Source organism: Scatophagus argus, chromosome 6 (genome assembly GCF_020382885.2).
Source record: "Scatophagus argus isolate fScaArg1 chromosome 6, fScaArg1.pri, whole genome shotgun sequence".
Classification (NCBI taxonomy): Eukaryota; Metazoa; Chordata; class Actinopteri; family Scatophagidae; genus Scatophagus; species Scatophagus argus.
The window spans coordinates 60,528-132,616 of NC_058498.1; the positions used below are offsets into that span (position 1 = coordinate 60,528).

The 72,089-nt window shown below is 42.3% G+C and overlaps 1 non-coding gene across 1 annotated transcript; it reads right to left on the reverse strand.

The window, feature by feature from the left end:
• Positions 1-12,393: 12,393 nt before the first annotated feature.
• Positions 12,394-12,581, reverse strand: LOC124061280. Its single transcript, XR_006843726.1, has one exon. It is a non-coding gene; the product is annotated as a U2 spliceosomal RNA (small nuclear RNA).
• Between the last annotated feature and the right edge of the window lie 59,508 nt (positions 12,582-72,089).

Below are 72,089 nucleotides of genomic sequence, written 5' to 3' on the forward strand. Positions count from 1 at the left end.
ACACCAGTTTCCCTATTCCTACTCCAGATCTTCCAACTTTTTGACCTTGAGACTCAACAACACTGGATCAACGTACGTGGAAAAACTGCTACAGGGGAGATTGTAAACCTATGGCAGGTTCCCAGTCCACAGTTTTTTGTGCCTGTTTTATATGTGGGGTGGCGTTACAAAATGACGACAGTGAGGAGGTAGCTCCAGACAACATGGATAATGGGTGGCTACACGCCTGTTCCACAGATTTTCACAACTTTGCACTTGACAGGGATTAATAACAGTATTGTGTTTGTGCTCCTGCAGGCAGCAGGTTGCACACACATACGATAAACTTCTGCCTATGAGAATGAGGTTTCTGTTTACTGAAACACATGCATGTGACAAATATGCATTTCCAAAGAAATATATACACACAAAAATGCAGCTGGATTCAAGCTCTCAAGAGGCGCTGAAGCCTTTGAAAAGCCACTAGAGGATGAAGCCACAACAAAGGAAGTTAAGAAAAGCTCCAATAGTCAGTCACCAGGCCTCAGAGAAATATATATATATATATATATATACACACAGTGGCCAGCAGCAGAACCGCTATTTCAAATTAAATTTTCATCTTTGGCTCCAAGAATTATATAAGTCTGTAAAATACATATATTTATGATTTATTGGACACACATAGCCAACTGAGAGCAGTTAATCATATGCCATATATACACCCGCCATATATAGAGCTATATAGTTGAAATATGAACTCCATAAAAAGGATGCAAGATGTATGGGAGAGTGGAAAAAACATAGAGTGATGTGGAAGCTTGTCTTTGATTGCAGAGAGGAAAGGAGGGAGGGAGGAAAGGAAGGAGGGAGGAAAGGAGTTGGCAGTGAATCTCTTTGTCTTCCTTTTTGTTGTTTTTTTTCTGCCCTTGCAGCTTTTTTGTCATGTGTCTTCTGCCCTCACTGCCAGTTGTCCCCTGTGCTGCTTTGGCTGCTCAACAGATGGCCAGTTGGCTCATTAACTTTAATAAATCTCACATCAATTAAACCGGAGGTAATTGGGAAGCTGCAGAGGTGATTGCATGGTAGCAGCACTGCATACAAAAGCCTCAGCAGTAATGAATGGCTCTTATCACGCCTGAAGCGCCTGTGAGTGCCAAAACGATGGCATTAATACATGGCAGTGCCAGGAAGGATGGACGGATGGACAGATGATTGAAGAACAGAAGAGACTAACATGTTACATTACATCAACTGACCTTGATGAGTTCACACTCTCCATCTGTGCTCATGCTCCTCCTTTTTGTCTTTGTTCTTCCTCCTGGCATTTCCTCGTGAAATCCTTCATATCTCTCTGTCTGTCTCAGCTCATCACATAACAATACTTCTCTCTTCTCATTCTTTAATGTTTTACTTCATTACTCCTTCCTGGCCTTTGATGTAGCTTTGAGAAATGAGTTTGACTTAACGCAGCTACAGACTGGATGTGTTCACTGTCTGCATGTGTTTATTCTGTGGAGGTGCATGCATCATTACCGTTATTTGTGTGTGTGTGTTAGCTGGTAGATGGCTATCCATGTACCTGTCAGAGTGCTGTGCTGACTCAGCCAATCAGTGCTAGAAACAGATGCACCTGCCAACCTGCCTGTCCAGACTGTAAATGTAGAAACATTGTGTTTGTCTGAACATGTACACAACATATGCCTCATTACGAACGCTTCGATGTGAAGCATTTTCTTACAGAAAAGGACTGTCCTCACACAAGATGCTTTAATTTGAACAGATGTGGGTAAAGCTGCTTCTCTCAGCTCTGCAGTTGTCTCTTCACATCCAGACAGTTGGTTTGTCTGCTGAACAAAGTGCATCTGCTGAACTCCTGTTGTAAAGAAAGATGGTGAAAAGCTGCAGCACTGCCGCATTACTTAATTACTTAATTACACAGCCTGTCCTCACCAGAAAAATGGCCACATATACTGTGTGTGTGCAAAAAACTTAAGAAGACCCATATTTCAACTCTTATAACAGAAAGGTTCCCTTCAACATCTGGAAGCATCATGAAAATTCTTCCTGCCACTAGGCTTTTCTATCAAGGGGTCCAAGGTTGGAGGGAGGCAGTCTTTGATGTGGCCTAGGACAACAACCGTTCCAGTACCATGAACACTTCAGTTATTCACAGCATTTTAATTTTTATGTTTTTTCTCTTACTTTTTCTTATTAATGAATAAAATTAATTCATAGTTGACTAAACTGCATTGTTTATTATAATTATAACTATTATAACTATCCTACATGTGTAAAGTTGTTTTTATTCTTCTAAAGTGTCCAAGTGAATCAAACCAAATAGATTTGAATCAAACTGCTGGATGAATCTCAGAGTTTATGCTCTTACAGAAATGAGATTGATTTGGGTTAAAGCACAACATCTTTTTGAACTTTTATCCTTTGAAAATGCCCATCCTGTTTTCAGTCTGAATAATGCTCACTCAGGACTGACTTGCACAGGACACAGGATGGTGTGTCGTGAGTCATTTTCCTTAAGTCCTCCTCTGTGTCCCATAAGCTGCTCTAAATATGGACCATAGTAACCTCCCACTTGTCTGTAAAGCCTTTCCACTGAGGTACCTTTTGTTTCCTGAGACTGCAGCTGGGGCAGCAGCGAGCGCCGCCTTCTTGTCTTTGTGTAAATATCAGGGCTGGTCCCCCTGGACTGCTGTATATGAGGCTGTGTGTTGAGTGTGGAGGTGGGGGAATGAAGGACAAGGAGGAGTTGAAATGATAACCATTGACAAGGGACTAGAAGGGGTCATCCTTGATTTTATTAGACAACAGGAAACGGAATCAAGGTGGCAGGGCTGCTTTCTTTGTTCAGGAAACTTATATGGATCCTGTGGACAACTGAGACCCCACCCCCTCTCACTTCCCCTTTTATCTGTCTCTCACAAAAGAAAAATGTTGGCTGTCTTTGTCCATTTTCAAAGAAAAATGAGCATCAAATTCTTGACAAAATTAAAACTCAACACACAAAATGGGAACAGAAGTCAGTGCTCTAAGTCCAGGCCTTGGGGATGCTGTCAAAAGGAGCAGCTGGTGAAAATCTGTTGTGGTGTGAGTGGCTCAGCCTGGTTCAGACCTCTGAGTTCCAGTTCACGTCAGATATTCAAAAGTTCTGGTGCTGCACTCGCGTTACCTGTCCTCTATCCACACAGATATTGCCTCCTCCCAGCTGGCTGCTCATTCACAGCTTTGCCTCCTGACTGCCGTAGTCACAGACACACAAGTTCAGTGTGTTGACCCACAGATAATCTATTATTGCAGCTCCTCCTACATGTCCTTGAACACTTGGACCCTGTTGTCCTGTGAAGTTTTAGTGCTCAATGTTGGCGCACAGATCCCTCTTGGATTCAGTGCTGATGAGCTTTTGATTCAATGTGGAAATCTGACTTTTATAAATATTATTGCTGTCTAAAAATATCCATCCATCCATCCATCCATTTGCTATACCGCTTATCCGACAGGGTCGCGGGGGGGCTGGAGCCTATCCCAGCTGACTAAGGGCGGTGAGAGGCGGGGTACACCCTGGACTGGATGCCAGTCTTCTAAAAATATCCATAATTGTAAAATATCTTGACTTGTCCAGTGTTTTTTTTTTTTTTTTTAAAAATTGTTTTATTTTTTCATTATCCTGATTTTCCAAAAAGTCCTCATTTTCCCAACATGTCTTCAATATCCACACACACACAGTGCTGGTGGACTCATCAGTATGTTGTACAGCAGAGTCATTAACATGGATAAATTGAGAGAATAAACAGTTTCAATGTGAGATGAGAGGAGCCCCAGGCTGAATGAGAGAGTGTGTGTGTGTGTGTGTGTGTGTGTGTGTGTGTCTGTGTGTGTGTGTGTCACTACCCCCCGCCCCCATGAGCTCCCCTTTCCCCGCTGTCCCATCACAGAAACACAACCTGCCTATTTGCATGCTCACTGACTGTAAAATTGCAAACTCCCACTGAATCGACTCTTAACCAAACACGTCTAATGATTTCACATTAGGATCTTATTGTTCATCTTCCGTGGAGTTTAGTTTGGGGATCTGGGGCTTTGGAGATGAGTCTGTGTTTGTTTTTTTTTATAGAGACTGAAATGAATGCTGAGAGATTAGACTGAGGTTTTGTTTGGATTTGTTCATGGTGTGTGTTTGTGTTTCATGCTAATACATTTGGGATTTAAGAGGTACCTGCAGGCCTGAAGAAAATGATGTGAATACTGTGTGTTTAATTTGATAATTAACGGGAAGCTTCATCTCAGTTCAGCAGTTTGAACAAAGAAAACTGAATTACACCAGTAGCCTCTAGGGGACACTATAGGACACTCTTCTGCTCTGCACAAAAGACAAGAAGCTCAGAGATGTACGATATGGAGTCTGTAGATTAGTGAGAGAGAGAGAGAGAGAGAGAGAGAGAGAGAGAGAGAGAGAGAGAACAAAAGAAAGCATTCAAAGTATTTTCTGTTCCCTGCAGCCAAAACACTCTGCAGTTCTTGCTGAAAAACTGAAAGCCGCTGCAGGGTTTAAACTATTGAGTTTAAAGGATAATCAGATGTAAGGCAGACAATGTCCCCATGCTGCACCTATGAAAATAATATAACAAAAAATAAATAAGCTGCTGTCCTTTTCTCCCTTCATCCTTTTCTCTATCCTCTTTGTGTTCAGACTCACCTTTGTAGTTGATAATAAGTGAGAGCATCCTGTCTGAAAAGTATTCAAGTCATCTTTGACAAGTGTTTACATGCTGTTGGAGTCAAAAGACATAAATCTGAAGGACTGAATGGGGGAGAACAATGATGAGATATATAGATCTGAAAATATACTATCCTGAGATCACCTTGGAAAGAAAATCAAAACAAAACATTAAAGTAAATACATCAGGATGTAAATTTCCATACCAAATTTCCGTATAAATCCATGTTCTCTAATTTACACATGATAAATGTAAAGATGATAAGAAACAGAATATTTCATTGATCCCTGGTAGAAATTGGGTTTGTTACAGTTGCTCCAACCAAGATAAGAAGTCTATAGGCCAAAGAATTATTATAAAAATAGAAATAAGAATATATCTTGAATATAAAAATAAATATAAAGGTATATGTACATGTACATACAAGTATTGAACAGGTATGTACAGACATTGTACAAGTATGTGGTGAATTTACATTACAAAATTACAAAACATTACAAATAGTGCAGAAATAGTGTAGTAAATACAGCAAAAATTGCAGAACTAGTCTCTCAGTCTATTGGCTATTGGAGTGTCTGAGACTCGAGGGAGGATTTGTAAAGTCTGACTGTGCTGCTCTGTGGAGCATTGTGGCGGAATCAGTCACTGAAAGAACACCTGCGTTTGACCAGGACAACGTGGACTGGGTGGAAGACACTGTCCAAGATAGTGTCTCACTTAGACAGCATCCTTCTTTTTTACACCGCCGTCAGAAATTCCAGCTCCAACCCCGTGACACCACTGGCTTTCTGAATCAGTTTATTGAGTCTGTTGGCATTCACCACCCTCAACCTGCTGCCCCAGAACACAACAGCAAACAGGATAGCATTGGCCAACACAGACACATAGAACATCCTCAGCATCGCCCAGCAGATGTTAAATGACCTCAGCCTCCTCAGGAAGTAGAGACAACTCTAGCCTTCACCATGTCCTCACCTTGGTCAGAGTACTCAGCTGGTGGGCACTGGCTTTGAGTACCCTGGGGCTGACACCATAAGGACCAGCAGACTTGCTCTAGTGGATTCTTCTCAGTTGTCTCCTCACTGGGTTAGATTTTGGAGCACACTATAGAGGAAACAAGGGGAGGAAGGGTTGAGATATTGAGACTTGGTGGGAGGCAGTGGGGCGGCACGGTGGTGCAGTGGTTAGCACTGTCGCCTCATAGCAAGAGGGTTCCAGGTTCGAATCCCGGTCTGGGCCCTTCTATGTGGAGTTTGCATGTTCTCCCTGTGACTGCATGGGTTTTCTCCGGGTTCTCCGGCTTCCTCCCACAATACCAAAAACATGCACATTAGGTTAATTGGCTACTCTAAATTGCCCCTAGGTGTGAGTGTGAGAGTGTGTGGTGGTCTGTCTTTGTGTGTTGGCCCTGCGATTGACTGGCGACCAGTCCAGGGTGAACCCTGCCTCTCGCCCGTAGTCAGCTGGGATAGGCTCCAGCTCCCCCGCGACCCTGACGGATAAGCGGTATAGAAAATGGATGGATGGATGGATGGGAGGCAGTGAGCGGTGGTGATGGTGGTGGTTTGTTGATGGTAGCTGGCAGCTGACATCGTTCATGTTGTTCTGCTGGAGTTTCCACTCCAGCTTCCTCCTGTATTTGTCCTTTGCCTTCCTGATTTTTACTCTCATTTCGCTTTCTTTTGTTACCCATGGCATGTTATTTGAATAACAAGGGACAGTCTTCGGTGGGACAATGTCGCCCACACAGAAGTTGATGTATTGTTGATGTGTTATATCAATGAGGGCATTCCAGTCTGCCATCTCAAAGCAGCCCTGAAGTGTCTCATAAGCCTCCTCCGACCATCTCCTCACTGTCTTCATCGAAGCAGGCTTGCTTTTAACGAGAGGCACATGGCAGGAGTTGAGGTGCACGAGCTTGTGATTTGACCTTGTGCACATGTTAACTGTGCACACAAAGCATTTTGTTTGCTGTCACTTTCTGAAAGCGTCAGCAAATATTTGGCAACAACATTATTGCTTGGAACTATGACTTCTACTGCTTGGACCTATGATTCTTTGGTTTGGGGAAAGAAGCTGTTGATGTGTGTAGATCTGTGTGTGATTGTCTGTCTTTGCATGTTGGTCCTATTTGATTGACTGGTGACCAGTCCAGGGTGGACCTGCCACTCACCCGTAGTCAGTGGGCTGCAGCCCTTTGCCACCCTGCACAGATAGAGTATAGGAAATGGATGGATGGAACTAAGTGTGATAAACCTGGTGAAACATCCTCATAGTTTACTTCCTGGAAAAGCTGAAAAATGTCTGCCCTTTGTGTTGACAACCTGAGGAGCAGGTTATTTAAATCATGCCAGCATTGATTGATCATTGATCATGACACAGCTGGGGCAGTCACAACTTTATGGAATATCCTCTTATTCACCTCCACTGAAGGTTGTGTGATTAATTATTGATTATTCATGCTTATCTGATGATAGAGAATAACACCAGTCCATGTATATGTCATCGATGTCATGCTTCCTCAGCTTTCCTTCATATAAGAAGCTTGTGGTCTGTTATCAATGGAAGACCAAATCCCACTACAATGTCATGACTGTACTAGGATTCATTCAATGTTATATGTGATTATCACTGCTGACGTGTAAGCAGCGTGTTTGTTTGTGTGTGTGTGTGTGTGTGTGTGTCTGATTGCATTATTAAGCCAACAAATCAATCCTAGTATTTTTGTCAAATACTTAAGTAGATAACAGTACTTAAAGAAAATATGCACCAGTACAGCAAATATGTGCTGTACAGTGAGTATGTGCACATGTGTGTGTGCTTGTTTATACTTCTCATTTTGAATAATACATCTGATACAAATCAGCAGTTGCTGTGGCTGTTAAATATGTTGCTGACACATCAAAGAGCTAAGAAACTGTGTGTGTGTGTCTGTGTGTGTGTTTGTGAAAAATTCCCACAGAAACACTCCAACATGTTGTGGAAAGCCTTCACAGAAGAGTGGAAGCTGTTAGAGCTGTGTGTTTAGAATGAGATGTCATTGAAGGTCCTGTTGATGTGATGGTCAGCTGTCCCAATACTTTTGTCCATATAGTGTATTTTTCACATTTCATGTCCTTTCTTTCACTGGTAGCTCCCATCACCTGCTGTCTCTCTCCAAGTATCCTTCTTCTTTATGCCAATGATTTTATCTTAAAATCTCAACTTGTCACTGCAGAAGAAAACTCACCAATAACAAAGACAATCTATCAGAAGAAGCAAACCAAACAAATTAATCTGAATAATGCAGCAGGACTTATTGTGAGATATTTTCAGCTTTAAAACCACTGCTGGCTGCTATAAACTTTATGTGTTTCTGCAGCTTGTGAAATCCTTCTGTCTACAGTTAAACTACAGTATTAATTAAAGAATACAATCCTTGGGTGAGTTTTTAATTAGCTGTGAATAACTCTAAATTTCCATACAAATGACTTCTCTGGTGGATGAAGAAAAAAACTTCCTTGCCTGACTGCCTGGAGCCACTGTTAGGAACATTTTGTTTCCAGTGACAGCAGCTAACAAGGGGGCTGCCAGTACCTGCAACTGCTCCAGCTGCATGTAGGTGGGGAGCTCCTGGGGTCATGGATGAATATTTAAAACCACTTCCATATCAAATTAGATATGACCTATGCTTCCAATGCCCCCCTCTGTCATTTACATGTCTGGAAGGGATCCTCAATGCCCAAAGAAGAAGTACAGAAACATCTCTTCCACCCAAAACCCCTGAAAGAGATAAACAACAATACATACATACAATACAATACATTGTTGAGTCAACAACACAACATTAGTACCAGAAATACTCATCAGTTAAACTTATTAATGTGAACATTTAAATTACATACTGGCATATTTTGCATTGAAATGTCACATCTTAGTAAAAACTATCATCTGTTACTGATGTTAACAAGGCTGGTGAACTGCTCCATCCAAAATGTTAGTCACATATGACAACTGCATGGAGGCATCAAACATGTCAGCACAGCGATTAGTTTTACAAGGACTCAGCACTTTATGATGCATCCTTTAAAGTCACTGTGTCACATCCAGTTGGACTCACCTGGAGAGGAAAGACAAGCATGAGTTTTACACACTGATAAATGAAATAATGTTTAACATGTTTTAATAGATAGATAGATATACTTTATTGATCCCAGGCTGGGAAATTGCAGTGCAGCAGCAGCAATACACACAACAAGTTAAACAAAAGTTAAAAATAGCAAAATAAAAAGTGGCATATATAAATATATCCTAAGACTGGTGATGTTTGGTGCAATAATTTTGAAACACAAACACATGCACATACAGATGCCACAGTGAAATTGTGAAAGCCCAGTAGGCAACATAAAGGAACCTGGACAAGGAGCAGAGGGGAAGAGGAGAAGAGAAGGACAGCAGGGAGGAGGGATGATTGGAGGAGGGGAGGGCAGGAGAGATGAGGGGAGGAGGGAGGAGTAGAGAAGGGGAGGAGGGGAGGTGTTGGCAGCGTTTACGTATTTCTGCACTGGAGAGGTTAAGAGGCTTCTGGTTAATTTGTTGAAGTTCACGTGAGCTGCAATGTGATGGCTGTGCAAGACGAGCAGAGGCTGCTGGATGCATGGGGAGCTGGTTAATGTGTGTGTGTGTGTGTGTGTGTGTGTGTGTGTGTGTGAGAGAGAGAGAGAGAGAGAGAGAGAGACAGAGAGGGTGAAGGCAGGACAGTGGCTGCTGAGACTATTTCTCTCAATTTGTCTCCTTAACGGCCTCACCTGAGGCCACAGCTGCAGAATGGATTGTACATTCTGACAGCCCATTCCCTGCTGCATGTGTGTGTGCGTGTGTGTTGACTGCCCTCATAAATACAGTATATATGTAGTTCATATGAGTGTGTTTTAATGCAGTGATGCCCCATGGCAGGATTTTATTTCAGCACTGCATCTTCTTCGGTTCTGAACCATGAGAACATGTGTGTTTTTGTGTGAGCTGTGATAGAGAGCTGTGATAAAACAATACTCTGCTCCAGTCTTTCTCCACACTGAGGCTCCGCCTTCTGACTAGAATCAGCTCTCAGCATCCATCAGCAGATATTGGACAGAGGAGCAGATATGCACACAGACACAGTAATGGTGTGACTGCAGACTATGTTCCCAGTAAGTTCATGGAGTCATATTGTCAGAGTGATGTCCCAACATGCTGTATGTTGCCGTCCTCTGAGTCTCCATGCTTGCAAATGTTCAGGTGAAAACTCTCTGCAATGAAAACAGCTGGAAATCAACAACAGCTCACAAAGTGCTGATTTCCTGACAGGAAAACACACTGATGATTCAGATTGTCACCTGAACTTCACCTGAACAGACAGTGTGACACTGACAATTAGACTGAACCGTCTGTTTTCACAGAAAGGGTGGGTTTGGGCGACTGGGTGGGGGTTCAGCAAGAAGAGGTAATCGAATAGAAAAGAGATGTGGGAGAAATAAAGAAAGAGATATAGAAAAGAAATGATAGTCTCCTCTGAGGGGAAAAAGGAAATTGATGTGTTGAGGTGAAAATGATTGGGCCTTGACCTCGGCTTGGGGGGTGGGAGGGGCCATGACCTTGTTTTAATTGGGAAAGTGTGTGTGTGTATGTGAGTGAGTGTGTGTGTGTGCTTGACTGAAGGCGCAGTACTATATGAGAGAGAGAGATGAAAAGAGATGAAAGTGACATATTTTGTCATTGGAGGGAACTCACTCCAATGAAATTCGTGCTCTGCATTTAACCCACCCAAGTGACGTGCACACACACACAGCAAACCCGGGGCAGTGGGCGACCGCGTGCAGCGCCCGGGGAGCAGTGGGGGTTAGGTACCTTGCTCAAGGGTACCTCAGCCATGGACACCGGTACGGGGAATCGAACCAGCGATCCACCGGTTACGGGTCCGACACCCTAACCGCTGATCCACGACTGCCCCAGACAGAGACGGACAGACAGAGACGGAGACAGAGAGTGCAGAAGTTAGAGGAGGAGAGAGAAGCTCAGTGCATCATGGGAGATCCCTGGCAGTCTAAGCCTATAGCAGCATAACCAGGGGCCGGCCTAGGCCAGCCCTAACTATAGGCTTTATCAAACAGGAAAGTTTTTAGTCTACTCTTAAATATAGAGAGGGTGTCCGCCTCCCGGACCGAAACCGGAAGATGGTTCCATAGTAGAGGAGCTTGATAACTAAAGGCTCTGGTTCCCAATCCTACTACTATCAAATCTTTAAGATATGATGGTGCCTGGCTGTTCAGGGCTTTATATGTGAGGAGAAGAATTTTAAACTCTATCCTGAATTTTACAGGTAGCCAATGTAGAGAAGCCAGTACAGGAGAAATACGATCTCTAATGCTGGTTCTTGTGAGTAATTGTGCAGCAGCATTGTGGAGCAGCCTGATAAAAGGAAATTCCAATAATCCAGCCTGGAGGTAATAAATGCATGGACTAATTTTTCTGCATCTTTCTGACTCAGAATGTACCTAATTTTTTGCAATATTGCAGAGGTGAAAAAATGCAGTGTTTGAAATGTGTGTTATGTGTGAGTTAAATTAAAAGATTAAAAGATTAAAGTGACATATTTTGTCATTGGAGGGAACTCACTCCAATGAAATTCGTGCTCTGCATTTAACCCACCCAAGTGACGTGAACACACACAGCAAACCCGGGGCAGTGGGCGACCGCGTGCAGCGCCCGGGGAGCAGTGGGGGTTAGGTACCTTGCTCAAGGGTACCTCAGCCATGGACACCGGTACGGGGAATCGAACCAGCGATCCACCGGTTACGGGTCCGACACCCTAACCGCTGATCCACGACTGCCCCAGACAGAGACGGACAGACAGAGACGGAGACAGAGAGTGCAGAAGTTAGAGGAGGAGAGAGAAGCTCAGTGCATCATGGGAGATCCCTGGCAGTCTAAGCCTATAGCAGCATAACCAGGGGCCGGCCTAGGCCAGCCCTAACTATAGGCTTTATCAAACAGGAAAGTTTTTAGTCTACTCTTAAATATAGAGAGGGTGTCCGCCTCCCGGACCGAAACCGGAAGATGGTTCCATAGTAGAGGAGCTTGATAACTAAAGGCTCTGGTTCCCAATCCTACTACTATCAAATCTTTAAGATATGATGGTGCCTGGCTGTTCAGGGCTTTATATGTGAGGAGAAGAATTTTAAACTCTATCCTGAATTTTACAGGTAGCCAATGTAGAGAAGCCAGTACAGGAGAAATACGATCTCTAATGCTGGTTCTTGTGAGTAATTGTGCAGCAGCATTGTGGAGCAGCCTGATAAAAGGAAATTCCAATAATCCAGCCTGGAGGTAATAAATGCATGGACTAATTTTTCTGCATCTTTCTGACTCAGAATGTACCTAATTTTTTGCAATATTGCAGAGGTGAAAAAATGCAGTGTTTGAAATGTGTGTTATGTGTGAGTTAAATTAAAAGATTAAAAGATTAAAGTGACATATTTTGTCATTGGAGGGAACTCACTCCAACGAAATTTGTTCTCTGCATTTAACCCACCCAAGTGACGTGCACACACACACAGCAAACCCGGGGCAGTGGGCAACCGCGTGCAGCGCCCGGGGAGCAGTGGGGGTTAGGTACCTTGCTCAAGGGTACCTCAGCCATGGACACCGGGACGGGGAATCGAACCAGCGATACACCGTTCCCGGCAGCGCTGCAACACCGGGTCAATGCGTGGAGCGAACGGAGCAAGCCCCTTTTTCGGCTCCCAGTGCTAAAAATCCATTTAATATGCTGTCCCCTTATAGAGGACGTATCAGATATTAAACTGATAAGAACAGATACTACACTTGATCTTAGCCAAAAGGCCGAGACACATCCTGGTCAAAGATAACTCCTAAATTCCTTACAGTGGAGCTTGAGGCCAAAGCTAAGCCAATGACATTTAGTAATGTCATTTCTCATGTTGTTAATTGCTTTCCTGCCTGTACAACATCCATTGCACGTCTGTCCGTCCTGGGTGAGGGATCCCTCCTCTGTTGCTCACCCTGAGGTTTCTTCCATTTTTTCCTGTTAAAGGTTTTTCTGGGAGTTTTTTATTAGTCGATGTGAGGGTCGAAGGGCAGAGGATGTTGCTGATGTTATGTTAAGCCCTTTGAGACAAACTGCTTGTAAAAATGGGCTATACAAATAAAGTTGACTTGACTTGACTTGACATGTGGAGTTTCTATATCATTGGATAATTTGTTTCTTAAGTGTTTAGGGCCCAGAACAATAACTTCCTATTACTATGTAGAAAGTTACGTAACTGGAAGATTAGATATTGGTCTATAGTTGCATAAAAGCTCTGGGTCAAGTGTGTGTTTTTCAAGGTTTGACTACAGCTACTTTAAAGGACTGGGGTACATAGCCTGTTACTAGGGACAGATTGATCATAACTAATAGACAGGTGCTAAGTAAGAGTAAAACTTCTTTGAGCAACCTAGTTGCGATAGGGTCAAAGAGGCATGTTGTTGGTTTAGATCAGGGGTGACAAACTCAAATACACAGTGGGACAAAATTTAAAAAATGGTCCAAGTCGAAGGCCGGACTGGTTCAGTGTTTATTGAAAACAAATTGAAATGATCTTATTGAATATACTGAACCTGAACACTGCACAGAGGTTATTTCCTATAAAACATCAATCATTAAATAAATGTAAACACTGTATGACAACAAGATATTTATAAATCTAAAAAATACAGGTATTTACATTTGTAGTATAAATCTAAAAATACAGGTATTTACATGTGTAACGTATATACATTGTATATATAAAAGTATGTGTGTCCGTCACAGTGCAAAGTTTAACAGTTTGATGGCAGCTGTCACCTGCCTCAACGATTACCACCCTCTCGCTCTGACACCGGTAATCATGAAGTGCTTTGAGAGGATTGTCTTAAGTCACATCAAGGATGTCATCCCTGCTACTCTGGACAGACATCAGTTCGCCTACAGGAAGAACCGATCAACAGAGGACACGGTCTCATTAGCACTGCACACAGCCCTGACTCGCCTGGAGCATCCTAACACATACGTCAGGATGTTATTTGATTTCAGTTCAGCTTTTAAAACTGTGATTGCTAAAACTGTGACCTCTTCCCTCTGGGGTTAGGGTACAGGAATATCAAAACCCACACAAACAGACTGAGACACAGCTTCTTCCCCATAGCTGTGAAATCCATCATGGTGACTACTTTTAGTTTTAAGTCATAGTAGCAGACAGAGATATTCGCTATATTCACTAAAATATGTCATAATATGTTACTTATGTTTCCAAATATTGACACAGATGTTTTCTCTGCAACACAAATGGATCTACAAAATGATCAGTAGTAAAGATATACACATCCTCACCTTATTAATCATTTTCTTTTATTGGAGCATCTTGTTCAAATATTGAAACACACATATAGAAATCATTTGATGTGCCTAGTGAAGCCTTCCAGTGTTCATTTCTAACACACCTTTACATCATGTGATTTATTTACGGATCTTTCTGTCATGAGTGCCCCAGTGAGAAGACCTCAGCATACTCTTAGTTAAAGAGTCTGATTCTGTGTGTTTGTCTAACATACTATATACACACCTCCAGTTCACCTGTGCAGCACATAAAGGCTGCCTGCCACAGCAGCGGGCCTTCACAGGAAACAGAAAAACACTCTGAAATGGTTTGTGTGTGTGCGCGTGTATGGGTGTGTGTATGTGTGTATGTGTATGTGTGTGTGGGGGTGTTAGGCAGATGTCACCCAGAGCTCAGCTCCTCTATCACAGGTCTGTGGATATTCTCATTTATCCAGGTCATAGCTGTCTCAAGGAGATTGAATTGAGCACAACTGGAGTTGGTTATTTGTCTTTGAAGATGTTTCGCCTCTTATCCAAGAGGCTTCATCAGTTCATGCTCATCAAGACCAGACTAGACTAGTCTTCAGCGTCTTGGTTGAGAGGCGAAACATCTTCTATTCTATTTATCTATCTACAGACATTGCACTTGCAGTTTTCCTGACCAAGAAAGAAAGTGAAACATATAAGATAAGATAATAAACATGAAAAGTATAAATCTAAAAATACAGGTATTTACATGTGTACATATATCCATTGTATGTATAAAAGTATGTGTGTCCGTCAAAGTGCAGAGTTTAATAGTTTGATGGCGACAGGTAGGAATGATTTCCTGTGTCACTCTGTGGTGCACCATGGGAGTAAGAGTCTGTTGCTGAACGAGCACCTGTGTGACTGTGAATATAAATATGACTGTGTGAATTAAACCACACTCAGCGATGGACATGCGGCAGTTTGCCTACAGGCCAAACATCGGGGTGGATGACGCTGTCATCTACCTGCTGCACCGGGCGCTGAGTCACCTGGAGAGTCCTGGGAGCGCTGTGAGAATCATGTTTTTTGACTTCTCAAGCGCATTAACACAATTAAACCGGTGCTGCGGAGAGGGAAGCTGGAGAGAACAAGAGTGGATGGACATTTGGCTGTTTGGATCATCGACTACCTCACCAACAGGCCACAGTATGTGAGGCTGTGTAACTGTGTGTTTGTGTGAGGTGGTGGTCTGCAGCACGGGGCCCCCCAGGGAACAGTGCTCTCCCCTTTCCTCTTCACCCTTTACACTTCGGACCTCACCTAAAACAGCAGCAGATGTCACCTCCAGAAGTTCTCTGACGACTCAGCCATTGTTGGCTGTGTGTCTGAGGGGAATGAGACAGTCAGTCAGGTCAGTCATCGTGGACTTTGTGGACTGGTGTGAGTGCAACCACCTGTGCTTAAACACCAGTAAAACAAAGGAGATGGTGATTGACTTCTGGAGAAGGAGATGGTGATTGACTTCTGGAGAAGAACACTACCGCATACTCCAGTGAACATCCAGGGCTCGGACATTGAGATGGTGGACAGTCTTAAGTATCTGGGTGTCCACCAGAACCATAAACTGGACTGGTCACATAACACCGATGCCCTGTACAAGAAGGGCCAAAGTCGCCTCCACCTTCTGAGGAGACTGAGGTCCTTTGGAGTGTGCAGGCCCTCCTAAGGACTTTTTATGACTCTGTGGTAGCCTCTGCTATTCACTACGCTGTGGTCTGTTGGGGACTGGGCAGCACGGACCGGGACAGGAAGAGACTAAACAAGCTGGTCAGGAGGACCAGCTCTGTCCTGGGCTGCTCACTGGAGGAGGTGACAAGCTGACATCCATCATGGACAACACCTCTCACCCTCTGCATCAGACAGTGGAGGCTCTGAGCAGCTCCTTCAGCAGCAGACTGCTACACCCTCAGTGTAGGAAGCTGAGTTTCTGTCGCAGGCCGAGAAACAGACTGCTGTATTTTTCTGTAACTTTTCCTTTTTTCCTTTTTCCGACGTGGATCGCTGGGCAATCAGCCGATCGCATGTTAACGAGCCACGCGCCGACTTTGTTAAGGACGAAACAAAGTTTGTTAACTTCTTCACCGGTGATTTTCTCCGCTGCCGTCGAGAGATCAACACTCATCATCATCTGAGATAACGGACCACCAGCATCCCGCCGAGGACGACGCTGCGAACGTTTAAGCGGATCATTATTTCAAACTCCGAAAGATCGGAGCAACTCAAAGTAAGAGGCTTATGTCTGGGCAGAGACAGTGTAAAGTAGGGTTGTTTACACATGATTTCCTGTAACTTATAAGTGCTGCATTTATTGATTTTGTTTCCAGTCGGTCATTTCTGCCATTTCAGCGAGACCGCGCGTCACCGGTTAAAGGACCAATAGCTGAGCAGAGTTAAAACTTAGAGTATAATAGTGTGTATTACAAAGTGATACTTATCTATGGATGGTTGTTGCTGGTTAATAAATCCTGTTATAGTTTAACCTGTCGTTGTCTGTGGTTATTGTGAATGTACTTGTAATAACTGCTGAATTCATGACAGTCAGTGCTCGGAATCATCCTTCATAATTTTAAGAGACTGTTTTCCTATTAATTAATTTGGCTATTGGTCCCTGGTGACAGAGTGGTGCCCCGATGTTTATGTGTATAAAGCATGCACTGATTTTTGCTTTAATGATTATTTCCCATAATCATTGACTCTTTTGCCAATAACCAAATTGCCCCTACTAGTGCACTTACTAATGAATGCTTAAACTGAAACTAACTAATACTAAATCAAGCAACTCTCTAAAACACGCAAAGTTAAAGTAGGAGCTGAAGCTAACCTGCTAGCAACTGTCTAAAATCACTAACTAATCTACTAAATACGATAAACACAGAACTAACAATAAAATTAACATCAAAGTTCTATGCTAACATTACAAACAAGTCAGTCACAATATTAAATCCATGTAATCAACTCACACCACTTATAACGGTCAGTAAAGTGCAGAGACCTCAGTTTTATAGGAGGAGGGAGGGCTGGGGTGGTGGGGGAAAGCTTTATCAAAACACGGAGAGGGTCTCTGCCTCCTGGACCAAAACTGGAAGATGGTTCCATAGTGGTGGTTGGATAATGAGGTTCTATTAGCGCTCTGAGATCAGACGGTACTTGACTATTTAGGGCTTTGAATGTGAGGAGGAGAAGCCAATACAGGAGAAATATGATCTCTAAAATGAGTTTTTGTCAGTACACGTGCCGCAGTATTCTGGATTAGTTGGACAGTCTTTATGGACTTACTGAAACAGCATGATATCAGGGAAATGCAATAGTCCCTTGTAGCCTTGTGGTAATAAATGCATGGATTATTTTTTCTGCATCTCTTTGAGGCAGAATTTGCCTCATTTTTGCAATGTTGCATTGGTGAAAAAAGGCAGTTCTTGAAATTTGAGCTATGCATGAGTTAAGTTATGTCCTGATAAAAAATAACTCCCAGATTTCCTATGGTGGGGCTGGACGCCAAGGTGATGCCATACAAAGTAGCTGTAGCACTAAATAATTTGTTTCTAAGATGTTTAGGGCCCAGAACAATAACTTCAGGTTTGTCTGAGTTTAGAAGTAGAAAATTGCAGGTCATCCAGGTTTGTGTCTTTAAGGCTTAATGCTTGAAGTCTGGTTAGCTCCCAGTTACATTCAAACTTCTGAATGAACAAATCTCACATAGCTGTGACACTTCAGTTCACAGACCCATAAACACACCTGTGCGGTGATGTCTAAAAATGCAAGGAAAAATGCAAAATCAGTTGGTTCAATGTTCACTTCATACGTGACAATCGTGTCACTGGATTGTTGTTGATGAGATCTTTGTTCATCAAACATTTCACCGTTAACAAAGACAGTATTTGCCTTTACACACACCTGCACACTGTTTACAGGTGTGTGCATCTAACAATGTGTCTGCTAGTAGAGGAACAAAGTGAGTCCTGCATCACAGCTAATTACATCCCAGACCCTGCAATAACATCACACACACACACGCACACTCACACACATACTCAAATACACACAGGCCTATTTGACCTTGATTTCTTCTTCACAGAGACGTGTAAACAAGAGGAGACTGCATTGACATATGGAGGATATTTTCCATTCATACCACATGTGCAGCAGAGTCAACACTGTGTGGAACACAAAGATAACAGGATGTTCTCAGAGCAAAACGCTGATACTCATATCTCTGAACAAAGTGACAGGCAAAAGCTCATGGAAACTTGAAAAGTGTTTGGGGGCTCAAAGCTGAAAACTGGTGTACCATGTAATTAGTGTAAGGAAAACACATTTGGTATGAAGCATCTGCATTTCACAGCCTTCTGATAGCAGCAGTCTGCACTAGAATTAACAGGGGATTATCTGTGACGCTGTGAGATCTCTCTGTGTGAGTTCTCCTGTCACTGTAATCTGACAGATGAAATCACATAAAGTTTACTAAAACTTTACAGAGCTGGTGGCTGATGCCTACTGTGGGTTCAGCTTCAGTCTGTGTTGTAACCACAAGTGCACAAGTGTTTTCTGATTTCTGTGTGCCACAGCCCAGCACCTTTATTCAACTCACTGAACATCAATAGAATCATTAAGAAGGCCAGCCATGTTGTGGGAGAGGAACTGGACTCTCTGACAGTGGTGTCTGAGAGGAGGATGTTGTCCAAAATAAGGACGATACTGGACTTTACCTCTCACCCTCTCCACAATGTGCTGATCAGCTACAGGAGCTCGTTCAGTCACAGACTCTGACTCCCATGATGCACCACAGAGCGACACAGGAAATCATTCCTGCCTGTCGCCATCAAACTGTTAAACTCAGCACTGTGACGGACACACTTACTCACCTTATATATACAATGTATATATTGTTTTTTTTTACACATGTACATACCTGTGTTTTAAATTTTCTTAAAAAATTTGAATACATTGTAAATACCTGTACTTTGAGATCTTAGTTTTTGTTTATCCTGTCTTTATTGCTTATCCTGTTTTTTTATACTCCGCACTTTTCTCCTTTCTTGGTTGGGAATACTGCATGTGCAATGTCTGTAAGAACAAGAATTTCCCCTCAGGGATAAATAAAGGAATTCTGATTCTGATTCTGATTCTGATCTGAACGATCTTGTACTTGACAGATATTTCATTATTTCCATTTGATGTGACATTACCAAAATATTCTGATTCCAGCTCATCACATACACTTTATTATGTCCTACAGAGTCTATGACCCGCCTGTGGGCTGTGGGGATCTGGACCACACATAAACTGAAAGACAGAGATGCTGTTCCTCACCTTAGCCTTCCTCATAAATTGCTTTCGGCTCATTTTAGCAACACTTCAAAGTCTGTGCATCAAAATATATTTAAATGTCCATCAAATAGGGTTGAGTTTGACCAATTAAATCTCTGTCTCTCTCCATTTAAACATTTTTCTGATAATGAACATATCACACCCGACATTTGTTAAGTAAGATATATGATAAATTCCCCTTTTTATGATGAAGTGGAAAATGTCATCATATGCAATTGAATGTATGCATACAGTACATATACACAAAAAGTACATGTGAATATACATATACATGCATTTGTTAACGCAGTCTCACACAAAATGCCATCCTACATGGTCAGAAGTATTTGGACACCTCATAATAATACTGCACCATATAGTGATATTTTGTGTTTATCCAACTTTGTTTCATCTTTGGTTCAATATAATGAAAGATGACACTTTGAGACATTGTGCAGGTTGGCGGCAGGCTCTGTTGGTTTCTCTTTTCTTTGTTCATAGACTGTGACTGATTTTACTCCAATCTGGAGGTGCTGCCCCCTACTGTTCATATGCTTAATTACATCATGGAGATGAAAGGCATGCAGGGTCATTAGTGGTGTAATGTACATTTACTCAAATACCGTAAAATTTTGACATACTTACTTTACTGCAGTATCACTATTCTGTAAACTTTATACATCTACTTCTACTACTTTATACATCTTACACATTTATATTTTTACTAAATATGTGCTCATATGATATGATGAAGTACCACACTACTTATCTACCAAATAGTACACAGTGTATCTATAGTTGGCTCTACACTGACAAACGTCAACAGAATACAAACATGATAATGTAATATCTATAAAAAATACTTAAAGTATGAAAGGTAAAAATACTAGTTCTTTTTTAAGTACATTTTACTAATAGTACTTCTGTACTTTTACTAGTAACATTTTGAATATGAGACTTTTATTTGTAAATGACTATTTTTAGACTTTAGTATTGCTAAATTAATTAAGTGAAGGATTTGAATTCTTCTTCCATGACCGACCATCATGAAGTGTGAAAAGAACACTACAAGGTAAGAATGGGCAAATGGCACCAGGACCAAAATCAAGTCCCAAACTAAATTATATACCAGAGGACATTTTCATCCTCAATGGATTTGAGTCAGTATGTTTTTTATAGCAGACTAAACTGATGGAGGACAGCAGCAGTTGTGTGAGGTCTCCAGCAGCAGATTCATCACAGGTAACCCAGGGGAACAGCAGGAGGCTCATACAGCTCAGATCTGCTGTTCGATCTCTTTGTCCTTCCCTGTTTGCTCTGTTGCATTACTGCATTTTCATCTCACCCTCATTTCGCATTCCCTCACAAAGAAAAACATCCCGTCTCACTGTTAGCTAGCTGAAAAGATCATTTTACCAACAGATCTTGAGGTAAGATGTTTCTTCATTTTAATGTTTTAACATTAAGATAGCCAGACAAAGAAAATGTCAAATAAGATCCGCAGTCTGTACATAAACATAATTATTGTGATGGCAGATTAATAGGCTCAACTGAACAGGATTGTAATGACAAACCACTCGACTACAGATATACACAAACATGATGAATTAAATAAAATACATGTCCTGTAGACAACATGTCAGTAGTACAACAATAAAACAACAGTGAAATTCGCAAACAGAGAGACATCAAGATAAAATGACTGAGGGAAAGGAAATTCGTCATTGTTGTAAACTCATGAATGAGTGCTGGTCTGTGAGGAATCCGATTGCAATAAAAGACTTGCTATATTTTCCCCCAGTATCTGCAGGCTGCATTTTTATTGTTCCATTTGCATTAGGTGTGGCACCTCGGGAGGCACTCACATCACATTAGGATGTACGGAAATGGAATCATATCGATGTTTCCAGCTGAAGCAATTAATTCTGATTTATGGTTGTTATTGGGTTAGAAACAAACTGAACACACACACAATTATAAATAATGTTCCTCTACAGTGAGGCAGCACAGGTTCTCATGTTAAGAAAAGAGAGGTTTTTTCAAATAGCCAGGTTTAAAAATGACAACATAAACCAGAAAGAAATGAAGATAGAAGATTTGTTTATCCTATTTTTATACTTTTCACCTTTCTTGGTCGGGAATACTGCAAGTGCAATGTCTGTAAGAATAAGAATTTCCCTTCAGGGATAAATAAAGGAATTCTGATTCTGATTCTGATATATTACTTCTCCTCAGGGGTGCAGTCAAATGTTACAGCAGCACATGAAACAGCACATAAAGGAACTTTTTAAACATGGAATTAGTCCAGTAAAATGAGAAATTTGTGTTTTTCTTGCTGCTTTTCTCACTGATTGAAAGTGTGTTTTTCTGTTCTGATACATACATTAGGCAGGATGTGTTCATACAGTCACACACAGCGTCTCTTTCTTCAGTCCTGACATGTTTCACACGTCTCTTATTTCTTCTCAGAGCATACAGTAAGAAGGGAACATGTCAGATGGAATCACATGTCAGGCACATGCAATGTTACTGTGCACAGCTTCAAGTGTGAATGAAAATTTTGACTGACCCTAACCCTAACTAAAAAGTTTCAAAGCCTGAAGTTTCTGACTGGAAGGTTTCTGACGTTTTTCTGTTGATTTCCAGCTGATATGTCAGAGCTGAATATCCAATTCTCATTCTTATTGTCCTCAGATATCTCAATATAAGATAAGAGAAACAGAGAAACTGGTTTTCCAAGAGGAGTGAAGCCGATTCAGAAGTGCTTTATCTGAACTCTGAAAAGATGAAGGAAGTTACTGCACACTCTGTAAGCCTCTTCTTTACATCAGCCTCAGTTCATAAGATAAGATAAGATATTGATCCCGCAGGAAATTGTTGTACCAGGGTTGCAATACATGTAGAAAGTAATCTCCCCACAAAATATATAATATATATTAAAAAACAACAGAATACAATAAAAATAACAGCGTATATAGTATATACATGAGATATAGATAGATAACAGCAAATAAGGTGCAGAATGGCAACGAATAAGATGCGGATACAATCTTAAAGTGTTAATTGTAGTGTAGGATAAACTGTTTTGTCCTATGTGGAGAAAGGGGATGAGTTGAAGAGTTTGATAGCCACAGGGAGGAAGGACTTCCTGTGGCGTGCTGTGGAGCACCTTGGTGGTCTCAGTCTACGACTGAAGGTGCTGCGGTATTGTTCCAGTGTGGCCTGCAGGGGGTGTGACTTGTTGTTGAGGATGTTGAGCAGTTTCCTCAGCATCCTCTGCTCAGACACCTCGGCCAGAGACTGCAGTTCCACTCCCAGGACAGAGCCAGCTCTCCTGATGAGCTTATCGAGCCTGTTGGCATCAGATGTCTTCACCCTGCTGCCCCAGCACACCACAGCGTAGAAGATGACACTGGAGACCACCAAGTGATAAAACATCTGCGGAATGGGCCTGTGAATATTCTCATTCATCCAGGTCATGGTTATCTCAAGGAAATTCAATTGAATGCAACTGGACTTAGTTATTTGTCTTTGAAGACGTTTCACCTCTCATCCAAGAGGCTTCATCAGTTCATGCTCGCTTGACTAGGCTGGGACTAGTTCATGCTCGCTTGACTAGGACTAGTCCCAGCCTAGTCAAGCGTTCTGCAGTCCACAAACTTTTTAAACTTGGGCAGGGTTGAGTCCATTATGACATGGTTAAAATCCCTAGATATAGCAATGAAGGCATCAGGATGCTGAGTTTGAAGTCCGGCGGTCGCGGAGATGATGACGTCAGCAGCCCGTTCGCAGTTGGTGGAACATAGAGAATGATGACGTGTGAAAACTCACGGGGCAAATAATATGGACGGAGTCCTACTGCCAGCAGTTTGATGTCCAGACTGCAAACTCGCTCCTTCACCGTGATCTGTCGGGGGTTGCTCCATTTGTTGTTCACGTAATTAACAACAAAAGTTATGTCATGACATTTTCCAATCAGAGCAGGTCCAGACCAAACTCTTTAATTAAACTGTAATACAGAGAGCCCAACATTCCCCTTGAGCAAGCACTTGGCGACAGTGGCGAGGAAAAACTGCCTTTTAGAAGGCAGAAACCTCGGAGCAGACCCCGTCTCAAAATGGGCGGCCATCTGCCTTGACCGGTTGGGTTGAGAGAGAGAGAGAGAGAGAGAGAGAGAGACAAGGAGAGAGAGGGAGAGGGGGTGGGGCGTGAGAGAAGGAGCACACAAGCAGAGATGCATAGCAGCAGTAATAATACCAGAAGTATCGGAAATGTAGATAATGATAATGACAATGAAATATACAGAAGGTATTATGGTGATTTTGATAACAATAGTAGTAACAATAATGGTAGTAGCTGTACTGAGTCATAACAGAATTAAATCAGATTATGACTACAGGACGACAGCAGGACCGCAACAGGAGGTCCAGTCATGATCGATAGGAATCTGCGGGACAAGAAAGCACAAGGACTCCAGGGAAGAAGTTGAGTTAGTAATATGCATTAATGGGACATTTTGCTCATTATCCACCTGCTGTTCATTTGCACTGTTACCTCACCCACTTGCACTATACTCCACCCTGCACTACCTCACTTTTGGACTACCTCCAGAAACATATTCATTTTACTTACTTATTTTGTGTTACCTTGTTCTATTTTATTTTTATTTTATTCTTCTATTATATGTTACTTGTTACATTCTATGTATGCAGCAATCACCAAGACAAATTCCTAGTAATGTGAAACCTCTTCACTTACAATGGCAATAAAGTCTTTTTTCTTTCTTCTTTTCGTAACGAGTAACATATAATAGTAGAATAAAATAAAATAGAATAGAATAAGGTCAAACAAAATAAAATAAGTAAAATAAATATGTTCTGGAGGTAGTCCAAAAGTGAGGTAGTGCAGGGTGGAGTATAGTGCAAGTAGGTGAGGTAAACAGTGCAAATGAACAGCAGGTGGATAATGACATGAGCAAAATCAATTACTAAGGTGCAGGGCAGCATGTTAGTCAGTTGGTTTTCAACAGTCCAACAGCAGAGGGGAAGAAGTTGTTCTTGTGGCGTGAGGTTTTGGTCCAAATGGACCGTAACCTCCTGCCTGAAGGGAGTTTTTCAAAGAGTCTGTGTCCAGGGTGAGAAGGGTCAGCTGTGATCCGACCTGCACGCCTCAGAGTCCTGGAGATGTACAGGTCTCGGAGAGATGGAAGGCTGCAGCCGATCACTTCTCAGCGGAGCGCACAGCACACTGCAGTCTGTGCTTGTCCCTGGCGGTGGCCCCAGTGTACCACACGGGGTAGTACGCATATACAGCCTGAATAATATTGGCCCAAGGACAGAACCTTGGGGAACTCCATGACTAACTTTTGTGAGTGTGGACGATGTATCATTAACTTGAACAAAATGAAATCAATCTGATAAATAAGACTGAAACCAGCTTAATGCAGTTCCTTTGATGCCAATTAGGTGTTCCGATCTGTGCAGTAAGATAGAATCGTCAGTGGTGTCAAATGCAGCACTAAGGTCTAACAGTACAAGGACAGAGATAAATCCCTTGTCTGATGCCAGGAGGAGGTCATTTGTGACTTTGACCAATGCTGTTTCTGTGCTATGATGAGCTCTAAAGCCAGATTGAAAATTTTCAAATAAGTTATCATTTTGAAGAAAGTCGCATAACTGATTGCCGACTGTTCTTTCAAGGATCTTAGTTGCTTAAAACCTCTGGGTCAAGTGTGTGTTTTTTAAGGAGAGGTTTGACTACAGCTACTTTAAAGGACTGGGGTACATAGCCTGTTATCAGGGACAGATTGATCATGTCTAATAGAAAGGTGTTAAGTAAGGGTAAAGCTTCTTTGAGTAGGTTAGTAGGGATGGGGTCTAAGAGGCATGTTGTGCCTGGTCAGTACAGCATATATATTTATTAAAGTTCATGTAATTGAAAGTAATTAAAAGTTCAGCCTCCAGTTTTCTTTGTCTTTTCATACACTTCCATATTATTTAACACCAGTTAACAGATAATTTAGCATCAAAAAACAGGTGCAGATCTCCACCTCTTGCAGCTACAGTGACCAGAACACAGCAGGCCTAATACTTCAGTGAAGTATGCACTCCCAAATCACCTTAGGGGAACAGCAAGGAATCCCGTTACAATAACAGCACATCAGATGCCTCAGTCAGTTAACAGCAAGCAGTCTTCAGCCACTAAGTCATCTGCCTTTCCTCTCCTTTGTTATGATTTGGCTTAGTATGTTTTTTGTTGTGCTTTTCTCTTTGTGCTCTCTCTGTTCCCCCTGATATTTCGGTTCTTTTTGCAGAGCCTGTGTATGGCAGGGGGGGTGGCTGGCTCCTCCTGTTGGCAGCAGAGGCACACCTGAATTCTGTCAGCCTATTCCCTCCACTTTAGCCCGACCTTCACTCCTGCTTGCTGCCAGATTGTTCTATGTTACCTGAATTGAGATTCTCCTGTGTCATGCTGCCGAAGATTTCCTCCTGCCAGCCAGCTCCCTGCCTCCTCTGCCTGCTTTTGTTCTGGATTTGGTTCATAGAGTGAATAAAGAACCTTCAGTTCCCACTCACCGGTGTGTACATCTCTGCTTTGGGGTCCTAGTCTTTAAGTACTTAATATTCTCTCTGTTGTTCTCTCTATTCTTCACACCTTTCTGGGTTTTCTGAGAAGAGGAGTTGACTTCAAAGAGCAGCCATCTCCCAGTTTGGGTGATAAACACCCCTTCAGCAACATAAAGAGAACTGGGGCCTGCCTGAACAGCACCCAGTGAGCTGCTGCTTCATTAAAGATTTAGTTATACAGATATCTGTGTGTGTGTGTGTGTATTTTATTTTATTATTTTTTATACTTCATATTTTATTTTATATTGAGTTGCTGTGATTTGGAGTGCAGACAGACTGACAAGTTCATATATACATTCGTGGCTATGACCAGATATGTCTTCTCATTTTCTCTGCCTACCCGCCTTCTTTGATGAGCAGAGAACCTGAAACTGTTTGCTCATCAAAGGAGGGAGTAATGGGAGGAGAAGAGCAGGGTGACGGTTATCTTCTCCCAGCAGTTTGAGAGCCTCCACTTTTTCTTTTTTTCCTGCTTTTTTCCTCAGATGTTGGGTCTGAGCACATCTCAGAGATTTGGATTTTGTTATCTCCACTGATTCCATTAACAGGGTTTTGTTGGGTTCAGGTAAGAGTTATTGGGTGTCTGGTCTTTCTGCAGTTTGTTCTCCTGGTCTTTAGTTGTTTTTGGTGTGAGATTACTCTACTTTGTCTTGTGTAGCTGTGATGATAACTTTGTTTACAGTACTCAACGAGTTAAAGCAAGGCATCTGGACTGCTTGGATTAGCAGTGAAACGTCTTCAAGTCAATCTTCACAAGTCCAGATGCCTTTCTTTAACTCTTTGAGTGAATATGACCTGGATGACTAAGAATCTCCACAGACAGTTTGTTTTCAGTAAGTTGTGATTTCAGACCTCTGAACTATTTTGCCTTCAATACTGAAGTATTCAGCCTCTCAGATGTTTGGAGTTTTCTTCCTTCTCTGGAATGTGAAACACAGAAGCTGCAAAACAGATGATGAACAGGATGACTGCTGAGCATCCACTTATATGTACAATAATGAATCAGTGTGTACCAGACGTGCACATACTAAACCCAATACATGTAGACATGTCTGGATGGATCTAATCATCTCAGCCAAGGCCACTGCACTCGTCCTCTTGACAGACGAGTCACATCTCAATATCTCCGCCATCCTTTCACCCTTCATGCAGCCGTCTATTGCTTCTGCCTCCTGCTCCTCCTCCCAGTGCTCTCCTCTTAGAAGATGAAGAAGGGAAGACAGATGAGCACGAGACTCAGCATGCAGTCGTGGTAATGAAGCCTGTGATGTGCAGGAGGAGTGGATGGATGAACAGATGGGTGGATGGAGGGCAAGAGGGAGTACAGAGAGAACACAGCAGGAGGTTGGGGAAGAAAAGATGAGTTGAGGGGGAGCTTAGTATGAAGGGATTGATCGAAGAAGAGCAGGGTGGCACTTCAGTTAACATTATTTAAGATTGGACTTCTTGTACTTTCTGTGGCCTTCATCGTCCCACCTAATCTGCTGGCTCCTTGTCTGCTAAATGATGCAATGTGATATCAATAGTCAATGTGTGAATTCTGCATTTTTCAGGCAACACACAAAGTTCTTCATACCCACAATGGCGGAGAAGGCAGACCAGCTGACACTCATTTTTGACCTCGGCCAGTCTCAGCCCTGCCGCAGACCAAGCAGAAGCCCTGTTTGGTGCTATAACATAAGATCTGAGCAGTTAACTATTTTTTTTTATTTATTTATTTGAAATAAAACAAGTCAACGACATCACTCTCCTTGGGTTCATTTATTTTTTGTTCTTCTCTGGGAAGACTGTGAGTCATAAGTACCAACTGTCTGCTCTCTTCTAAGTGGTGAGAATAAAGGAAAAGGAAATCAAGCTATAGGAAAAGCTGTAACCCTTTATTTTTGCTGCTACATCATATATGAGTGGTTCACATCCACCAGAAGACTGTGAGCCAGCTTTATCTAACTCCAACAGATGGACTCCACTGAAGTAAAAAACTCCTTAAAAACCAACAGAAATTGGGTCATGTTCTAATGTGCTGAGAGTGAGAGCAAAGAGGGAGAGAAAGACCAAACCAGAAGCTAAAGACGAATGTAAGAATGAATGTCCTCTCTCTCAGCTTTTCCTGCTTTAAACCATCATTTTCATGCACTTTTCTGGTGCTGAATTAGAGGATCTGAGCTGGCTGCTCTCTGCTCTGGGTTTTAATTAATAACCACATGAATTATTATCAGCTGCTAAGATCAGCTGTATTCATTCTTTTCTTTGTGAAAAATGTTTCATCACTTGCTTGTCATCGTAGCAGATGATGAATATTTCACAACAAATGACTAGCAGATTTCGCATGTTATTTCTTGACCCACATCTCAGATAAACATGCAATGTGTCACTGCAGCTCAGATTCTTCAAATAACCCCTATTGTGCTGAAAATTAAGGGCCTTTTTCAAGCTGTCCCTACAAACTTTGAGGAACATGATTGTCTAAATGTCATGTTGTATTTTATCAGAGCTCAAATCAGATGTTAGCCCACTTCAGAGAGCATTCATCATCCTCATCTTCGTCATGTTTTATATATTTTCTATAGTCCAAACAGTAAGAAATGTTTTGTGACCTGAACATTAACAACATGAACAGGGATATGAAATGAAGCTAAAGCAAGTTGCTCTGTATTTCCACTTTGTTGAGGTAGTGGGTGACGGGCAGGATTTTCAGGCAAATCTGTTATCTTTTAGAGTGAAAAAAGGAGTACACTGTTAAAGAGCTTGTTTTTATTGTTTATACAATTAGGACTGCACACAACATGCTGCATCCCACACAAAAACAAAAAACTTGTGAATAACTTATCAACATAAGTAGTTAAGACAGTTTGCTCTTTAAAGGAACAGTTCAACATTTTAAGCTACTTGTTTTCCTTGTGAGAGTCAGATGAGTGTCGTGTCTGCTGTTAGTGGATAATTCTGCTCTTATACTGTATGTTTCAACCCCAACAAACACATTAAAAACATCATGCAAGCAACAACATGTTGGTCCTGTCTCTCAGTACAATCCGACCTCCTGTCTGTGGCTCATTGCTTCCTCAGAAGAACTTTTAAAAGCACCTCACAAACAAACTGTTTTATGTTTTAAAAGGTTCAGTTCGGAAATTAAACCCACAGTACAGAAAACCAAAAAAGCCGGGAAGAAAACGATTTTATTATAGTTTGTGTTCCCTCTGACCATAATGTGTCCTGACATCCTACTGCAGACGTTCACTTCTGCTTCCACTGCTGTGTAATCTGCTAATCCTTTTTGACATACACTCGATTTTACCGTTTATAATTCTGAAAGGTTTAGAGCATTCAGAGAAATCTCTGTGTATAAGGAGCCAGGCTGAATATGATCACTGAGTTACTGTGAAGCCCTGCATTAAAACCAACATGACTGCATGAAGGATAATACTGCATGGGCTCAGGAACACTTGGACATTATGTGTAGTCTTTGGTTGTTTACACCATCGATCTGTTTACACACCTCTCAATAAATAAAATAAAACAATAAATTTTATCTCAAGGAAATTCAATCAAATGCAACTGGACTTAGTCATTTCAAAATTGTAAGTGACATTCAGATAGCAGAGAGATGACGGATGATACAACACAGGCCTCTGGCTGACTTGACTGTTGGGCTGTCAGGACACCCAGAAAACAGTTGCACAGGCTTTAATTTAGGTCCAAACAGTGATTTATCTTCATCTGATTCTGTTATGTCATCATGTGGTCTAGTTGTGTCATTATTCTCCTTGGTTTTGTCGTTCTGGCTACAGTGTCTCTGATGCAGCACACTGCTGCATCATGTGCACATCAGACAAAAGCAAAACCGCACTGCTGTCCAACCATACACGATTTTATCGTATATATTTATTTAATACTAAAATGTGACCGTAGTGCAAAGAGACTCTTTGTCCAAGTCACATTTCATAATTTTTGACTTATCTTCATCCTCTGAACATCCAATACTCCAGCCATTCTGTGAAAGAACAACATCAACCCAGATAAAAGACAGCATCACGGACAGAGAGCATCACAACCGGCTCCTGCGCAGCGCGCCGCGGTGGTGCGCCACACCGAGCGGTCCCGACGTTGCCTGCCGCTTGGCATAATTTGCAGAAGACTGGGGGAGGAGGAAGAAGAGGAGGCGTGGGTGGGGGGTTTACTGACATCAGCACCGCTGCTCACTACTGCACCGAGCAGGCTCCCTGTCTGCTGGACCTGCCGTTTAACCTGACGGGTTTCGCGGATGTCTGTGCACACACTGCGGGGTTCCGGTCGTGTGGAAGCGGACGATTAGCGCCCAGCCGTTGGTGGAGGACAAGAGCTCGTCCGTGCAGTCTGAGAGGTGAGTTTGCGACGTGTATGAGAGCAGCAGACAGCAGGCTGGGACGTTATCATTTTAAAAATCTCGCGTTTGTTTTCACTTATATAGATTCTTTGATGATTCTCCACACTAAATGTACCTCTGACATGCAAATAGATCTTCAGGCCTGACCTATATCAATATGTTGTTGTATTTAAATCATATTAAGTGTATAAAATGTGCAATGTTAACCTTCTAACTTCATTTGAAGTTTGCAGGAGCATCAGGATGCTGCACAGACCAAACCACACCTCCCAGTAATAAGCCAAATTCTGCACTGCAGTGGATCTCCTCAGGTGCGTGTGTGTACGCGCGCGTAAAAGCTTTGGGGCGTCGGGCACCACCTTTCCTTTCCAGCAAGGAATCATATTTTTGGATTTAAAAAGATTAGATCTGCCCTTCAGAATGTCGTGGACCTGAAAAAGGTGATAATTCCAGATCAGATTTCTTCATCTAAGTCAGCGAGACACAGCAAATCTTATGATCCATTCCAGATTTCCCAGGTCTGGGTGTACGTTCAGTTCACCTCAGGGATTCTCAACTAACAGACTTTGCATTTAGTATTTTTTAGCCTGTGCTGGTTTCATTAAGTTTTAATGCAGCAAATCTCAGGCACCGTCTATAATTTTGGCCTTAGAACTGACCTATGAACTCCTGTTTTCATGGCATCCGATAGTTTCCGGTACCGGGCACTCTTTGAGTACAAGCGGGAGCGTGGTGACGACATCAGCCTCCAGTCGAGTGACCTGATCATTGTCTCCAAGGCCTCGCTGACGGCGGTGTCAGAGCTGGACTACCAGGACAGGGATGAGCGCAGCACGGAACCGATGAGAGGACCAAGGAGAAGGGGGACTTTCCAGGGACATTTGTAGAGTACGTTGGGATTGTGAGGATCAGCCCTCTTTTGGCCAAATCCTGGCCCAGACCTGTACCACCAACCCTGGGAGGGCCCCAGACCACCACAGGGGTTTGTCTTCCTGGAGCAGCTGTTGCATCAGGTGAGTGCTGCCCCAACAAGATGTTTGATGTTTTTGGTGGTTGATCACTTGGATTGAAATGTACAGGACTGGAAGACAAACAACATTTTGTTAGTTTTGGCTGTAAAATGTAATGTTAGACTTCAGTATGTACTGATGCGAGCTGCAGTGTTCTGTGTGTGTGTTGTAGGTCCAGTTCCAGTTTGGCTGATTGTTTGGTTGGTGTTTTTTGCAAAAATGCATTTGATTTTTAAATTCTGAACAATTTTTTGCTCAAGTTAAAGTTGGTATAAGTTCAAGCTGTTCCCTGTTTGATCTTAGTACAAACTGCTGTTTAACATGAACCTGGTTCTGGGCTGAAGATGTTCAAACAGCTTGAGTGTCGGTTCTTTCTGTCCATTTGATTCCTTCATCTGATCACACTTTGATCCCGTTTACACCTGTACTAATCCATTACACTAACACAAACGTCTCGTTGTCACCCACACAGATCTTTCTGACAGCAGATAGTTTTACCCTCTGATTGGTCTACATGACCATCATTTTAGAAAATCTCTCCACATGCACAAGAACACAAAAATTCCTTGATTCCAAATGTCTTCATTCAGGATTTTTTTCTTTGACAGCAGCAACTTAACACAAACAGCAGCAGCTGACCTTTTTCTTCAGCTGCACATGGCCTAGCAGCACTAAGCGAACAGACCAGTTTCAGAACAGACCGTTATTGTTGTTGTCTCAGATGCATACATGAACAACAGCAAACATGTCTAAACTGAGATGGTGGTGTCAGTATTTTCCTCTCACTCTGTTTTACTGTACTGAAACTTTGTGTGAATCTGATCCTGGAGGCAGAGTGGTTGTGTGCATTGGAAGGTTGGTGGGTTCGAAGCCCGGCGCTTGCTGATTTGTGAGTTTTTGTTTGAATCACTGCTGATACATGACTGACATTTTGTAAACATCCTGTGGAGGCAAAATGACTTTGTCTGACATTCTTATCTCATAATACAGTTGTTGTTTGATTGTGTTTATGAATAATAACTGATGATTAGGAATCCTACATATAGAGTTATAAGAAAACACTTTAATTTTGGTGGTGGACCAAAGTAAATCTCACAGGGCCCATTTTGTCTTGACAGTTTGGGTCATAAAAACCTGTTGCTATTTGTTTTCTCTCTTAAATACATCCCAGCTTAACAGTTCTCTTTTTTCACTGCCTTTTGTGTGTGTATGTGTGTGTATTATTGTGCTTTTTGAGTTTTTGGACTGTTGACATGACATATTGATGATAGGAAATCATAATGGAATTTTTTTTAGTATTCTTTGACATTTTATAAACAAAATGTATAATCTATGAATTGAGAAAATGATCTGCAGGTTGACTGATAATGAAAATAATCGTTATTAGCAACTGTTGACTGATTTCTCCTGTTGTTTCTTGACTCTCGACTGCTTTCTAAGCATTTAACTTGATGAGTGCAATATTGACGTCGCCTACAGAAGTGATAGCCAAAACTTAAAAAATATGATTTAATAAGTTTTATTTAAATGCCATCCACTGGGCGTGTTTGACTTGTGTGTGTGTTGACATGGTGATCCAGTATTTCTCTTCTGTGTGTACAGTATCTTAACATCAAGCTGTGTCCATCTGCTCCTTGTAATGGGACTTTTGACAATTTATTATTAATTTAGGGAGTAACAAGGATGAGCGAGACATCCAAAAAAGCACTGTGAAATGGGCTGCCCCACTTGAGAATTCTGCAGGCTTTGATGAGTGTTTCTCCAGGGACGGATGGTTAGCTCTGTTTTATTCAAGGCTGTCTGCTGCAGCTAACTCAGAGCTACTGTGTTTATGGCCCTTCATTTGCTAAATAGGTCAGATGCAACATAAATGTTCTCCTCTCTGCTCTCTTTAATTGTCTGTCTGTTTTATGGGAGTGGGTTTGGTCCGTCTTATATAAATAACATCCATACTGCTCAAGGCTTGGCTAAATATTGCTGTCATTTCCATATGTCCCATATGGCTCGTAGTTATAGCATGCATTCAAGCTGAGCCACTCATCCCTCCCTCCCCTCCTCCACCCATACCTCCATCTATTTGTCCTGAATAATTGATTGGCTGACACACTGTGAGCCTGACAGTCTCAGATCGGAGGCAGCAGCTGAGGGAGGCCTGTGCAGAGGGAAGCTAACTGATCTGCAGCCTCCATCTCTGCTGACACTCAGACAAACTTAGCTCTGTTCGGATCTACACTGTTGAGGGTTTAGTTTTTACTGGGAACAGAATTGTTCAGGGATCACTGATCAGTTCAGATGCATTGATCCAGTCAGTGAGTCGGTGTCCCAGTTGACCGTAACAACGAGAATGATTTGGGTTGGGGTACGCAAATCTGTACTCATCATTTTTTGTTAATGGTGAATTGAATCACTGTGTGTCATGTGAAGGGTGTCTTGCACTGATGAATCACCACAGTCTATTTTAGGGTTCGGCAGGTTTCTAATCAGGTCCACTATATTAGCTTAAACAGGTGTGATTCCATGAGACCCAAAAATGCAGCGTTTGTCAGGTGCGTGTGGTGAAAGCTAGAAGCATGCAGCCTCCCTGTGCTTAGTTGTGATGTGGTAGAGCTCAGAGTGCACAGTGTTGCTATCCAACTCCGAAGTCCACTAGAGAGAAATCTGTGATCAGTGATGAGTTGGTTCTGAAGTCTGACGTTATGTTACACTTCAGAATGAAGCCTTGTTGTGATCCGCTCAGGTTGTCTTCTTAAAGTTATTGCACAACACTGTTAATACAAATCAGCACTTCCTGGATCTGTTTCAAGTTAAAAATCCTCCACTGTTTCAGTGGACAGAAACTTTTCCTTTCCCTAACAAGACTTTTATTGTGAAACATTTACAGGAAGCTGAAAAACTTGCAATTCAGCTGGTACCTTCTTTTCTCAACCAGTTTGACTGAAGAATTACTTGAGCAGCTCCGGAGGCAGATGGTGGAGATTCAACCTGGAGCTAAAAGGAGAGAGAATATCTGACTTGTTTGAGATGAATGGCAAATACAGCATTGCTTCATGTCTGCTTATTGTTTTATATGGCGTCTATAAAACTGGAGAAAAAAGCACCAGTGGGTCACAACAAAGCAAAGTAGCTTATGTCAGTTTATCATAAAGAACAGAGAAGGTTCCTTCAGGCACAGTGTGATTTGTGGTTGGCTGTAGGAATATAGAGGGCTGGACCTGCTTCTACCAGAATGCAGGTCTAATGTTAAGTGTCTGGATAAATGTTTATCATGTGTCCCTGTTGCCTTATTCAGGTTTTCAGCAATTCCACTTTAACACACAGAATCATTTCATACTTGATTTATCCAACCAAACTGAGAATTACGTAGACTGTGTTTTGTACCAGGTGAAGTCATCAGTGACGTTCATAATTTTCCCTGTGAACAGCTCTGGTTTGGAATGATATGAGGGTTAGTATTTCGCTGTGCTCCTCTTTCTCCACCTGCTGTCCTGAACATATCAGCTCCCTCCCATTTGCAGCTGTGATTAGATCAGGTGTGGTACTACATAATGGCTCCAACACTAATCCCTGTGTAATGTCATCTGACACTGAGTGATTGTGAACCCAGCCTGCTGTCTTACCCTCCCTGAGGTGGGGTGTATGCTGCCTCCAGACAACATTCCTCTTCACTGTCTACCTGCAGGTGTATGCGGTCACATGATTGGACTTCAAATTGAATGTAAGGGGCTAATCACAAGCTCTGCTCCACTCTCTGGAAGCTTGCTACAAATGAGCCTCATAGCTCCAAGTCCTCCATGGAAATGAGGGATGCAATTAGATGTAAAGCAGGACACACATCATTGGTCTGTTCTTCCCACAGGTCTCGACTGAAGGAGCTGGAAAACAAATGTAACATGACATGCTCCATTTCATCACAGTGGAGAGATTTAGTCGTGGACAGGAGAAGAGAGACAAAATAGCAAATAAAACAGATGAAGAAGAGGCAAGCAGAAGGGACTGGATTCACTGTCTTCAAAAATGAATGATCACAACTGTTTGGCTCAAAATAAAACCAGTTGTGTGTTTTCTTTTAGTGTGCACCACATGGTCACTGAAGGAAAAGTAAGTAACCGTGTGATGAGTGTAATATAAATGTTCTAATGAAGATAAATGTGATCAGCTTGGTCATTAAGACAGAAGACAGAGGATGACCTGACCTGGAGCTTCAACACCACTGGCATCGTCAAGAAGACACAACAAAGACTGCACTTGAGAATACTCAGAAAGAGCCACCCACCTAACACGGAAACTGCTTGTGTCCTTTTACCTTTGCTCCACAGAGAATGAATGAAATCTGAAACCGTTTGACCAAAGAATACATAAAGCAGATTATAAACCCGTCAATACATTTGAGGCTCACTTTTGGCCCACCTGTACAAGCCTAAACAAAACAGCCAAAAATAAATAAATGAAATAAAATAAAATAAAAGCTTTGTAAGAGAATGCTTTCTTCTTTTAGTTGAAGACAGAAAATATTTAAGTTTTGACAAATTGCTTTTAGAGACACGTACACTATGTGTTTTCTTACATTGTGAAATTGAATAAAGAGAATCTGAACAGTGAAGAACAAATCTGAATGATATAAACCAGAATATCTCTGACTCTGCATCCTCGATATTGAACCTCATGTGTCTCAGGCCATGACTCTTTGTCATAACTGGAACATAAAAACCGGACATGAACACGAACACGAGCTCAACATACTGAGCACTGGAGCACTTCAGAATTAATTTTACCTTTTGAAGCAAACGTTTTCATACAGCACCACATTCAGTTAGTTCGTTTCTGCTGGCTGAAAAAGATCAGATCGAACTTTATTGATCTCCAGAAGGAAGTTCATTGTTACAGCAGCAGACATTCGTAAGAAGGCTGAGAAAAGTAAAAATGTGGGATACCAGAAACATATCAGCAAGATGGTTCAGGTACTTAAGTCTTTGTCTTCCTCCAGTGACAGAGCAAGAAATGTGTTTTTTTATTTATTCAAAACCTTGTACCTCCAAAATAAAAGCCTGCCTCATTCATGTAAAATATAATTTCTTTTTTCCTTTCTTTCTTTGTTTTACTCATTCGATCTTTCTCAGCTCATCTGAAAGCATGAAAATCTCATTATAATCATATTTGGACATACAGTGTTTTAAATAAGATAAGATAGATGAACTTTATTGATCCCACAGCAAGGAAAAAAGGAATAGAGTTAAAAAAAAAAGTGTGCAAAACAATTTCAAAAATAAAAAGTTACAAATTAACAGTTTTAAAATAAACACTGTACAATATACTGCTATACAGGCTGTATACATATCAGCATAGCGGTGGAAGGTGATGATTGTGGGTAAGTATTACTTTTACTGCTAATGCTTTGAAAACAAAAAATGAAATTAGGAGATTAGGAGTATGTTTATATTTTCTCAGTGCCTCAGGTTGACATCTTTAATGTTTTTAAGTGTTGCTGGTGGAGCTGGGATTTATTGTCCCCATTTTAAAAGTCCATTACAGGGGTCCACACTGCGGCTGAGTTAAACCGATGAAGAGGGTGAAGCTGCTGAGTCATTCAGTGATACAAACAAACAGCCACGTATGAAACAGGAGCAGAGGACGATGCTGTGAGACCGCTGAGATGCAGTATTTTAATTCTTCGATGCTGCACCAGCACATTGTGTGAAAGGTTTGGCTCTCACAGAGCTTCAGGAGGCTCAGCGAGGCAGCCGTCAGCCACTACTACTTTCAATAAGGTTTTTATTTTACTGGCAGCCTAAATGGCCTTAGAATCACTGCAGTGGATGGAGTGCTACGTGTGTGTGCGTGCAATAATGACTAAGCACAGCATGCAGTTATAGATGTGAAATCATACAGAAGCTCAGTATCCTCTCTTCCCATTCTGATTATTTAGATTTTTTATGCATCATTTGTTGAGTAACTGTTTGAATGATCTTTTTTATTTAAACTGAACTTTTATTTCCAGAAAATTCTTCTCAAAGTCAACAGTTTTGTTTTTAAACTCCAGAATTCAAAGCTCTTTAAAGTAAACTGTATTAAATAAATAAAATAAATGGGAAATTAATCAAAACAAAACAAAAAAAAAATCTATCTGTCACCATTTTATGGTGACAGATAGACTTACCAACTTAAAGGTCTAAAGGTTGTTGGCTAAAACAACTCAGTTTTAAATATGTTCAGCATAAACACTTGAACAATAGTCAGAAGAGAACAAAAATGATCTTTGGTATTGATTAATCTGATAATTATTTTATTGATTCAGTTGACATGTTGGTTCTTCTGTCCAACCAACTAAATTTACTAAAACAAACCATTCATTATTAGATTGATTAATTAGTTAGCAAAAATAATTTCCAGTCACTGAAATGCTGTTGTTCCTGCTCCTCCTGCAGGGTTAGACCAGGACCTGAGGCTCGGCCATAAATTTCCTCTCCCACGATTCGTGTGCACTGACTCTGGACCAGGTTTTATTTTTAAAAAAGAATGAAGGAATGGAAGAGCAGGTGAGACCTGCTTTGTCTTTTGTATCTCCCATCCTGCCTCTTGTTTATGGACGTCTATAAAACCACACTCCTTTTTATGGCCTCCTGCTCACTGCATTTTAATGCCCTCTGAAGGGTCTCGATGGGCGCGGGTACAAGTCGTTTGACCACTTTAATTTCACCAGTCACAGACGCAGTAAAAATAATTTAAGCAGCTCATTTTTGTTTCAGAGGCAATGGTGCATTTTGGAGGTTTGGTGCAAGTTACTGCAATGCTTGTATTAATGAGCAGTTTAAAAGGCTATTACACCACATTTTCACATAATGTCTTAATAAAAAGAAGATCTGCTTACATGGAGGCTGTGAAAGCGCATCCTGTCCATCAAAGTCATGCAGAAGAAGAGTGAACAGACACACTAAGGCACAAACCTCAGAATGGAGAGTTCACTGGTGAAAACTTCCTCAGCAGCAGCATAGTTTGGAAGTTGCATACAGATATAGCAGCAGTAAAGCTTGCAAAGTTTATCTCAAAATAAGAAGATATACCAGTTTTGAACATGGGAAAAGAAGCCACAAATCTTATGCCTGACAGTAACTTAATCCAGTCTGAGGGAGCATAAATGCTCTTGTAGTGATGCAGAACAAATATTCTATAGAATACACAAATTAATATGCTGAACTACCAAAAACTGTTACTGAAAAATGCACATATTTAAAGATACGTTACAATGAATGAATGTGTCAGTGATGAGCACTACACTGACATCAGAGTCTACATCAATCTACATCTGTTTCTATCTGCTGTGTTAAGGAGTCAAAGTTTAGTTTTGGATGCATTTTGGTAAACAACACTGACATGTTTAAGAAATAGCTGAAAACATGTTGTTTTCAGCTATTAAGTGGAAAACAATTTCTCAACCAAAATAAAATACTTGTCTTAATACTTGGTTTGCTGGAGCCCATCACAGTTGACTACGGGCAAGATGCAGGTTCACCCTGGACTGGTCATTGGCCAATCGCACGGCTGACACACAAAGACAACCACACACACTCGCACCTCGGGGGCAGAGCAGCCAATTAACCTGTTGTGCATGTTGTTGGGATTGTGGGCGGAAGCCAGAGTAAACTCGAGCAGGCACAGGGAGAACTTTCTTTTGTAAAGGAAAATGTACTGGAACAAAATGGGAAGTTGTTGAACCTGTATGTGTGAGAATCAGGAGTTGAATCAGAGGCGACAGAAGAAAAACATGATGTCTTACAGTTAAATCAGTTTATGTTTAATCATGAGCCTGACCGGAAGGTGCTTCTAGGAAACTGGCCCAGAACTGTTAAACATCATGTGAAAATCATTTCCTGTTCATGACAGGAAGTTAAATGTCAGACCGCCTGTCAGGTTTGAGATGTCTTCCTGCTACCTGACGCATGTTGCTGACATAAACCTCAGCTGTGATTCAAAGCCTTCGTTCTGACCCGAAGAGAATGGCAGTGCCTGGAACTACTTGTCCAGTGTGTGTGTGTGTGTGTGTGTGTGTGAGAGAGAGAGAGAGAGAAAGAGAGACAGGGAGGGGAGAGTTGGATTATGTTGTGCCAAGTTGAAAAGACACACTGTTAAACCAGGAGTGTGTGGAGACTCAGAACAAGTCTGACACACACACACTCACACAGTCTGTGTCCTTTAAAGAAGAATCATTGAGGATTTGTTTTGTCCTCCCTCTGGAGTTCAGACGTCGTGTCAGAGCTGTTTGATTTACAGGAGAAGAAGAAGGAGCAGTTTTTAGGTTATAATCACAGGGTTAGGGTTAGGGTTAGGGTTAGAGTGTGTTGGCCATGGGATTACAATCCTGCCATAATCTGAAACTGAAAGAAAACGTTTTGAAACCTTGAAAGTCGGTGTTTCAAAATTTAAAACCTTGAAATGTATTTTGAAAGTCTGAAAAAAAGGTTGTACTTAGATTCTTATTTGAAAAAGTAGAAAACACAAACAAAAACAAAACGGCTCTGGAAGAGGGACACCTGCCTCTTCTAATCAATCATTTCTCTGGTGAAGTAAAGTCCAATCACATGTAAGGTCAGGCAGGATGAGCCAATGAGCTGTTTTGTTTTTGCTGTTTTTCTAGCTTTTCAGAGCGTGAGTTTCAGAGTTTCAAACCAAAGCAGCAAGAGAATGCTGCCAAAAATCACGTGATCGCAACCTTGCAGCGGTGTGGACGAAACTTCGAAAAGCGGATGTTGCAAAGTTACAAGCGCAAAAGTACAATCAAAATAAAATGTCATGCTTGCAAACCTCAGGTTTACACCATTTCAGCACTTTTATTGCAAACCTAATGGAATGTGAGAACAGCGACACATCTGAAATTGAGAATGTGAGGGTGAAAACAGCACGGTTTGTCGTTAATGGGAGGTTTGAAACGTTTTCTTTCAGTTTCAGATTATGGCCGGATTCTAATCCCATAGTTGGCATACATGGAGGTGTGTGAGGTTAAACACTCAGTCAGTCTGGGAGTGGGTTGCCTTATGGCAGAAGGTGCTACATCACACACTCTTTGAAGTGTGTGTTTTGGTTTTGAAGGTTGGAGTTTTGCTTCTCTTGACTGATTTCTTTTTTCTCTCTCTTTTCTTCTTTTGTTTGTCATTCTCCCATGTTTGTATTTTAAGTGGAGTCATTTTCCTGTCGGCCTTTGAGATTGCTTAGCTGGCCTTTTCCAGGTCACACTGCGTGGCGTCTCACAGGTGTGGGGTCAGGTGTGTGTGTGAGAGAGAAAGACAGAGAGACTGTCACACATAGAAACAGTACGTTAAACAACTCTCAGCTGTTTTCATAGTCACATCATTTATTAAACATAACCCTTCACAAAGCTCATTAATTTGACTAATTCATGCATTACTCAGTGAGTCGTGTGACTGTTTTAACGTGCTCCTCTTCACAGAACATGTGAACAACATGAAGAACAGAACAATTCAAAGGAGGCTCATGCTGGACCACTGAGTCCGACACACCAGCTGACAAACTGGACTGTCATCCCCTCATTTTCCCTTTGGCATCAGGGAGCTTAAAACCAGTTTAATACTGGATGACAACACAGAAAAAGCCTCACAAAGCCTTTCCTCCAAAGAGATTTTATGTACATCATTTATTGTCCAATGTCTTTTTATTGATCCTTGATCTCAGATGTCTAACAATTTCCAGCAGCTACAACATTACATTTTTCATGATTTTTTCTGTCCTTTCTTATTATTTATGTGCTTCATGATAAGTTAGCCAGCCAGCTGATATCACTAACAGCCAGAAGTGCAGCTCAGCGTCTGCTTTTGACTTTTATTTAGCAACGTTCTCACCAACAACTAAAAGTCAACCTGGCATTTACTGGTTCAGCCTCTTGCTTGGTAACTTGCTCTTTTTCTCCTCTTCTGTCACCTTTTAGTGTTGTTGTTTTCATGAAAATTTTAGTCTGTGTATAACTAATAGGCTTCCAATCAGCCTTACATGTACTCTGTGTCTATTGCTAATTAGCAAATAGCTTAAACATAGTAAAGATTAAACGATCTGTAGCTCTTGATCTAAAGTCCAGGGTGCATTCAGAGCACATCCAACTCCTGTTTGCTTAAGTGCTACATAATCTGTGCCAAGGAAGGTATCCTGGATGCTCTGATCCACTGTCTCATCCACAGCTCCACTGTATATGAGCATAAATATGGATACTTCAACTGAAAGGAGAGGAGCAGGCTGCTGTGCTTCCATCTAACAGGCCCAGCCCTGTGAAAATCATGTTTTTTGACTCCTCAAGCGCATTCAACATAATTTAACCGGTGCTGCTGAGAGGGAAGCTGGAGAGAGCATGAGTGGACGGACATTTGGCTGCTTGGATCATCGACCACCTCACCAACAGGCCACAGTATGTGAGACTGTGTAACTGTGTTTGAGGTGGTGGTCTGCAGTGGTCTGCTACACCCTCAGTGCAGGAAGGAGCTACAGCAGCTCCTTCATTCCCACTGCTGTTAGACTGTAAAGCTCAACAGTCTAGTCCTCTTTTCCTCCCTTATGAGGACTTGTACATAGCTGTATATTGTACTGTGTTTACTGTACTTTGTAAATTGTTAATTTATTTATTTATGCAGGATCAATAAAGTTCATCTTATCTTATCTTATATCAATTCAATTACCTGCAGTGAATGAAGGAACAACAGCTTAACTTCAGTGATTATTTGAATCTACCAACATGCTGACAGGATCTTATGCTAATGTTAAATTAGATTGACTAAAGTCAAATCCTCCTGATGAATTCTGAGGCACCTGCTCATAGCACAGAGTGGCATTTAAAATCTCAGGTTTGGACTTTCATCTGTGACAGTTTTAAGGTTTGGAGAAAACTGTTAGTAGGTGCACAAACCCACACATTGCCGGGGTCCCAGTGACCATTTGTCAGTTTATTTGGTTCTGATGACCAGGCTGATGGAGTGACAGCCATGTCTATCAGATTTTATACAACTCTGTCTTCTTCACTTCCTCCGTTTCACATCTCTGTCCTGTCTTGTTTTGTATGAGCTGACCTCATTTCTGCCTCACTGCTCTGCTCTTTCTGTCACTGCTGCCATCTCACAGTCACTTTCTCTGCTAATTATTTTGTCCTGCTTTCTCTTGGCTGCTGTTTGCTTATTCTCACTTCACACAGAAAAACAAAACTAACGTCCAATGTTCTTCATGTGTCCTAAACGTGATGTTTAACTTTAAAAGATATCTTTTTGATTATATGCATGTGTGTGTGTGTGTGTGTGTGCGCGCGCATTTGTCACTCTGTATTAGTCAGCCCATGCATCTTCTGCTGCGTACCAGCCAACTGCGTCCACAAGAAATTCAATTATATGCTGTTTCAGGACACACAAATGTCCACACACACACACTGAAGGGCTCCGTTTCATGTTATCCACCCACACTCCCCTCTGCACCAACACTCCTTCCATCACATACTGTTCCTATTTAATAAAACACCACTTCCCTACACCATTAATTCTAAAACAATCTTTTGCTCATTTATCTTCTTCTCCGTTCCTCCCTCGCCCTCTTATCTAATCGGACCACTACCCGTCTTTCCCTTCCTTGCTAGAAAATTTTGTTATACATCTTGCATTCTGCAATTTATTCTTCACATTTGTCATTTCATTACCTGGCTTTTAAAACAATCCCCCGTCGTCTGTTTTTCTTTGTTTCACTGCTGCTTCCTTTGTCCACAACTGTCTGTTTTTTCACTGGATACAATTGTGGAAAAATTATCTGTTTGACTTGATTTCAAAAAAGAAAAAAAGCAGTAGCAGCATCTGAATCAAAGCCATCTTTACAGGCTCAAATCATATAGGATTCCCCTCAACTTTAAACCCAAGGAAAGTGGCATCCATTTGTCTCCCTCGCTCACATATCATTCATCATTTCTCCTGAATTGTAAATTTATCTGAAAATCCATCTTTCACATTCCAAGATCCATCAGTGGATCAGTGGAGGCTCATGTGTTTTCTCCTGTGACCCAGATGGATCAGGCTGAAAACTTAACAAGCTCAAGCCCACAGAACAGAAACTCAGTGCTTCTTAATGACAGCACAGGCAGCCCTGTGATCCTGTCATCCAGTGAAAGCAAAATCTCTGTAAATCTAGAAACAGTTAAGGGTGGCATCATTCTACAGAGATTCCTTAAACACAGCTGCACAGCCATTAGACACTGGCAGCTGAGAGACAAAGAAAATGAGCAAGCTATTAGAGAGGATCAAGGTGGGAGAAACTCATCACGGACTTGAAGTGCCCGACTTCTGCTCTCCACAAAGGGCCAATCATTGTCAATTACTGGAGCAAGTGAGAGACGGCGAGACCATGAGAGAAGGAGGACGAAGGGATTTCTGAACCTCCTCTTAGTGCAATCAGTGTCACAGAGAGAACGAGGTGATGAAGAGAAGAAGAGTCAGATAGCTGCAGAGAGACGCCTTCTCACCAAACAGTCAGCAAGTGGCACACGAGGGAGGCTTTTCTCTGTGAAATCCTTGATCTTTGCAGAATAGTCAATAACCATTTTGATAAAGCTTATAGTTAGGGCTGGCCTAGGCCGGTCCCTAGTTATGCTGCTATAGGCTTAGGCTGCTGGGGGCCCTCCCATGACACACTGAGCTCTTTCTTCCTCTCCCTCTCCTTCTGCACACATTTATGTCCCATTAATGTATGTCATTAACCCAACTTCTTCCTTGGAGTCCTTGTGCTTTCCTGTCCCGCAGGTTCCTATCGATCATGACTGGACCTCCTGCTGCGGTCCTGCTCGACACTCACTGCGATTACTACTGTTTAGTCATAATCTATTTTAATTCTGTTACTACTCTGTACAGCTACTGCCATTATTACTGTTACTAATACTCATACATAATCACCGTAGTACCTCCTGTATACTTCATTATCATTATCTACATCCAATATTTCTAGTATTATTGCAGCTGCTATGCATCTCTGCTCCCCCCCCCCCCCCCACCCCCCCCCCCCCTTCTCTCTCTCTCTCTCTCTCTCCCTCTCTCTCAACCCAACCGGTCAAGGCAGATGGCCGCCCATCTTGAGCATTACAATTTAATTAAAGGTCTAGACCTGCTCAAATTAGAAAGTGTCATGAGATAACTTTTGTTGTGAATTGGCGCTATATAAATAAACTGAATTGAATTGAATTGAATTAAAGCTGATGTTTAACAAACACTGATGTTTTGCTCTCCACCTCCATCGAACACAAAGCAACATGATGATTTCATTGCTTGTGTCTGATGAATGACAGTCCAACGTTCACTCTGGTTTACCAGCTGAACTTATGAATATCCGTCTAGTCTGTTTGAAATGTGCAGGGTGAAGCACAGCGATTTCAGCAGATCTTGTTTGTCAGATTCTGACACTGAACCTGGCAGTCAAAGAAGCATTTAAAGCAGCATTTTAAGCTGTTGTCTAACTTCTCCTCAAGCTGTGACAAAGCCACGTGTTTGTATCTGCTCAGTGATGTTTCATTTTTTAACAACAGTGTTTGGTCTCTTTTATGAAGTTTTTTTGATTTTATTTCCACAGGCTTACTGTATCCAGCATCTCTCTTACTCTGTGTTTAGTATTCCCACTCATCTTGTTTCAAAACTCTGCCTCCTTTGTTGCTACACTCCTTTCTCCGTGCTGTGAGGAGTTACATAACCCCTCCTCTTTTCTTTCTTCTCCATCCTAATGATTCTTTTTATGTCTCCCTGCAGTTCCCTCTGTTTTCCATGCACACTCACACAAACACGTCGTTGTTGTCCTTAGTGAATAAAAGCTCATCTCTGAATGTGACAGCAGCAGCTGAAGCTTTTACCAAAAAGAACTTGGCTGCAGAAATCAGGTCACTCCTGCAGAAACTGAGTTTCAGAGGCCTGAAGAGGAGTGCAGCCAGATTTCTTTTTGTTTAATTGCAGCAGCAGCATTGATGCAGAAAGTCACTGAACTCCACAGATTTCTTTATGGAAAGAGAGAGAAGTGAAAGGAGTGGAAAGAAAATTATAAAATCCATTAAACAGTCACACTTGGACACATTCAAAGAGAAACGTGAGATGATGCTGTAGTTCCAGAGATGGTGGGTTTGAAAGGTGATCAAATATTCAGTGCCCTAAATCTTGAAATGGCAGCTCAGAGTCCTCTGTGGCTGTGGATGAGTGGGGCCTTGGAGGGTCTGGAAGGTTTACCAGGCACGTGGAGTCTAATGAAAAGATTTTTGCTTCTCTGCTTTGCTTTGTTTATCTTTTTACTTGTTTATCTGTGGCCAACCAGAACCTTCTTCGCAAACAACTGAGTAATCTGTATCTTTTCAGTGAAGAAGGTGACATGGTTGCATTTAAGAATCCTCCAGCTTCATGGAACGGCAAGGCTGAATCATTCCAGGAGACAGACCTGTGGTCCCCCAGGAGTTACGGAGGAGACGCCCGGGTTGCAGGTCCGGAGTCAAACGGAGGGAGAGGAGGAGAAGACGTAAAACATGGCTGCACTCACACATCCTGGACAACAGCGTTGAGCTCCCAGGTTACAGTTTGATACGAGGTGACAGAGACTGTTCCAAGAGTCGGAAGAAGAAGGGTGGCGGGCTTGCACTTTATGTGAGTGAGAGGTGATGCAACCCCGGACATGGTAGCATGAAGGAACGGATCTGCACCCCGGACACTGAACTGCTAGCAGTGGGAATGCGCCCGTATTACTTAGAGTTCACATCCACCATTGTTATCGCTGTTTACCTTCCCCCGTCAGCTGATGCAGCGGTGGACTGTGAAGTCGTCAGCTTCTCCGTGGCCAAACTACAAACTGAACAACCGGATGCATTCATGGTTATTACAGCAGATTACAGTTGGATCTCCTGTATGCTAATGCCATGGATGCATATGACGCCACAGCCCTCCCCCCCTCGGCAGGTCAGACCACAACTTGGTCATGATGACTCCCAAGTATGTCCCTCTTGTGAAGAGGCAGCCCGTGCACACCAGGACAGTGAGGAGGTGGACACATGAGGCTGTTGAGGTACTGCAGGACTGCTTCGAGTCAACAGACTGGGATGTACTCTGTGAGCTGCATGGGGAGGACATTGATATGATGACTGACTGCATCACTCAGCACATCAAATTCTGTGAGGACACCACCATGCCAGCCCGGACCGTGCACTGCTACTCCAATAACAAGCCCTGGATCACCAGTGACCTGAAGGCACTTCTGAACAAGAAGAAGAAGGCTTTCAGGTCTGGAGACAGAGAGGAGCAGAGAAGGGTGCAGCATGAGTGGATGGGAATGAAACACATCACAGGGATGAAGGGGAAAGACACGCTGACATCAGGGAGCCTGGATAGAGCAAACCAGTTCAACCAGTTTTTTAACAGGTTTAGCTCACCTCCTGCCACCCCATCAACACTCCCAGCCTCCCACACACCCACACTGTCCCAAATGGCTCAACCCAACCCTCAGCATTCTCCTGTACAGCGCCTCATCTGCTCCTCCTCTCTCCCCCACCTCCTCCTCCTCCACGGAAGACATCATCAGCCCAACAGAGGAGGGCGAGTACAGGACACTGGTGGACAGCTTTGTGGAATGGTCTGAGCAGAATCACCTCAGACTTAATGTCAACAAGACCAAAGAGATGGTGATCGATTTCAGGAGGAAGAGGACGCTTTCACAGCCACTACAGATCAGGGTGGAGGTGGTGGAGGAGGTAGAGGACTACAGATACCTGGGAGTGGTGATCGGTAATAGACTGGACTGGACATCTAACACCGAGGCGGTGTACAAGAAGGGGATGAGCAGACTCTGTTTCCTGAGGAAGCTGAGATCCTTCAACGTGTGCAGCAAGATGTTGGAGATCTTCTACCAGTCTGTTGTTGCTATTTTCTTTGCTGTGGTGTGTTGGGGCAGCAGCATCAGAGCCAGCAACACTAAAAGACTTGATAAGATAATCAAGAAGGCTGGCTCTGTACTCGGTCTCAGGCTGGAGTCTTTTGAGACAGTGGTGGAGAGGAGGACGCTGAACAAACTGTTATCCATCATGGACAATGAACAGCACCTCCTCCATCACACAGTAGACAGACAGCGGAGCACCTTCTCCCAGATGCTGCTACAGCTCCGCTGTCGAAGAGACAGATACAGGAAATCTTTCCCGCCACATGCCATCACACTGTATAATAACAGCTAAACTCTGGTCATAACATAACATAACAGTCACTAGGCACTTTATATATATCGGTTCACTGCACCTTACATTCTGCTGGCATCTTACAGTCTACTTGTTCTTCTTTTTTTTTCAACATTACACTGTCTATTTGTTGTATATACACTTTTTTTATATTGCCTTGTATGTATATTTCATATTGCCACTTTTATATTGTTATTTTTAACTTTTGTTTAGCTTGTTGTGTGTATTGCTGCTGCTGCACTGCAATTTCCCAGCCTGGGATCAATAAAGTCTATCTATCTATCTATCTATCTATCTATCTATCTATCTATCTATCTATCTATCTATCTATCTGTCATGCCTGGTGTTTTTTGTTATGCTTTGTCTTTTGATTTTGTCTTTTGTTTCATGTTTGTCTTGTCTTGTTTTCATGTATTATGTTCAAGGTTTTTATCATGTCCTGTTTTATTTTGAAAAGCGTCACTTCCCCTGTGTGTCCTGTTTTCAGGTAACTTTGCTTTTAGTTTTCTTGATTGCTTTCTCCCTCCTAATGTGTGTCACCTGTGTCTCGTTGTTGTGTCTATTTAGTCCTTGTCTTCCCAGCCACCTTTGTCAGAGCACTTGTGTTATTTCTTGAATGTCTTCTTGTCATGTCAGGATCTTTTTGCCTTGCCATGTCATGCCATGTTGTGTTGTGTTGTGTTTTTGCCAGGAATTTTGCCACAGTTTTGCCACAGTAGGTCTGCTTTTTGAGTTTGTTGCTTTATTAAAATAAAGACTATTACTTGGACCTCTACCTCGCCTGTCTGCCCTTTTGACTCTGCATCGGGGTTCAACCCTTTTTGTGTGTCAGCGACGCCGACCCTTCTATGTCTTCGCTGTCTTCTTCTTACTGTCTTCTGATTTCCTGACATGTACGTCTCTGTGGGGCTGAGGAGAACTAAGACACATACACACGCACACACCAAACACACACACGTAAACATACACACGCGCAAACACGCATACACAAACACACACACACACACACACACACACACTCACGTACAGACACACACACACACACACATACAAATACACACCCACACACACTCCTCCTCCTGGCCTCCTTATCTCTGCCTCGTCACTTTTTCTTTTACTTCATCCATTTTTCATGCTGCTTTCCTCCCGGTTTGTCGCCTGCTGCTGTCACATGTGTAGCCCACAACCCCATGACCGACCACCATGTTTGACACCCGAGGTCTTCTGCCTCCTCTCACACACACACACACACACACACACACACACACACACCCTCGATGTCTGTAAGCTTCAGAGACAAAGAGGTGGTCACAGGCTCTTTCATGTGTACATGTGTACCTGTGAGTGTGTTTGTGTATGTGTGTCTGCATGTGTTTGTGTGTGTGTAAGTGTGTTTTATTATAGAAAACAGAACATCTGATTACACACGTTATGTTTTTACTTTATGTGTAATAACTGAATAAACCGAATAATTATATTTAATCACACTGGTTGAACATGTCAGACAAACCTAATCTGACTCTTTACATGGGACTGAAGTAATAAGAAAAGATATAAACTTTACATGTAATTAAAATACGTTCGGTTTGTCAAAGAGTAGTGACGGAGTTTGACTTGACATTTGTCAATCCCACATCGGTCACACTGAACAGACGATTCTGGCTCATTATAGATCCATCCTGCTTGTTCTGCTTTTTTTGAGTTGACAACATCTTGATCCGAAATGAAAATTTTCCAAAAACTTCAACTTCACCAATTTGTGTGCCACAAAAGTTTCCACTTCTGAGTCTTCAGTTCGTGACACAAAGTAATCAAATTCCCATCACACGTGGCTGCATTGTCAGATTGATGCTAATGTAGCATGCTAACATGCTAAGCAGAACTTGAGAACTTTGAGTGTTTCAGGCTGGCAGGCGAACAAAGATATGTCTGCAGCCTCAGTGTGTATGTGTTAACCCACTGGTCCTAATGAGTTAGAGATTTAATGCAGCGAGTCAGAAGAAAACACACACACATACACACACACAGAGAAAGTAAAAAAATAAAAACAAAGAGTAAATCCCAAAGCTCATCCGCTAGTTTACAGTTTAACGCTCAGCGTGTACTGTGGGGAGTAAATACTGTTGTTAATCAAGTCGATGCCCTGTCACCTTTGCTCTGTACATCAGTGTGTACTTTACAGAGTGTGTGGCTGTGTGTTTGTACTGAGCACGTGTGTGTGTGTGTGTGACACACAGTCAGGTGGAAGCTGACCTCAGTAATGCAGAAGACGTCCTCCATCAGAGCAGTGTATGTATCACAAGATGTCCTCTGGCTGTGTGCGTGTGTGTGTGCGTGTGTTTGTGTGTGTGTGTACAGAGGGTGGCCAGGAGCCCAGAGCTGCTCAGGGTTAATGGATGGAGCCTCGTACCTCCTGCTGACAGCAGGTTAATAACCAGACAATCAGAATCAGAATCAGAATCAGAATTCCTTTATTAATCCCTGGAGGGAAATTCTTGTTTCTACAGACAATTGCACATGCAGTATTCCTGACCAAGAAAGGAGAAAAGTGCAGAGTATAAAAATAGGATAAACAAAAACTAAAATCTCAAGTACAGGTATTTACAAAAACTGTATTCAAATTTTTTTAAGAAAATTTAAAAAATACAGGTATGTACAATGTGTAAAAGTAGCCAATATGTACATTGTATATACACTGTACACTGTACAAACACACACACAGAGGCAGGCAGGTGGGTGGGTGAAGAAGAGGGAGATAGAGTGTGTGTGTGCATGCATGTGTGCATGCGTGTGTGTGTGTCACTGTAGTGGAATCAACAGTACTGCATCTGTTAAACTCAATCATGTTCTCTAACTTTCTTAGAAGTTTACAGTTTGACTTACAGAAGCTGAGATAATCACTTTTTGATCAAGCTGTTCACTGTGTATAAATGCTAATTTTCTCACCTGATATTAATGAACAGAATCAATACAGAATCAGTCCAACCCATCTTTGCTTGACTTTGCACTCAGATTATGTGCTACTGACCGAGCAGAAGGGAGTTGGACTAAATTCATTTGCACCACGAGCTACAGATCGGTTCAATTCAATACAGAAGAGAAGAAGAGGTAGACAGGACAGAGAGGATGAAAGAGACACAGAGAGAGAAACATACATGCAGTAAACATCATACATTACAAAGGACAAACATGACAGGTTGTTATAATTGGAATTCTGAAGACTATGTACTGTATGTCTTTGTTTTTTAGTTGATATGTTGTTTAAGTTAGTTATAATATCACTACATAGAAGAACAACAGGCAGATGTTGACAGTAGACACTGGGTTTGTCACTGGGTTTGTCAGAGGAGGCAGTTCAACATGTAGATCTGGATGGAGAGAAACCTGCAGAAAGATACAGAGAGAGAAAGAAAGGGAGGGAGAGACACAAAACTACGAGGACAGCTGGACACACAGTTAGTGACAGAAAATAATGAATTATATGTGTATCTGATGAGAGGAGGTGGGGGAGTAGAGATGGTGGTGGTGTTGAGGAGGTGGGGGAGTAGAGGTGGTGGTGGTGTTGGGGAGGTGGGGGGGGGGTAGAGATGGTGGTGGTGTTGGGGAGGTGGGGGGGGATAGAGATGGTGGTGGTGATGGATAAATGACGCGTCCTGATCGAAGGTAACAGCTCAGTTTCTTCAGGCTTTAAGGATAAGTACAGCTGGGTATCATCAGCACAACAATGAACGTTTTTATCATGTTTCTGAATAATATTTCCTAGATGGATAAAGTGCATGTATAAAGTGAACAGGATCGACCCGAGCACTGAACCCTGTGGAACATCGAGGTTAACCCTTATATGTGAAGAGGAAACATCATTAGTATGAATGAAGTGAAATCTATCTGATAAATATGATTTAAACCAGCGTAGTGCTGTCCCTGTGATCCTAGTCTCATGTTCTAATCTGTGTGATAAAATGCTGTGATCTACAGGGTCAAAGGCAGCACTGAGATCCAGTAGAACGAGTATGGAGACAAGTCCACAGTCTGATGCCATGAGGAGGTCATTTGTAACTTTAACCAGTGCTGTTTCTGTGCTGTGATGGGCTCTGAAACCAGACTGAAACGCTTCAAACAGACTGTTCCTGTGTAGGTGATCAGTTAACTGATTTGCAACCACTCTTTCAAGTATTTTAGGTAAAAATGGGAGGTCGAATATCAGCCTATAGTTTGCTAAGATGTCTGGGTCAAGTGAAGGTTTTTTAAGTAAAGGTCTAATGACAGCGGCTTTAAATGCCTGTGGTACATAACCTGTTGTTAAAGACAAGTTGATCTGATCTAAGAAGGAAATGCCAAAAAGGGGAAAGATGTCCTTGAAGAGCTTAGTTGGGTTTGGGTCTAAGAGACATGTAGTTGGGTTAGATTTATTAATGCTGGAGGTCAGCTCAGAGACGTCTATGGGCAGGAAGCTGTCCAGAGATGGAGTAGGACTAAAAGAGGTTTCTGGCAGTATATTGGCTATTGTGGGGAGATCTTTACTGATTTTTTCTCTAATGTTATTGATTTTATTGGTGAAGAAACGCATGAAGTCTTCACTACTAAGAGCTGCAGGGATACAAGGCCAAATGCCATCTTAATGATCATCAGATTTAGATCATGCTAGATTTTGTTACAGCATGAATTCACATTAAGGAGTTCCAACATTCTGCTCATCGAGGTTTGTGTTTTAATAACACAACTTCAGCAGAAACAATCCATTGAGAACAGAAGCAGTTTGATGGTTTGTCAAATGATTTCAGTTGTAACTGAGACCTGCTGTTTCTTCAGTGTGGTGGAGCAAAAACCTGAGCAATGAGGGGAAGATAAAACATAAGTGCTGTGAAGCTCCAGGTGTGACTGAACCCTTGGAAACTTCTGCGTGAATAAGGGCAACACACACACACACACACACACACACATAAAAGGAAAAGATTCAGAGTATGAAACCTGGAGTAGAACTAACGCCTGTGACAGACGGATCAACACTAATGGTTTTAATAGGCCAGCCTCACCCCATTAACACACACACACATACACACACACACACACAAACACTCATTCACATGTGACAGGGACAGACATTTCAAGGTTGAGCTGCTGCTCCCTCTGCCTTCTTCTCTCCTCCACTGAGACGTCTTTTCCACCAGGTCAGCATTAAAATCGGGTCTTAAGGACAGTGACATTAGCGATGATGAATGAGTTACACGTTTCATTAATCATGCAGCTGAAAGGTGTGCAGCGAGAACGTTGAACGGCAGAGGGACTCTCGTGCTGCTGTGGCTTCTCTTTGTTTGTCGAGGCGAGCAGCGCGGGACGTCAAACAAACATAAGAACCTGCAATCAAAGTGACAAAGTCAAATGGCTGTGCAGCTTCCAGAGAATAATCACATTCAATCCTTCCATTTCATCGTCAGGTGAAAAGACTCGGCAGTAATTATGTGAGCTGACTGCTCTCAGCATGGACAAGTTGAACCAATTAGTAAGCTGGGAAGTCATTTCAGTAGCAAACGGCTCCGTTTACTCACTATAAGGAGAAATCCTGCTGCAGGGCAACTCTGATGGAACGAGAACGAGTTGTATTAACTCTGATCTCACAGATCTTTCACAGAACTCTTAGAGTGTGAACAATGTGAGCTCCATGTCATCACAAGAGATGGCGCTGTTCACTGTGTTCTTATTGCCTGCATCCACAGGGCTGGATTACAGTTTATCAATTAGGAAGATGGCTCAGCTGTGTCAGATGCAGTAGGCTATCTCTTCTTCTTCTACGTCAGGTCTGAATTAACAGGTCTGAAAATACGTTTTTACAGTTGGCTATCAAACATATGACTCCTGATGTTCATGGTGTTTTCAGATTTGTCTTAAAGTCATATATATGTAAATATCTTTATCCATATTTAAGGGTGTGTCTGTGTTAGTGTATGTTGGCTAGTCTGTCCCTTTGGTTCAGACCATCGTGGTACCTTCTCAGTTCTTCACCAAAGAGGGAGCTTCAGGAGGAGTAAACGGAGAGTGTGACCACTCAGTTAATTCTGCATAACTTTAAGTTTTAATAGAATTTAAACAAGTGAGTTCTATAAAAATTTTCTTGAGACCCAAACTTTTGGACCAAACTGTAAACTTTATCCAGCAGTCTTATGAGAACAGACTTGCTTGTGGAGCCAGCCTCAAGTGGCCATTCAATGAACTGCTGTGTTTGTCACTTCCAGGTCTTCTTTAGTCTTTGCACCCCAAACAACAGGTGCTGACTGGAGGTCAGTGTGCCATTCAGGATGTTGTTCCTGCATTAAAGGTTTTAGCTGCAAAGTACAAACACTCAGACAGTCTAGATGTTTATGTTCCCACCATGCACTGTCACCTCACTGGTGGGGAAGGAGTCTGAGCAAGCACGGACTCACAATGTCTTTGTAGGGATTATCCAGGTCATCTTGTGTAGAAGAGCTTAAGTTGGGGCAACTGGACTTGGCTATGGGGGGGTGGGCAGGTCATTCACCCCTGGACACATAAGACTTCAACGAGTCACATGACAGCTGTGTGCGACAATGACCCATTCATTACATTACATTACATTACACTTCATTTAACAGACACTTTTATCCAAAGTGACTTACAAAACGAGTAACATCAAGTTTCAGTACAATAGAATTAGACTAAAGCAGGGGTGGCCAACCAGTCAGACACCAAGAGCCACATTTTTTACTGTGTTTTTACAAGAGCCACATCATACACATGGGCACACATGAACATCACCCATCCCTTCCTCACACACACACACAGACCTCTGCTCAGCCAGATTTATTGCAAATGTCACACACCAACATGATAATGACAGAAATTGATTCCTACAGTACTAAGACCACAGGTCAGTCATTTTCAACAATGAACATTGTGTGCACTGTCTCACATGCACAAACTCTCAGTTCAACCAAGTCCACGAACAAAAATATAATAATATACAATAGCGTTTTTCTTTTATTGTGCTCAGTGGGACTTCTGGCATTCCTTGCCTTGAACAATCCTCTTCAAATCTGGCTTGTATTCCGTTGTTGCCACTCGAAGCAATTCTTTCACATGGGTGTCAGTCAGAACAGATCGGTTCTTTGATTTCACGTGTTTCAGGGTAGAAAACACAGACTCGCAGTTGTATGTTGACCCAAACATTGATAGTATCTTAAGTGCAGCCCGTTTGACATTGGGGTATTTTTCCACTGGCACACTTTTCCAGAACTCAATGGTCCCTTACCTTAAAGCAGGTTTCAGTTGGTCCTCCTCACAAAGATCGATCATCTCCAACTCAGCCGCAGCCTCATCTGTGACTAGCGGGGCTTTCAAACAGTCCGTCTCCGCATTAAATGGGTCGACGAGGAATGTAATCTGTGGCCTTTTCAGTTGTAGATCTCGGAACCGGGTCACAAACCTTTCGTGCTGGTTTTCAACCAGTGTTGCATATCTGGCTCTTTGCTTATTCGGAGCAGCGCTGGTGACTTGCCCGCTGGCTTTTAGCAGAGTGGGGAAATGCGTTAAATCTCCCTTTTGAATATGCGCCTTGAACAGCTTCAGTTTGTTGACAAACGCAAACACACTTTGCACCAGGCCAGGCAGCATTTTTAACTTACCCTGCAGCATCAGGTTCAGTCTGTCTAAGTGACACAGCATGTCGACCAAAAAGGCCAGATCCATAATCCACTCGGGGTCCGAGAGCTCGGGATAGTCCTTGTCCTTCTCTTCCATTAACAGTTTTACAGCATCCAAAAGCTCAAAGAAGCGAGAAAGTACCTTGCCTTTTGACAGCCACCTCACAGTGCAGTGCAGCGGCAGGTCACCTGGAAGCCCTCGGTCCAGCTCAGCGATGAGATTCTTGAATTGCCTGTGGTTAAGCGCATGTGTGCGGATGTAGTTGACGATTTACATCACAGGCTTCACAACGTTGTCTAAAATCAGCTTTGCACAGATCCGATCATGGCTGGCGCTCCATCCATGGCTATTGCACTTAGTTTCGTTATGGGCAGATTTGCTTTCGCAAATGCAGCCATCATTGTTTCTTTCACATCTATACCACGGGTTCTGTCTTTTCTGTGTTCTTCTTTGAACACACAATCATTTGACACATTCATGACACAATCATTTGATACCATTCATTTTAGTTTGTCGTTTTCAGGAGACAAGATTTCAACAATGTCACGGAGTCATTTTTTAACGAACTACCCTTCATTGTATGGCTTTTTAGCGCGTGCAGTGTTCCAAGCCAGCTGATACGATACGTTACGGTCTATGAGTGCTTCGTAATTTTTTGGAAAAACTGTATCTGCTTTTCTGCCTGACTTTTCAAAGTGACCAACTTGTGCTTGCGAAGTTCAGTCCCTTTTGGAAATTCCTGGTCGATGTTAGCATGGAGTGAGCTGAAGTGGCGCTGAAGATTTGAAGCTTTGAAATGCGCTAATGACGCCTGACATATAAGGCAGAATGTCTTGCCATTACGTTCAACAAAAAAATATAAACTCTCCCACTCTGTTAAAAATGTGCTGTGTTCATCTTCATATTTTCGTTTTGCTCTACATTTTTTCCCTGCCATTTTGAGAGCAAACTTGACACAAATTGTTGACTCAAATGATCTTGCCTTTACTGGGAAATTTATGTATTTTCATCTCACGCACATGCGCCTTTGACGAAAATACCGTATTGAACTCAAGCGAAGCGAACATGCACATTTAAAAAAACACAAACACAAACTTTGATATGAATGTAAGAGCTGCATGAAACCAGGAAAAGAGCCACATGCGGCCTGGGAGCCGCGGGTTGGTCACTCCTGGACTAAAGCAATAAGAGCTAGTGCATAATCAGAAGCACTGTTGGTGTTAGAAGTTTAGGGATGTTAGAAGAGAAGGTACAATTGGAAGAGATGAGTTTTCAAGTGCTTTTTAAAGGAAGAGGGGAACACCGCTGCTCTTACTGTGGCTGGTAGGCTGTTCCACCAGCGTGGAAAGTTGCAGTCACATGTTGGCTGGGAGGGTGCACTATCTAGGTTTAGTACCTGGGACTCCTGACCAGTTAATCAGAGCTGAAGAATCCTTTTGGAAGAGAGGTGAAATGTCTTCGCTTTTAAAGTGCAAAGTTGTTGCAAAAGTAGCCAATCAACTTTTTGATTGCATTGGAGAATTGAAGGCATGGATGTCAAAAAGTTTTCTACTTTTAAATGATAACAAGACTGAGGTCATGATGTTGGGCCCTAGTGACTGCTCCAAAGCCTGTGTAGATCTTGGTCCATTAACACAATATCTAAGACACACAGCTACAAACCTCAGAGTAAAACTGGACAGTGACACTCAGATTACAGCTGTGGTCAAGTTCACTTTTTATCAGTTGAGACAGCTATTAAGATCAAGCTATTTCTCTCCGGACGTCATCTTGAGATTTTAATCCATGTCTTTATCACGACTCATTTAGATTACTGTAATGCACTTAATGTTGGGCTGAGTCAGACATCACTGTCCCGTCTGTAGCTGGTGCAAAATGCTGCTGCTCGGCTTTTAACTGGGAACAAACAACAAGAGCACATCATTCTGATTTTAGCCTCCATTCACTGGCTCCCTGTCCGTTTTCGGATTGGAGCGGGAGTTTGTCTGAGTGTGATTGCTTTGCTGCTTTGTGTCTGCAGAGGGTGAGTGAAAATGGTTAAAGTTTTTTGGCAGCTGAGCACATTAGAACTGATGAAAAAAGGAATCTGCTGATGGCTACTTTCTACAGTGAAAAAGTGTTCAGATGTCGTTTCACGGTGTTTGTGTTTTGTTGTGCTCTCATTCATGTGTAATACAGACAAAAGATATCTACACACACATACACACACTGCAGTGTGTTGTTTCAACACAAGGGTTGTTGTTTGAGCTCTCTAACCAGGAAAGGAAAGGAAAGTGACATATTTTGTCATTGGAGGGAACTCACTCCAACGAAATTTGTGCTCTGCATTTAACCCACCCAAGTGACGTGCACACACACACAGCAAACCCAGGGCAGTGGGCGACCGCGTGCAGCGTCCGGGGAGCAGTGGGGGTTAGGTACCTTGCTCAAGGGTACCTCAGCCATGGACACCGGGACGGGGAATCGAACCAGCGATCCACCGGTTACGGGTCCGACACCCTAACCGCTGATCCACGACTGCCCCAACCGGTCAGAATCAGAATCAGAATCAGAAAAGACTTTATTGCCATGTAAGTGAAGAGGTTTCACATTACTAGGAATTTGTCTTGGTGATTGGTGCATACATAGAACATAACAGTAACATATAATTGAAGAATAAAATAAAATAAAAAATAAAAATAAAAATAAAATAGAGTAAGGTAACACAAAATAAAATAAGTGAAATAAATATTTTTCTGTCAAAGCAGATGTCCGCCCATCTTGAGCCGGGGTCTGCTCCGAGGTTTCTGCCTTCTAAAAGGCAGTTTTTCCTCGCCACTGTTGCCAAGTGCTTGCTTAAGGGGGAATGTTGGGCTCTCTGTATTACAATTTAATTAAAGAGTTTGGTCTAGACCTGCTCTGATTGGAAAGTGTCATGAGATAACTTTTGTCGTGAATTGGCACTATATAAATAAAGTGGATTGAATTGAAACTAATCCTGAACTGTGGTATCTGCTGGATGGATTCGTCTCTAGTTCTCTTTGTCCTCTAAGAAGCAGAGGATGAAAACATACTCTTTAGACTTTACCTAAAGAATAAAACTCATGTTATTCTGGATCGCTCTGAACCCTCCATCCATCTGTTAGTTATCAAGGTGGGCTGCACCCTGAGCCGGTCTACAGTCCATCACAGGGCTGACATACAGAGACACGCTCACGTTCAAGCTGAACACCCACACCTGGGGAGGACACAGAGCAGGCTGGGCCTGGCACCCGGAGCCTTCTGCCGGGGGGACAGTGCTGACCACTGTGCCAAGAGAAGCCCAACAGTTTGAGAATCTTTACTCCATTGGTCCATTACTGAAGAGGTGAATCTTAATTAATGTAGTCCAAAAACTCATTCATTCATGTTCTAAAAGGGTGCAGTTTAAAGAACAGTACACACTCAGTAAATACTGAGTTTAAAACGTCTGCAGATAATTAGATAGATAACAATTAGACAAAATGAAAAGTGAATTTTTTCCCATGAGAACACATCATGTCCCACAGGAACCAACAGGCTGTGTCAAAGACATTTCACCCTTCTGAACTCAGTCTGTTGGCTCTGGAACTCCACTTGGCTGTCATTCTTTGTTCTAGTTTGATCTCATAGTTGTTGGCCAGTAAAAAGAGAGAGGCATGATGGGAGTTTACCAGATGATGTGAGTTCAGCTAAAAGCAAAATCTTCCAGTGGAAATAAACTGAATTCTGCACCAGAAGCAGGAGTTGGGTTCAGTCACATGCAGAAACACTGACTGGCTTCTGTGTGTGAACATTTGGGCCGCTGCTGCATGCACACATCATACATGCATAAACACTCAGCAGCCATCAGAGGTCAGTTAGCTTCACGCTGTTGGCTCTTTGCTCTGTAGTTTTCTTCTGCTCCTCATCTTTTTGTGTTGACAGTTTTACAAAGTGAGAACATTTTTGGATTTTGGTAACAAGACACAACTGTTAAGATGAAGATGACCAGTTCATTTAGTCTGAACTGAGCTACACTCATTTGTATTCTCATATCCAACGACTCAGTGTGAGATGTTGAAATAAAACCCACAGACAATCAGCACTAACTCTGCAATTTTGCAGTGTTTAGTTTGCTTTTGAAACCACCAACACGGGAGCTCAGAGTATGTGATGTTGAATTCAATGTTTGAGGATCCACTGCAGATCATGCTTGACTTTCCTTGTATTTAGATTTAGTTTCTAATGATGTTCTGTAAACTCATCTGTCTGACTGATGAACAGAGATAAACAAAACAATGTCAGTAAACATGAACTGAAATGAGTACGAACATCAGTAATTTTTAGGAGGAGAGATCGTGCCGTGAGAGCTGAGAGGAGTGTGTTGAGCATGCTAACACTGCAGTCTGTATGGTCACAAAGAAAGACAGACGACTTCAGTTTGTTTGTGAGAGAGACATCATTCATAGCGTTTAACTTCTGCCTGCTAGAATGTAAATCCAGAGTTGAGTTTCCAGACAAAAGCAGAGTCTGTGTTTACATTCCTACATACAAGTGTAAGTGCATGCTAATGTGTGCGTATGTGTGTGTGTCACATACAGTAGCCTGCAGGTGTGTGCTGGCCTCGTGATCCTGGTTGTCCGTCAGCGCCCCTGGGGAGCAGGGAGGTGGGGTCTCCTCAGAGGGGGCAGGGGGTTTCAGCTGGTTTTTACTGAGGCTTAGCTTCTCATAGCACCACTGCACAGGGTCATCCCTGCTCTTTAATATCCAACACGTATGAGGAAGAAACACGGGGCCATGTGCACCAGCTGCAATGAAAAGACAAAGCAAGCAGTCGTTTTAAAGGTGAAAAGGTTTCCAATTCTGACCGGTGAAATCTGCAGTCACACTTTGTTTCTGGGAGTCACGTGGCTGTAGACTTTTTCACTTCTGAAACACTGTGAGCTGCCAAGTACAACTGTGTGTGGAACTGTGGTGGATTTGTGTTACCTGATAAAGAGGATTTTTGATCCCAAACACCAAACTGTGGACCTGCAGAACAAAGATGAAAAGAGGAAGAGGAGCAGCAGAGATGGAGGTGGGAAGAGGTGGGGGGAGTGATATGAGCTGTGGTCGAGAGGAGATTGTCATTTCAAGCCTTCACATCAATAACAGGATGTAGCCGTCACACTCCAACAGCCTGTAGGTCACCTCAGCTCTCTGTCCAACTGTCTGTCCACATGTACACTGAGCTGTACAGCAGAGCAGAAATAAAGTAGTCCTCACTGGGAATTCATGAATTTCTGATTGGACGCTCAGAGGGCAAAGTGTCAGGACACCAAGGACAGCAGGGACAGCATCATGATCCTTTAAAGATCACACTGTCCACTTATTCCCATTAGTCTATAGGTGCTCCAAGTGAGGACACAACTCTGACACACATCAGACAACATGCAACAAGACTCATGTCCTGCATCTCAAAGAGATGAGATGAAGACAAACCCGAACCCTCCGTTGGTCAACAACAGTTTCCTGTTTCCTGTCTTTATCCTGGTGTCAGGACGTGTCACTGCTCACTGTGACCTTCCTCTGCAGCCTCAGTGCAGTCGACAGAGGGCTGGGGTCAGCTGCTGCCCCCTGCTGGTCTCGAGTGTTACTGCAGCTTGCAGCTCAGAGCTCAGAGACATGAAGATCAAACTTCTGTCAGACTCATTAAGTATTTGACCTCAATGTGACAACATTTAAAATCAAGAAAACATCCCAATATACGACTTCAGCATCTGTGTGATATCAGAGTCTCAGTCTCTGTGTGTGTGTTCACTGTGTGTGTGTGTGTGTTCACTGTGTGTGTGTGTGTGTGTGTGTGTGTGTGTGTGTCAGTGTTTGGTCTTTGTGACACTGCAAAGACCAAACACTGACACACACAGAACACCTGAGTGACTGATGGAGGGAAGTTGAACACACACACACACACACACACACACACACACACAGTGCTTTCTTTTTGTGTCATAGCTGCGTGTGTGTGCTGTATTTACTGTGTTTTCATGAGTGTATGCCTGCGTGTGTGTATGTGTGTTTACAGCTCTATACGTCCTCTAGAGGACGCTGATCCCCTGCAGAGTTGAACGGCTGCTCAGCTTCTTTGTTCTTTGTCTCTTCTCTGTTTTCTTCCTCTTTCCTGTCTTTGTCTTCTTTTGTCCTCTTTGTTTTTTTTTCTGTGTCCTCCTTCATTCCTCTGTTTTGTCTTCTGTTTTGTCCTCTGATGTCCATTGTCTTGTTCTTTTTGTCATATCTTGTCATCTTCTCTCGTTGTCTCCCTCTTTTCTTCTGTCCCTGTTGTCTTCCTCTCCTCATTCTTGATCCTTGTCTTCTTTTTGTCCTCTTTTTATTTGCTCTTCCGTCTCTTCTGTGTCCCGATCATGCTTTTTTCCACCTTATTTCTCCTCAGTTTTTCGCCTTTTTCCCCATCTCTGTTGTCCCCTCTCTTTTTGTCTTTGTGTCTTTTTGTCTTTGACCTCCCATTCTGCTGTTGTCTTGTTTCTTTCCTCTGTTTTGTTTTTCTTTTTTTCTTTCTTTTCTATTGTTCTCTTGTCTTTTGTCTTCATCTCTGTTGTCTTCCTCTCCTTTCTTTTTGTTCTTCTTCTTTTGTTCTTTTCTTCCATTTGTCCTTTTTTCTCTGTTTTTCTGTTGTTCTTCTTTCATCTTTTAAAATGGCTTCCTCTCCTCTTCTCCTCCTCCTCCTCCTCTTTTCCTCTTCTCCTCCTCCTCCTGCTCCTCCCCTAGGTGAGATATTGCCTCTGTGATGCGATGTGACAGTGACGTTAATGGAAGCACTGTACATTTAACGACCTATATCTCCAGAAACACACACACACACACACACACACGCACACACACAGTTTGTTATTTTTTTTACATCATTGGATCATGTGTTTATGCAAATGTGTGTGTGTTTCATTAAACTTGGCATGTCGTGTGTGTGTGTGTGTGTGTGTGTGTGTATGAAAGAACAGAAAAGTAAGGAAGGAAGAAGGAGAGATTGAAAAGAAAGAAAAGAAAAGAAAGTGAAACAGCCTGTAGAGGAAGTGAGAAAGTAAGTAAAGAAAGAAAAGAAAGAAAGTGACATATTTTGTCATTGGAGGGAACTCACTCCAACGAAATTTGTGCTCTGCATTTAACCCACCCAAGTGACGTGCACACACACACAGCAAACCCGGGGCAGTGGGCGACCGCGTGCAGCGCCCGGGGAGCAGTGGGGGTTAGGTACCTTGCTCAAGGGTACCTCAGCCATGGACACCGGGACGGGGAATCGAACCAGCGACCCACCGGTTACGGGTCCGACACCCTAACCGCTGATCCACGACTGTGAGGCAGGACGAATGAAGATGAAAGTGAAAGTTCAAATCATGAACAGATTGTCATTCAAGGAGCTGGAGGGACTTTCTCACCTGTCACCAGGTAACCAGCCCACCTGTGGTGAGAACAGATCAGTAGATTTTGTCTCACTCTGCTTTATTTCACTGCTTTCTGTGGAATGAAGGCTGTAGTTCATTAATTAGTCTCAGAAAGCTAAGGTGTTGTTTCCAGTTTGTTCATTGTGAAGCTTTCCCTCATCTTTTCTATCGACTAACCTGAACATGTTTGGGTTTGGACGAGCACGAGGATCTGAGCTCTGATAAATCAGTGGGATTTCACTCATGAAAACAGTTGTCAGTTGCAGCCTTACATCCAGCAGCTCAACAAGCATCATGAACTTGTAAGTTCCATGTGAAGGTGTGACAGAGCAACTCACACCTCCATCACTCCACCCTTTCTGTTGTCCACCATCACAGTCTGTCCTGCATTAGCTGAGCAGTTTGCAGTGGAGCTCATAATCGGAATGTTTTGTCTGTCTAATTGATTCCTGGTAGTGGATGTAATGGCAGCTGCTGCTGGGCTGGAATCAAATCCCACAGGTTTCACCACCTTTTCATTCCTCCCAGCTCATTAGCTGCTGTTAGCCAGCACATGTCCAATATTTTCAGGATCATAGATATGTGATTATTGTTAGTTCGTCCACTTGGAATACAAATGTTTTTTCATTTAATTTCATGGCCAAGCTGTGCTTCAAAAACATGTTAACTAAATGTGGCATATAAAGGATAAAATAAGGCTTATTTTATTGTTTTTATTGTCCAATCAACCTTTTTGTTGGTTATGAATTGAGTGTCTTTGTCTGTCAGATGTGGAAGCGGAGATTCTGTGTGACGCGGCTCCTCTGGTTGTTAGGAGGCTCATTGCGGGCATAGAGAAACACGCTGAGCAAAAATACACAGATGTGTAGCGAACATATTCACCTTCATTCAGCTTCAGGAGTATGTTGTGTATGTTCAAGTTTGACGTTCATATGAAGCTCGACCTCATATTCTGTGATTAGCTTAGCTTAGCATGAAGAACCAGAGGAAAGAAGATCACTTAGATCTGCTGAGCGCATGCTTTGGTTATGGTCGCTCTACTCAAACCATGAGTAACTAAAGTGTGACAAGACATCAGGAAGCTGCACATGTGATTGTTTTTATGCTTCTGCTTTTGTACAGGTTAGAAAAACAGGACCCAGTGTGTCCAGGCCAGCTGTTTAACAGATAGATTTCACTTTGCTCAAGTTAATAATGTTTCCTCTTCATATATAAGGGTTAGCCTCGGTGTTCCACAAGGTTCAGTGCTTGGGCCGATCCTGTTCACCTTATACATGCTCCCTCTAGGAAATATTATTCAGAAACATGGCATAAACTTTCATTGTTATGCTGATGACACTCAGCTGTACTTATCCTAAAAGCCTGAAGAAGCAGAGCCGTTAGCCAGACTCCAGGCATGTCTTAAGGACATAAAGGACTGGATGACCTCCAATTTTTTATTATTAAACTCAGACAAAACTGAGATCATTGTTCTAGGCCCCAAACACCTTAGAAATAGAATAGCTGATAATATTCTCTCTCTGGACGGCATTACTTTGGCCTCCAGTACGACTGCAAGGAACCTCGGCGTTATCTTTGATCAAGACGTGTCATTTATTCATCACATTAAACAGACCTCTAAGACCGCCTTCTTTCACCTCCGTAATATCGCTAAGATTAGGAGTGTCCTCTCTCAGAGTGATGCTGAAAAACTTGTGTTGCTCATGCTTTTGTTACTTCTAGGCTGGACTACTGCAACTCACTATTGTCAGGATGTCCAAATTATTCTATTAATAACCTGCAGCTGATCCAAAATGCAGCAGCCAGAGTTTTAACAGGAATCAGTAAAAGGGATCATATCTCCCCCATCTTAGCTTCTCTTCACTGGCTTCCGGTAAAATTCAGAATAGACTTTAAAATTCTCCTACTTACATATAAGGCCCTAAATGGACTCGCCCCATCATACCTGCAGGATCTAATAGTCCCATATATTCCCAATAGAACACTCAGATCACAGAGTGCAGGTTTACTTGCAGTTCCCAGAATTCATAAAAGTAGAACGGGAGGACGAGCCTTTAGCTATCAGGCACCCCTGCTGTGGAACCAGTTGCCAATCTGGGTTCGACAGGCAGACACCACCTCCACTTTTAAGACTAAACTTAAAACCTTTCTGTTTAGTAAAGCATATAGTTAGCACCAAATAAAGTGTGTAGGGCTGGTAGGCATAGTTTCACCCACCTCATGATATATAGCCACAGGTAGAATAGGTCTGACTAACTGTTAATCTTTAAATCTCTATCATAGCTAAGCTGCTATAGGCCTACGCTGCCGGGGGACACAAACATGATCCACCAAGCAGTTTCCCCTCCTCCTTTTCCTCTTCTATCCTCTCCCCTCGTCAGATTAACATGCAGTTCATTATTTTATGTCACTAACTGTGTGCCCAGTGCTCCTCGTAGTCTTGTGTCTCTCCCTCCCTTTCTCTCTCTCTCTGTATCTTTCTGCAGGTATCTCTCCATCCAGATCTTCAAGTTGAACTGTAGCCGGCTCTATGACCAACCCAATGTGTATTGTTGACATCTGCCTGTCATTCCTCTATGTACCGACTATGGGCGGGGTGGTTCTCCCTACGGGCCGAAATCGAACTGATAGGATAGTGATTCTCAACATCTCATAAAAAAAAGAATACATGAATGTTACAGCAGTTCATTATAATTTTCAATACTATAAATTTCCTATAACTTGTGAAATGTTAAAATCATATTGAGGTGGTAGCAAAAAGTGAAACTAAACAGTTGAGATTTTGTTTTGCTTATCTTTTTAGTAACGTCATTTCTCATGTTGCAAATTGCTTTCCTGCCTGTACAACATCCATTGCACGTCTGCCCGTCCTGGGTGAGGGATCCCTCCTCTGTTGCTCACCCTGAGGTTTCTTCCATTTTTTCCTGTTAAAGGTTTTTCTGGGAGTTTTTCCTTAGTCGATGTGAGGGTCGAAGGGCAGAGGATGTTGCTGATGTTATGTTAAGCCCTTTGAGACAAACTGCTTGTAAAAATGGGCTATACAAATAAAGTTGACTTGACTTGAAAGTTGACTGTTTCCCCAGCTTCCAGTCTTTATGCTAAGCTAGGCTAACGAAATCCTGACTCCTGCTCAGTACAAAACACAGGCATGAGACTGATATTTTCATTTCATTGAAGAAGAAGAAGAATCACTTTATTTTTACATGCACACACTGAATTCGTCTTCTGCATTTGACCCATCCTTAGTTGAACACACACATGCAACACCCAGCAAATTTCATGCAGTGAAACACACACAGGAGCAGTGGGCAGCATCAAGCGCCCGGGGAGCATATTGGGGGGTTAAGTGCCTTGCTCAAGGCCACATCAGCTGGCTAATGGGGGGCGGGAGCATTTTTCGCACCGTCCGGTGGAATCGAACCGGTGACCCTCCGCTTCTCAAGCAAGACAAGCCGCTTCTCCAACCTCTAGGCCACGGCTACCCCCATTGTGGCTCATTAAAGAACAAATAAAAGTGTCATGTGAGCATCTCTGATGGCAGCAGCTCTTTATAATTCAGAAGGACTATATGAAAAATGTGATTTAAGTCAACGTTACTTGACTTGAGCTGTAATAGCACACTTTACATCATTTGTATTTGTACACATCAGTCTATCGTAGTCTAAAGGAAAACTCAGCTTTCTCTTTTTTTCGTGCTGTGTTTTCTTCAGGTCTGAACAGTGACTCTCTGTATTAAAGTCCTTCAGCCTCCGGTGGACCAGCGGACCTGCAGCAGCCTGTGGACTCAGGTACACACTCGATCAGTGAATGTAATTAAATATGAGGATGCATGTCCTTGTTTTACATCATTGATCATCTTTTGGTTTTTACAGTTGGTTGGATAAACCATCCAGGTCACATCCATCTGTAAAATTTTGTTTGATAAATACGAAATAAATAAAATAATTCTTCTTACTTTTCATGAAGGTAGATTTTCTGTAATGTAAGTTTCCATTCCCTGCTAGATCAAACAGAGATTAAAGGTGTGCAGTGATGTGTTCATATTCCTTGCTGGTGGTTTGACCGCAGCAGAATTCAGTGTTGTATTCTCTGCTCGGTAACATCATGTAGAAGCTCATCACCACCAGCTCCTGCTCTCCTCTTTCTGTTGAAATCAATGTGAACTCATGTTGTATCAGACTGCTTTGGAGGCAAAGTTGCTCAAGACAAAACAAGTTGGCCAAGTTTGAGGTGCTGAAATTCAGGCCTGGCACCACCAGGGAGTGCTCTGACTCTGCACTTTATTTTGGGAGCGAGTCTCACCAAATGAGACTCTGGACTGTGAGGTGAGGAGAAGTGAAGGAGGAGAAGAGGAAGGACAGGAAACGCCTCCAGCATGACGGTCGTTAGTGCAGATACCTCACTGTCGTGCACAAGATTTTGTTGTCCTGAGACACCAGCACATCAAATCACTATCAGGTGAATTTACCCCACTGTCTCTATTTTCACGCTGATGCATGTTGCTTCGTGACCATGTTCTTGTTGTTTGGTGAACTTTTCTTTCATTCATGAAAGACTGTGGAGGTCAGAGCTGTAGTTTGGTTCACCTACAGTGTGGACTGACAGAGACTGGACTGTAGTCCATATGTTGGCCTTCTGATTGATCATTGTCATCACATCAGTTCTTGGCAAATATACTGTGAATTTGTCAGCAGCTCTTTAATAAACTTTCCCATATTGAGGAAAGCACTGATTTTGGCATTATTTTGCTTGAAATTCTGAAAACCAGACTGATGTTGTGTGAAATGGGGAATTTCCCTTTAAATATATCAACCAGAAGATCATTTTGATTTCAGCAGTCAGGATCATAAGAACCAAATGAGACATAAATGACTCAGATAGCTATTTTTCTTTGTAAACATCCCAATTTTTGCAGAACAGGTAAACAGCAGCAGTGAGCAGGAAGAATGGACTCAGTTTTGGAAAACACACACACACACACACACACTTTCCTCGCTGGGTGGCAGAGGGAGGTCAACGATATGGGCCAAAGATATGCACATAAGCACATAGTCAAAGTAATTGAGTGAAAGGAGCTGACATGTCGGCACTCAGAGGAATTGAACATGCAGGCTTGAAACACATCTATGTTGAAACAGAAAGGGGGTTGCATGAGAGAAATCCTCTTCACAGTATGGTGGAAAATGTAGAGAAATGCAGCCGCTGACATCCTGCAGTCACTCTGGCTTCATGTACAGTCAGTCTCCTAACAGGTATGGAGACATCCATGGAACGTACATGAAGAGAAGAGGGCTGTGTGCTCCAGCACTGCTATTCTTGATTCCTTCGTGATTCCTGTAGAGTTGGACTCTGGCACAGACATGTTGATTAGCTCATATATGCGTGTATGCATATAGTTAGTGGCATGTTGTACTGGATACAACAAGTATCACGGTACTGCAGTCACCATTCAGTTTATTCTGATACTGTGAGCCAGCTGATCTGTGTTTACTTGTTTACTTCTTCCTGTCTCAGCTGATGTTGTTTTGTTGTCACATAGTTGACGACAGATTGCAACACTGCCATTTAGCTGTCAGGGTTTGAACACAACATAGAATCAACCACAGCCACAAACTTCTTTATGCAAACTTGAAAATTAGTCAAATAAAAAAAATCACCAAACAAAACATCATTATACTCAAGTGGATAATTTTTTATATATATTTTATCTATAAAATACGTATCTATGAAGGATACAGTAAGGATACAGGATACAAAAGATCTGCAGATACAGTACAGTAATGCTGCACTGATGCTGTTACCTGGAGCAGGTGCACTCCAAAGTTCTTCTAGGATTTTGTGTTTTACACCCTAGGCTTTGTTTCCATACAGTTGATGGTCATAATCATCAGTTTTCTTCAACTAAATGAGATCAAAGTTCAAAGTTGAACCAGAAGATATTCTACAGATCTTCCATCATCACAACAAACAAAAGATGAATCTTTAGTGAATGAAGCGATTGCGTAGTTAATGACCTGAATCGGTGAGTTTCATGGATCATTATTAGAGGACGATGAAGCATCAGTCACTCTGCAGGGGGGCGTCGGGTTGCTGCTGTGCCCTGCCTCTTTGTTGTGTGGCTTATGGAATAACATTATGTAACGGGGAAGTGTTGGATTGTACAGGTAGCTTCAGGTGAGTCCACAGCCTCAGATCAGATCATCCCTGTTTGTGCTTTTCATTTGTCTCTTTTGTTCTGTATCGCCCTGTGTGTGTGTGTATGTGTGTCAGGCTCAGAAAGCCTTCCAGAACATTACCTCATCTAGCTGACCTGTGATTGGTACACGGCCCAGACGTTGCCATGGTGATGCCTTTTTCAGTCGGTTGGTTCTGCAGTGTGTGTGTGTATGTGTGTGTATGCATATTACTGTAGCTGTGGGGACAAGAATCTGCTTACACAGTCACATTGTGAAGACGTATGACAAAGTAAATCATTAAATATTAGGGTGAAGAGTTGCTTTAAGGTTAGGTTGAGGTTCCGATTAGGCGAGTAATCATTTTGGAATTTGGGACATTGTTTAAAAATTAAGGAGGACATTGTGCCAATGTTGGACAATGATGAAAAAACATTGCAGGAAGTAAAGATTTTTTGAAAGTAAATTTATTTTGAAAGTGACCCACTAGAAGATAAGAAGAGATGAGTGACAAAATCCTGCAAAAGTGAACACATTATTTGGGTGAAAGGACATTTCCAGAAAGTGAAGACAAGTTGTAACTGTGAAGACAAGTTTGGAAAGTGGGGGTTGTTTTTGGAAGTGAAGACCTTGTGGACAGCAAGGAAATGTTTTTAGAAAGTTGGGATATATCTACAGTGTGGACATTCTGGATGGTAACTGCATGTATTTGACAGTGAGGGACACTTCAGGTGGTGTGGACTGTGTGGATGACTTATTTTTGATGATTCTGCACCTCATTAACACCAGCGGTTGTTGTAAATGTGTGTGTGTGTGTGTGTGTGTTTCATTGCGAGGGGGGGCGTTGGGGTGTAGCTCAGTGGACATGACAAAGATTTCTCATGTTGTGCAGAGCATTTGTGTGTGTGATTCTGTATCCGTTTGTGTGTGTCAGGTTATTCTGTTGTTGTTGTTATTTTGTTGTTGTTGTTCTGTTGTTATTGTTCTGTCGTTGTTCTGTTGGTGTTGCTGTTATTGTTTTGTTGTTGTTGTTCAGTCGTTGTCGTTCTGTTGTTGTTCTGTTATTGTTGTTCAGTTGTTGTTGTTGTTGTTGTTATTGTTCTGGGGCCTGTTTCATGAAGCAGGTTGAACAAACTCTGAGTATTAATGTTAACTCTGATTTGACAAACCCTGAGATGAAAAACTCAGGGTTTCCTGTTTCGACAAAGCTGATTCGCATTGGTTTTGTTGACAATGTAAGTATGTTATCTCTGAGTATGTTGACTCAAGCGCGTGCACGACGACTATAAGAAAGCCATCATCAGTGGAGCCCCGATTCACTGATTCACCATGGAGGCCGGAGGGGAAAGAAAGCGATCTCAGGGTTAACTTACCTCCCTTATTGAAACGGTTAACTCAGGGTTTCTCTGTTCACCCCTGTTGTTTTGTTGTTCTGTTGTTGTTGTTGTTCTGTTGTTGTAGTTGTTCTTCTGTTGTTTTGTTGTTGTTGTTCTGTTGTTTTATTGTTGTTGTTCTGTTGTTGTTGTTGTTGTTGTTGTTGTTGTGTAAATGCATTGCAGGACTTTGGATAACACCACAACGCCACACTGTTGATACTGAGAAGGTTTCACAGTAAAATGTTCTTCTCCTTTGTGATGATCATCTTGTAGAAGTCTGAATCCACCTCGCGGGACTCTGACCGTCCCCTGTAGCCTGTCAGATGCTGTTTCAAACAAATTTTTTGGATGCCAGCACTGAGGTCTGATTGAAGGCAGTCTGATCATTTCTTTGTTTGGGAGACCTCAACAACAAAATGCATAACACTAACACTGAAAATCCGAAACGGACACCTGTGTGTGTAAACGGAAGTCAGATAAACACCAAGAGTTTAGAAACAAAAATTCATAAATATTAATCACTGAAAACTCTCTCTAGTCTCGTCTTCCTCATCTTCACCTCCTCTCCTCTTCGTCTCTGTATGCTCACTTCCTGCCTCAGATTCAGATCTCGACCATATGTTGCCCTGAAACACATTTGGCTGATAGAAGTGATGCCTGTGGCTTCACCGTCTGTCAGAAACACTCACAGCTCAGCTTTTGTTCTCTTTTTCCTCGCGGCCCAGCTAACATTTTCCTCAGTCTTCATCCTGTCCCGAGTGTCCATGAAAAAGTGCTTTGGCAGATTTTACATTTGGAAATATTCAGTGAATGTTTAGTTTCACAGGTGGATCAGATCCTCCATACGTTGTTCAAATCCTCCTGGATCAGGTGGCCTGATGGAGCCATCCCTGAAACGTGCTTCTCCTGCTCTGGTGCTGCTCTTGTTTGGCTGCCTCACTAACTAAATTGGTTTTACTTTTTCCTTTCTTCTTTCATTCATTTTTGAATTGGATTCCTCTGGTCACCCAGAAAACAATATGGAAGGCTTTTAATTTGACACATCTGATGGATGAGTTAGTGCTGTGGAGATTAACATGAATTTAACATGTCAGCCCTTACAGCACATGTTAACTCAATAACAGATTAACTCTTCTTCACCTGCTGCCGACAGACTCGGACACGATTGGGAAACAAGTAAAGAATTAAATCACATTCAAATGTAAAGCAGCTTCAGGAGAAAGACTGTCAGGATCAGTCCTGGATTTAGCTGGTGGGGGCCCAGCGGGGCTCCTGATGCCTTCAGGTACCCATCCTGTACAATAAATGACAGTGTTGTTATGTTTTGCCAGTAGTCTTCTGTTGGAATGCTGTGATAATGTAGCCACGGTGAGCATTTTTGTCAGACTGCAGCTGCGAAGTTGCGGTTCTTCTGAGTAGGCAACATGGACAAGAAGTCCTCAAACTGTTCAGGCAGAAAGAGAGAACAGTATGAGAGTATAAAGACACAAATCAGTGTAGTCTGAGAGGTTCATCACCCACAGTGTGTTTTGAGAGGAGTGTGTGTGTGTGTGTATGTGTACATTGTATGTGTGGGCACAAAAGTCTGTTCACACAGTCACATTGTGAGCCTTACTTACGGGAACTTTCTGTCTCTCTGTCTCTCCCGAAGAGCAGTAATCAGCTTGGTGTCTCAGGTCATACAGTATTATTACAGAGGCATTCAGACAACAAATTGGGCACTGAAACATATCACATCTCCTTTTATTTCAGGTGCATCATGTCAGAATATCTTCTGTAAAACCCATGTTTCACTGCAGTGGATTTCAGCTGGTGATGCAGAGAATTGTTTCAGTTGAGTA